Genomic DNA, 55,953 nt, shown 5'->3' with positions numbered 1-55,953 from the left:
TCAATCGCAAGAACAGTCTAAAGTTGAGAAATTTTCATTTTTTAGAAGATTCTAATACCGGAAGTAGACGTCAGACCTCACAAATGAAAGTATCAGCAGATAGCCAAGGTCAATGACCTTTGATCTTGTAAAAGAGAAAGTCTAAAAAGGTCAAGATCAAGAGATATACGTCATCAAAATTTCAAATTGCACACGACTATAAAACCGGAAGTTGACATAGGACAGCAAATATGAAAGTACAAATAGATAGCCAATGCCAATGACGTTTGATGTTAGAAAGGTCAAGGTCAACAAAGGTCAAGGTCAAACATTGAAAATTTTTAAATTCCAAAACCTGTTCCTTTTTTTGAACTATGAAGCAAAAACAATTGAAATTCTAAGACAAAGTGGCTCAATATATGAGGTAATTGTATGCAAAGTTCCATTTTGAACAAATGTATACTTTGCGAGTTATGCCCCTGGCCAAAAATGTCAATAATGAGTAATTTAACCCGGATGTGCCACGCCCACTTCAATTTTTTTTGCATAGGTTAATTGATATTCAGAATGTTACGTTATGTTCGAAATTTAAAGCTCCTACATAATATAGATCAAAAGATATAGGTCAACAAACGTCAACAAAGGTCAAAATCGAAAAATGAAAAAATCCAAATGTTAAAACCTGTTCCTTTTTTGGAACTATAAGGCTGAAACAACTGAGCTGTTAACACAAACTGGCCAAAAGGATGAGGTAATTGTGTGCAAAGTCTCTTTTTGAACAAACGCATCCTATGCGAGTTATGCCCCTGCCTCTAAATGTAAACAATTAGTAATTCAACCCGGATGTGCCACGCCCACATAAGTTTTTTTGTTATAGGTGAATTCATATTCAAAGTGTCTAGTTGTATTCCAAATATCAAGGTTCTACATCAAATAGATCATAAGATATACATATACCAAGCTCAAAAAGACGCAAATATTGTAAAAAAAAAACTCAAATTTCAAAAAATCACGAATTTCAATTTTGCTTTAAAATAACGATTGTTATATATCTATGTAAAGTGCATGAAAAGCACATTAGGAAACCGAAAATATTAGGTCACGTGCTAGAGCAGTCAAAAGTTGCGAATTTGGCTTTTTACGGATAGCTATAAAACCGGAAGTACATGTCGGAGGTCAAAGGTCAAAGTATCAAATGATAGCCAAGGTCAATGACCTTTGACCCTATGAAGGTCAAGGTCATCAAAGGTCAAGGTCACATGGTGTGATCGTTTAAAGCTTTAAAAAATTTCAACCGGAAGTTGCAAAAAAGCAAAAGCGAAATTCAAAATTCGGCTCCCAATGTTTTTTGCGCAATCGATTGCAGAATACATTCACATCAAATTTGAGCATATCAACATTTACCCTGAGGCCCCATTTTGAGTTTTACAAAAGTGTGTTTTTTCAATATGGCGGCCAAAGTATCACTTCCGGTCTGGATTTTATTTTAAAATCGGCCATAAAATTTTATTTGCCAAAGATCAGCCAAATTTTGTTGACCTACATAAATTACACCGGAAGTTATTCAACCGGAAGTAGATTTGAAGTTCAGTCGCTTTCCTGTTGAAAATCGGAAATGACGTTCAAAATTTGACTGTATCATATTATTAACATTAGTGAAGTCTCTTTGCATTTAAAATTTCAGGTCAATCGATGCAAAAGCAAAAAAGTTGCAAAAAAATCGAAAAATTTGATCGAAAAAAGTGAGCGACGAATTTTCGAATTTCGTAATTTTTCAAGTGCTATCAGGTCAGAAATTACAGGTAGATTGTAAAAATGAAAACCCGAAGAAAATCGATGCAAAAATGCGCCTTCTAGAGCCGATTTTCGACTTTTTGCACATGTTGAACTGTGGCACTTCCGGTTTTGCAAAAATCTTCCAATTTATATTTATGCACATCGTCGCCTATATAGAAGGTCTATGAAATTTGAAACGTTGCTGCAACTACTGCAGTCTACGCTCAGGAAGGTGTGGACGAAACGAAAAAAAAAAAAAAAAAAAAAAAAGAATGGACATTTCGATAACAAACTGGGACTTTGCTGAAAGCAAAGTCCCACAATAATGATATGAGTAAGAGTTCATGATAATTCATTAGAAACATAATCAAAGAGTTGGCTTAATTTGACACTAAAAAATAAGGAAATGTCATGGAATGCAGCAATTTGATTGGATTGTATTCCAGCGAATACTGTCAATCAGAGCCACTGACAGAAAGATTGAAAGATTATGGCTTATTGTTGACAGATTTTCTGTCGAGGTACTATTCGTACTATTCAATCTAATCACTAACTTCTGTGGTATAAGAATAGTGGATTTTGCAGTCAAGGCATAAGACAAGGTTTAGTAATATCTTGACATTGTGAAAATGACTTCTGACATTAAATGCCAGTACTGGACAGAGTAGAAATTTGAATGGTTAAAACAGACGTCATCGAGTAAGGTCAAAAGGTTAACTGAAGTGGTCATAATAAAAATAAACGCTAATGAAAAAAAAGGAAAGAAATTTTGGGCAAAAATGGATTTAGAATGACAGATTATGAGGTTGGATGGTGCCTATTTATTACTAAAAGAGGATATAACAATACATAACAACTTAATGATACCATTTATAAAAGGAAGTTATTCCCTGAATAGCCATATTGTACTGTAAAATTAATTAAGTTTTCTTCTTAATAGGCTTAAATCTTTGATTAGTTGAGAAACAATTTCCTATAACACTATATATTTTTACCATCAATAGAAATTTCTCGGCTGGAGGAAATTTCCATTTCAGAGATAGTTAAAGAGGCTTTCTACTGTTTTTCCATCTTCACAATGTTAACTTATTATGACCTTTGGCTTATACCTTGACTGCCATAGTCACCTTTCTTGTTATACTGAAGTTTATAAATTTGTAAATTGGATTGTACGCTAGCACATACAGCTAATCAGAGGCCCTAACAAAGAGTCTGTAGATGCTAAGCCATAATGTTGATAGTTTTTCTGTCGAGGGCTCTGATTGATATTTGCTGGTGTACAATCCAATCCAATCAAATCGCTGCATTCCGTCATACAATAAGAAAGAGAAAGTTTTTAGCCAAGTCAATCAGTAATGGTGTTCACTTCTCACTGTCAAAATTTGAGCCTTCAAATCCATGGGAGACTCGGCCATTTATAGAAAAGGCATATAAAAAATGAAATTTCTAGTTTGTGGCTTATTTGCAGAGAGTTTGTGATTTTTGTACATTTCTAGTACGTTTGAAGACTATTTACATAATCAACCCCCCGAAAATGGCCAATTAGTCCCTTTAATTGGCTTTTTTTTTTTATTTTTTCAGTGTCTGAACCAGGAGCTGGTTTTGACTCCAGAGGAATGGGTTTAAGAGCTCAGAAGAAATTACTGGGCAAGATGTCGGGAAAGAAAATCGCCAAAGTGTTCATTGATGATACCACCGGACGAATTCTAGACAATACACACAAAATTATCAAAGAATTCTCAGACACCAAGAAAGAATCAGAAAAGATTTTGAAATATCTGATAAAAACAGTTGTGAAAATTGGAATTTTGTACAAAAATGATCAGTTTAATGGTGATGAACTCAAAATGGTGGAAAATTTCAAGCAGAAATTTCATTCTTTAGCTATGACTGTCGTTAGTTTTCATGAGGTGGATTTCACGTACGATCGAAACTACCTTCGAAAATCTCTCGAAGAATGCAAAGCAATATTACAGACTTTAGTTGCAAGACATTTAACCGACAAATCTAAGGGCAGAATCGACCTTGTGTTTGATTTTTTCGCGCAGGCCGATCTTTTAGATGCTGTTTTCCAGTCTGATAATAAGTATAAGGACACCATGGATTTGATTGTTAAGGATTTAAATAAAATGATGGATGAAGGAAATTTATAACCTTTTCAAAGTGATTAGACAAATAGGCCACAGTTTTGAATTCTGAAAGCATGTTGCTCTGACACAGAATTACCCTAGCTTCCAAAATCAAAGTCCCTTCTTTTGTTACCTAATGTTAATGAAATTATATGTTTATATCTTGTTACCCTACACGACTGAAAACGTGCAAATACAAAGCCAAAACGAGGGCAACAGGCATATTGCGTGCAAGATAGGGAGATCCCATATTATTGAAAATTATAATGTTATCCTATGTGATTAAATTTGGTGACCTTATTAATTGGAATATATATGGGGTAACCTCGTGTGAATGCATTCTATATTTAGAGTCACTTCAAAAATATAAAGTGAAGTAGTAACTCATACATTCAGAGTCACTTCAAAAGTATAAAGTGAAATGGTAACTCATGCATTCAGAGTCACTTGAAAAATATAGACTGAAGTGGTAACAACTCATGTATTTAGAGTAACTTCAAACATATAAAGTAAAGGGGTAACCTACGTATTCACTTGAAAAATATAAAAAATATAAAATGAAGTGGTAACTCATTCATTCAGAGTCACTTCAAAAAGATAAAGTGAAGTGGTAACTCATGCATTCAGAGTCACTTCAAAAATATAAAGTGAAGTGGTACACATGCATTCTGAGTCACTTCGAACTTATAAAGTGAAGTGGTACACATGCATTCAGAGTCACTTTGAACATATAAAGTGAAGTGGTAACTCATGAATTTAGAGTCACTTTAAAATAATAAAGAGGTCCCCTCGTGCATTAGAGTAATTAATGGAGTCACTGGTGCTATTTCATTCAATTGAAAATATGAGGAAGCATTATGTAATTTGTAAATGTATTGGGTCTCCAAGGCAACCAATTAACTAAAATAAGCATGAAGTACATTTAAAAATAATTTTTACTATTTGATAGTTATCATACTTAAAAAATTTGTGTAATGGGGACGCTGATAGCATCAATTTGCACCAATTCTCAATCAGTTGTCACAATCAAACACTTAGTTTCAGTGGAATTGCAGGAACCATGGGTGTCTGACTGAAAATTGGAATGGTGCAAATCGATGCTATCAGTGTCCCAGATACACATAAAGAATTAAGAAAACCTCTTTACAGTCTCTTTAAGGCTATGTGGACCTATTTAGTGCTATAATTAGTTTCATTGTATTAGGCTATGCAGTTCATTGTACATTGTAAATATATATAGCATAATTTTGTGTGCACCTACAATTGTATTATAAGAATCATAATATATTATATTTTTTTTAATTTATAAATATATCAAATGGGCATAATCTTTGTGTGTCTGTGCTTTTCCCTTGGCAATCGTTTTATTAAATATTTGCAAGTTTTGTGGTTTATGTATGGAGTAACATTTACTGCTCTGTAAGTGGGCATTAGCTGTTATGAAAGGGTGAGCTTACCCTCCTGCATAGCATTCATAACATTCATAGTTATAAACTCTCCATTAAGTTTGGTGGCTATTACAAAAACTCAGTGGTTGATGTGCCTCAAAATGGATAAGGTTTTACAACAGACATCAACTTATATAAGGCGATAGTTTACTTTTTGTGATATTGTGCAATAGGCATCACTTACAACATAGAGTGACAGTTTACTGTATATAATATTTTACAACAGACATCACTTACGTCATATAAGGTGACAGTTTTCTGTATATAATATTATTTCATATCAGACATCACTAACAACAAGTTCACATTTCTATAACAATTTACAATAGACATCACTAACATCAAGTTATAATTAGTACCAGTTTACTGTATACAACAAATTAACATTTCTAGAATAATTTACAATAGACATCACTAAAATCAAGTCAAAAATGGTAACAATTAACTTTATATCACTTTTTACAACAGACATCACTAACATCATCTTATATACAACGATAGTTTACTATATTATATTTTACAACAGACATCACTCACATAAAGCTTTAAAAAAGAACGTTACTGTTTACTTTTAGTAATATTGAACAGAAGTTTATTACATGTATCGTATGACAATAGACATCACCTTTCTTTATGTTTTATCTTACAAATGGAGCCTAGATGGATGCGAGGATTTAGCCCCAAGAAAAATATAATAAAAGGCGCAGGAGCACAACTTTAAAGCATAATAAAATTTATGTGGAAAAAATATCATGTTTTGGTGTAATAGTACCCCAAAATATTCGAGGTGCGTTTAAGTTTCAGAATTTTCTTTTAAAAGACATACACTTTTTATGTACGCAGACACACAAAAAAATAACACTGCCACACCTTTACGTCTTGAAATTTTAAGATACGGAAGTGACAGACATGGCATTGATTTGAAAACAGAATTAACGACTAAAAATAAACTAAAGTACATGTAACATTGCGAGATGTTTAATACTGATGTCTGTGATGACTTGAGAAAAATTGATTTCATTAACTTTATTTCTTTCAAGAAACACAAGACGACCTGATACAAACAAGGCTGACACGCAATAGAATATAATATCAAAACATTAGGTCCTATGTTATATTAGGCTGTAACCCCCGAACATGAGATGTTGCATATTGTTTGTGTGGTAATGTAGGATAGGAGACTTTAGGTGCTCTTAATCCCGAGATGAAACTGTCAGGCCCGTATCCAGACTTGATTCTTCGGAGGGACAAGTAATATATCCAGAGAGGCAATGATGCTTGGTGTTTAGTTGCAGTAATGGAATTGGTCGGTTGTCAGAATTTTTTTTCTTGGTGAATATTTCAAAACGATCACATAATGATCAAATTTGTCCAATTCCAAATAGTGCATTGCTGAAGGTTAATTTGGTAACAATCAATGCCAAACAATTTGGTCATATACTTGGAAGGGGTCCCAAAAAGATTATGTTATCCTGTATGTAAAACTTGATTGTCCTTTTGATTCATGGTAACAGCTATTTACCACGTCATGGTAATGTGTTAAATTTGGCCAATGTCATAAATTTATCCAGAGTTGGGCTTTACAAATTTATTCTAAAATATAGAATTCCCTCCCGCGTCTATGGCTGCTTAACATCGCATAGCATTTTGAAATTTAAATCTAATTCCCACACCAACATTACCACTATTGTACGAAAGGTCATTTCTTGTAACTTTAACGAGACGCAAGGTTCGGTTTATACTAGATTGATAGAAGGGAGGTAACTCCAAAGGGAACTATTTAAAATAGGGTCTGTAGCTTTTCAATTATAGCTAACCTGTCTTGCTGACATGCCAGAGGAAGTGACGATAGAAGTTTTTTAAGCCGTTAGAGGGCCGTGGCCAGTCTTGATTGTTCAGAGGATCAAGTAATATATCCCGCTGGGAAATGGGGTATGGTCATTAGAGTTGAAACGTTTACATTACCCTACATGGAGCAGAAAAGTAGGACGCAAATCTCCATTCATTTCATTTCCTGAGATGTTCGGATGTCATAATTTTTTTCAGGGGGTCAGTCCAGTTTTTCGGGAGGGGGGAGGGGAGGTCTATGCACAGGAGTTGCCAAATCAAAAAATAAACACGAGGCTATATTTATTTTTAGAAGAATTTGTAATAAGTGAAACTATATATTACTATTTATTACCTAAACTAAAAATTGGACCGTTAGTTTTTAAGTAATGAATAGGACCCTGGTGGACATTAATATATAATATTTTTGGTCCATTTTCCATGCACTTAAAGAACGAGCTTCTCAAAATTTCGATATAAAAAAAAACCCGCTCAAAATTTTCGATATGAAAAAAACCCCGTTGAATGCATATAACGAAACGCTATATGTAATGAAAATGTTCAATACAAATTAACAGATTAACAGAAACCGGTTTCTTATATTTTGACCAAGAATACAGTTATCTGTTTTCGACAGATTTGTCAAGATTTATCAATTTGAATCTACTTGAAATAGTTGAAAATATGAGACAAATATGACTAATTCTTGACTAAATTTTAAAACATTTTCTCCAGACTGCATTGTGCAAATGTTTTATCAGCAAAGTAAATAGACCGACACTTCAAACTTATGGTTACAGAAAATTCGGCGGTATAGATAAAAGTGATTTGTTATATATGTTTCATGTATCTTTACTTAATTTACAATCGAGGTATTACTATTGTTATGCTGACAACTCAGTACATGTAGTGCACATAGCCTCTGGACATTAGGCTTTGACATTCGAAACTTCAAGAGATTTTGTACGAACATCACTCCTAACCAGTTCATCTGTTAGTTACATTACATTCTTTGTGAGTTTTAAACGGTTTAAATAATAGATTTGGTTACTAAATTTCACTAAAAAGAATTATCATTAAAAATTGAAAGTAACTTTTGTTCGTGTCACAAAATCCCAGCGTTGGAGAAGGAAGAAATTTGATTGGCTGGCGGTGTCATCAAACGGGTGTATATTCAAGAGGGCCATCCTTAGATTTTAACAGAAGTGGGTAAAATAAAAATAATAAAGAAAACGGACCGAAAGTTTGGTCTAATTCTAATTAGATGATAATTCCAATCGCAATCAAGAAAAACCCATAACATATATATCGAGTTTATATTTGCTGTCAATGTGACTGTGTTATCAGAATGTATTATTAATTTTAATGAACAATGTCCAGCAAGATTGTGATGTCCAGTTACATGTCATATATCAATTTTAAAGACGCTCCATCCATTTTCCTTGTTTATTACGTAAACCTTAATTTAAAACGAAACCCTTTGAGGCGCGTCATCAGTTAGTTGTTTGCATTCGGGACTACTAAGCAAAGAGGTAAGTTTCTTGCTTTGATATGTGTTTGTGGACGATGCAAACATTGAGATTCTCAATGAAAAGAAGCATTGCAACTTACGGTTTGCCTTTGTGACTTACGTTGTTATTTGTACAGCTTTGGGAGCATAGTTAGTGCAATTTCCTTAAGATTCTCAAATACTTACTTGTTCAAGGTATAGGACTATTAGGAACCACAAACGTCGGAAGGAAAATCAAATAGGGTATTTAGCAGTGGTTTTTGTAGCTGGGAGATGCCTGCCTAAAACCAATACTGCCCATTGCAAATGCAATGATCATCGCCCATTTGCACTCTGACAAAAATTGAAAAACACATTTCAATTCGTTCATTCTTACACACATTCGATTGGCGCTACCACTGAATGAAAAGGTTGGCTAACCACTTTTGAGTTTTTTGAATATTTATTATTATGGTTATGATTATTACAGAATGAAGTTACTAGTAGCTGTTGTACTGGCTGTTTTAGTGCCATACTCTTATTGCCAGGCTCCATCTTTCTGTAAAGGAAACGAATGTCCAAAATATGTTAAACTAAATTCCACACAGGTAGGAGTATGTTCTTCTTCTGCTTTGCTTTGTGTCCTGCATTTCACATACTGGATGAAATACCATATGGACATTATTAGCTGCGTGGATTATTCAGATTAATGTGTAGGCCCGCAGTCAGACTTGATTGTTTGGTGGTTTGGTAAAGGGGTAATATCCGGAGCCCCCTCCCCCCGTGCCCCCTGTAGGGTTACACGGTAAAAGTGATTGACATTCGCAAAGTGACATCAAATGATTCAGTATTAAAACACTTTGAAGAATGACAACTGCATTGTTTTCTAGATTAGTCACCAGCTTAATGAATAATGAGTCGGTATGAAATTGTGGATTCATCTTAATGCAATGTTTTTACAGATTTGAAATTTGTGTTTGTAATTTTTGTTTTCAGGGAAACGCGTTCGAGACAAGACAATATGGTCCGTTAACATGGGCTACGACCACTTATTCAGGACCATGGCATTCTAATGTATTGGGACAATTATTTGGACGATTATTCCAATATATACAAGGAAGTAACACTCTTAGTAAGTATAGCATTTTATAAAGCCCTTAAACTTGATGACCCACAGCATCGGCTCGCCTGAGGCCAAAATTAGTGGAATTGTTTGGCTAAGCTAAACAGTAATAATGTTCGCAGCTTACCGTTAAAATTTTAGCTTTCTTAACTGTGTATCCATGATTATCAGTGTTTGAAATTGACTACTCGCCTTTTCAAGACTCTGCCATAATAACAACGGTTAAACACTGGATAATCAAATTCATGGGCCATCGTTCTTTATTACTAACATATCTATTTTACAGAGAAGAAAATATCGATGACTGTACCAGTTGTTACCGAAGTGAAATCAGCAGCCCAGGGCGGTACTCAATATAACATGAAATTTATGATTCCAACAGCTTCCATGCAGAACATTCCAAAACCCATTGACTCAAAAGTGACTCTTATAACTGATCCAGCTTCTATCTACTATGTCAGGTAAGACAGATATTTTTACATCGTAGTAGTATGTCCAAAAAAACACCTCCAAAACAAAATATATTGAAAAGTGTAATGACCGACTTCAATAGCAATTTATCATTAGCAGCACGTCGCACAACAAACGTGCCTAACCTGACCACTACGGAGCCTATGCTATGGATGCAAGCTCTCAGAAGTACTGGTAGTGGATTTAGATTTGTTCTTACCTTGAACAGATTCGAACTAACGGCGTCTTATAGCTCAGAAACGTCAATCCGACAGCAAATTATTTTACTGAAATTATTATCAATAATCTGTATAATTGTACCCCTAAAGAAATCTTAACTTTTACGAGTGGGGTATACTTTTAACATTTTGGACGCTCATTGGAGCCAATTTTCCAACCGTTAACAAAGGTGAACGTTTGTGTATTTGTAAGAAACTGAATGTTACATGTGTGTATTTTGTATTTACAGGTCTTTCGGTGGATTTGCCAATGGTCAGATATACATGTCAGAATTACAAAATTTAGTTAATTCCATCAACAGTCCTAATATATATGATAACAATATGTTTTATACCGCCACTTACGACAGTCCGTCTGAGAAATACAACAGACATAATGAAGTTTGGTTAAGGAAACTTTAAAACCATCAGTCAAGCATTATTTAATTATCCAGTCAATTTCACGAATTTTTGAATATTGATATTGTGTTTGTAATAAAATATGGTTTTGGTTGTAACGTGTTATTTTTGTTGAAACACTCTAGTGGTATCAATTGTTTACTGGCACAAAGTACCGAATTCTACCTCTCATCCACTGTAAGTTATGTACCATGTCCACCAACGATTAACAGTTATTGGAAACTTGACGTTATTTCCAAAATGGGGTCATAAGAATATTGGTCAGCGTCAGTTTCAGTTGAAAAGCTAAATTTTCGGTTTGGTTTGTTAAAATAAATGCTTTCAAAGATATATTGACAGACGCAAAATAATGGTCAAATACTGCAGCCGTCATGGCGTCATTGCACTTGTTGCAAGAAAAGAGGAAGATCTCATTTCATTTTAGCAATTACAAATATAACCATAAATATCATACAACAAATCAAATTCAAGGGATATTGTCGTCGAAATATTCTGTTCATTCATCAAGGTCGTCCAAAGAGACAATCATTGTCTCGACTATCTTTAGCGAATGGCTATGCGGCTATATCCCTTTACACAGATTTAAACTCGTCTTATAGGTTTACTTTTGATCAAGACGACAATTATTTTGTCAGTTTATGAATACGTCATGTCATGAACTGATTTTAATAAAGGTACGCAATCCTCTAATCGTACACCCAGACTCTAGCTCAACCTTCACTTTTCAAATAACGTTCTCACGAATTGGTAACAAAATAGGTTACCCTTAAATCAACAAATTCGACGTATATTGACATTATTTGACCTTCAAATGGCATTTATTTTCTATCCTTTACTAAAACCGTGAGCAATCGAGACAATATTCATGCCAACTTGGCCGGTTCATAGGCGTATTGGCCGACGGTCTGTTGAAGAGGGGAGAGAGGGGAGAGGGTCGGGTCGGGTTGTTGCCTGAAATTGTCCCGCGAAAAACACTCGAGGTTTTGTCGGTCGCTGCCAAATATTCGTAAGAATGTAATTTTTGAAATGACGGAAAATAAACTTATTTGATTTGTGAGAGCTGTAAAAGAGAATGTCTTGATGACATCATCCCTTCACAACATTTGATATAAACTATAAATTATCCTGTAACATTTCGTAGTTTTTCTTCGTCCTGACTCCTTCAAAATCTTTAACTGTATCTGTTTAAGAGGGAAACTTCAGCGTATGAATTGGATGAGATAGAAATGTGATTATAGGATATATTAATTTTTGATGTAAGGGATTATACGTCTGGACATCAACAACAACAACAACAATAACAACGAGAACAACATCAACGAAAAACAATACTTCGTGTGTCTATGAAACAAGTATATTCACTGTCAAAATTTTTATCTTCGTAAGTTGAGCAATTTATTGTTTTGTTTTCGTCGTCGTGTTTATATGATATCTATGAATCCAATATTACTGTCCAATTACAATGTTTACAGAATCGAACTCTGCCAATCAATTTTGTAAAGTATTCAGTATTAGGTGATCCATTTTCCAAATTTAAAGGGACAGATTCACCATCCGTTCGACCATTCGTACCTTAGTCTCAGAAACTGAATTTTTTTCACGACTCACCGTCGAAATTTTATCTTAAAAAACGTTTGGAAATTAAAATGTCGACTCGTCTTATCTCGAGACTCCAGTATTTTTGAAGTGATCCTGCGATTTTCATACTTCTGAAGACTATTTAAATAATTCAAGACCGAAATCAACCCTCCAAAATAGCAAACCTGTCCCTGTTAATATTTTTAATACATATTCCAGACTCAACGTGACCAAGCAGCATCCTGAACATGAAGTTAATGTTTCTCGGTTTTATTGGTATTTTAATGTTATCAACGTCAAACAATGCTTCCGCCTCGCCATGGTTTTGTAAAGGTCTGGAATGTCCGAAATTCAATCTCTTGAACAAGACAAAGGTAAGTTATCTTTTTTTCACTTCGGCATTACATATTATATTAACACTACTAAGGTAAAGACTATTTACCACGCCATTGTTAAGAGCTATTTGTGTCTTACTAGCTATTTTCAAGGCACAAATCTCTACCCGTTCAGGAATCCATTGGAACATAAATTATTATCACATTTCGGGCGCTTGTTGGCACTCGAATCTGAATTTAGCTCCTATTGAGATCACCTGACGACAGAAAGTTGCCATTGTGCCAAGTTGGGTGCGATATTTGATATGTCATTCGGGGTCACAGACTTGAAAAATGTTGGAATTTTATAGGCACTTTAATTTTTAGATTGCTGTAGCGCTCTATATTTTTGAATTCTATTGTCCAAGTCAAAAGATCAAAGACCGAGGGACTTTCTTGATCCACTGAATGCTTCTATATTTGACAATACTGTATTACAGGATTATGAGGTTCGTCAGTATGGATCTTTAACCTGGGTAACAACATCACATATTGGTCAATGGAAATCAGATATTCTTGGAGAATTATTATTTAAAAATTTGTTTAGTTATATAGAAGGCAACAATACCATGAGTAAGTAAAACCAATTGCTTTCTTCAAAATCTGTATCACTTATTGATTCACAAACCGAACTCATCGTTCGCTAGCACATCTTTTATCTCTTCACAGCGAAAGGAGTGGATATTCCAACCGAATTCGATATGTTTTTTGAGCTCTGTGAAAAACCATTTAAACGGGTTACTGAGTAGCTAGGGGGAACTAATATCAAAGGTTGGGAAACAGAGACCAAGAGTTTTCTCAGTAATGGTTTAGCATTCAACATTACCAATAGGACCCTCGATTCATATGAGATACTTTTTTTTGAGTCGACGGTTTTTGAACTTGTTAGGAATCAATGATCACACTCACAGGAAATGATCAGCAAAAAATGTTAACACGTTACAGCTTTTGTACCAAATTCATAAAGATAAGGGAGCTCACAACACTGCAATTTTCTCATATGATATCCAGAGCACGTTGCTACACTGTCTTGCACATTATTCACAAATCCATCCTGACCATACAAGTGACGTGGACTGACTCTTTTCGTCTGGATTCCAGGATGTCTTATTACGTTGTTTCATAAAGTCTCTATTTCTTCCCCATAGAAAAACAGTTAGATCTAGCAGTGCCGTTGCTAACCAAACTCGAGTCAGCAGGTGATAGAGGAAGTATATACACAATGCATTTACTCATACCACGTGAAAATATTGATCATCTACCAAGTCCACTAAATACTAATCTTACTTTTATTACAATACCACCATCGACTTATTATATACGGTATGTATATACAGCCGATTAGTTCCGGAAAGACTTAAGCAATTTTGCTGAACGTGCTCTGATTGTTTGTAATCGACAGTGTCTAATCCATTCAATTCGCTGCATTCACAAACTTCGGGAATACAAGAAAGGTGGCTATTGTAGTCAAGGAATTAGACACAGTTCGCAATAGCTTGAACCATATTTAAATACGTAGCTTTATTTTTTTTTCCAGTTCTTTCGATGGCGTTGCTTATGATAGACAATATATGAAGGTATTACAAGAACTTGTGAACGCTATAAATGACACTGGGGCGTATCCTGATGATTTTTTCTATACTGCTACGTATGATCACCCACAGGTCAAAGAAAATCGTCACAATGAAGTTTGGTTGTTGAAAAAGGAAAAGATACCATAACTTTACTAGATACTTTTCATTAAGAGCCTTTTTCTTCATATTCGCTAGATAATCTGTGTAGAGAACCCGCCAAATCACAAATGAAATGAAGTCTCACGTCCTGCTATTCTGTGCCTGATCGGGCTAACGAAAACAGATCAAAATTGAAGATGTTAGATATATTAATTGTCCGAAATAAAAACAATACTGAAAAAAAATTGTTTTAGCAGTATGGAATCTCCACGAAAATGAATCGATGTTAACAAATCGCAAAAATTAGAATGATACCAGGTGATCGCAAAGGGTGATAACGCCCTATCATCTTTTTGTTTCCACTGCCTGTGGCCAGCCCCCCTCCTCCCATATTACATTTTTAATGAATTGCAGAAGAACCAGATGTCCGATTTAAATTTCGAAAAGAGATACATATAGCTAATATGGAGCTCTAGGAACTGATGAATTGAAAATTATATGACTGTAAATCTTTAGATAAGTTAAAAGACAAAAACGAACAGACTGCATTTAATATATTTAATAACGACTACTTACAACTTTACAAAATAACTTAATAAGATTATACAAAAATGTACAACGATATACAACGATATACAAAAATATAAGAAAAAAGTATTATTTTATAGTATATACAAGTATTAATTCGTCACATTTGAGAAACCAAATACATTAAAGAGATTGTAAAAAGTTTTTCTATAAAAACTATGTGTATAGGTGATTACATAAATTTGCACCATTCCAATTTTCAATCAGACATCTGTGGTTATGCAATTCCACTTAAACTATACGTTTTATGACGTCACTATCGCAAATGTCCTTATAATATATCAATAGCAGTGCGATAGCGGTGGCATAAAACGCCCACTTTTTTGTGGAATTACACGAGCCACAGACGTCGGGCTGAAAACACTTTTTGTAATGGTGCAAATTCATGCTATAAGTGTTCCCGATCCACATAAAAAGTTTAGAAAACCTCTTTACAATCCCTTTAAGCAAAACTTGCAGTTCTCGATTATCACAGTTAAAAACAAACACAGACACTTTTTGTGGGAAAGAAAGACACAGAATACCTACGAGGCAATGTGTGTATAACGGTACTAATAACAGGGACAACAACAAGAGTTTTCTGTGATCAGACTGTCCCAAATAATGAGGATGCGATCTTATAAATTTCCAACTCTTTTCTTATCTCTTAAATATCATGGCTATAGGAAAATGCCTGACATATGCGACTATAATTCAAAGACTTTTGATGCAACAACTCTCGATAGCTTTTGTAGCTCTTAAACAGGATGACGAAAACGAAAATTTTCCTGAATCTTCAGCGACGAGAACAATGACTTATTCTAACGTTTGAATTGATGCACTTTCCTTCAATCGACTTTTCCCACTTATGGCAAAATCCGTGTACTCTACATATTAGCTGAACTTGGTCTTAACCAAGTATCATCTTGTAGAGTAGTTGCCGAGGATGACCTGTAAAAAAATAAGCTGGGTTAAATTCTTAAAGAGTTATTTTTACAGAGTCATAGATAAAATAAATATTGCAGTTTTTAGAAAATAAGCAATCATTTATCATCACAGGGATTTTTAATTTCAATAAAACAAAAAACATTACAAGCGGAAAATTACGGATTTAGTGACGTCACAAACTACGATTCATCAAAGACGACGAAATTTGCTATGCTTGTAGACAATCGACATATATATTTGCGTGTATAGTGCGCATTATAGACAGTGATATTTCACCAGAGATACCAGTTATTCAGCAGTGAACGGTGATAGTTTTCAATATCAACAATGAATAGTGCCAATTAGAAGATATGATTTTTTATTTTGGCAATCTAAGAATGGTGTGAAAAATCTTACCGATGTCCTCTTAGTCGTAAACCATCAGTATCTATAAGAAACAAGATGTGTATACGGTATTATAAAGACCCAATTCCACCCTCGTATGGTTGCAAATAATGAAAGTGGTCGTGAGTATCGAACGCAACTCACAACTCACAGTTGCGTTTGAAACTTATGACCGCTGTACCTATTCGCAACCATACGCAACCGGTGATCGCTATGGTCTGAGGGGCCCTTTTCACAAATTAACACAATTAAACCACCGGTTCGTCAATGACATCCTTCCGATCACAACAAGCCACTGAAGTTCCAAGCTCAGTCTGCTAGCTATACTTAGTGAGTGACACGTTATAATATGCTTAGTGAGTGTGAGGTGGACACTTACCATAATCATCATAAGATCGATATGATCTATCTCCATAACCATCTAAACTTCTCGAGGTTTGAATTCTTCCATAGTGACCAGTCTATAAGATAAAAATAGAGATGCAGTTATAATACATAAGAATAGAATCAAAACCAGATCACAAAACTACCACAAAAAAGGTTCGAAGTTAATCCTATGGTTGATCACCTCTTTTTGGGCGAGACATGGGCATAAACTTGCAAAGAGCTCCACATTATGAACAAAAAGATCCCTCGACTGTTAAAAAGAGAGAAAGAGTATACTCATGCCGATAAAGCTAATATGTATTTGGTAGGATCACAGTACGAAATTCAGATCTAATATAGCTGAAGTCCAAATTTTGAAATCTTTTGTGAACCATGTTTCTTGTGCTCGTTATATAAAACTTAATGCTTACCGTTATGTTTGGTGTCCATGGATACATTTCTAGCCATTTCCTTCTCCTTTCTTTTTCATCATAATGTTCTTCTGTTATCTGATCTGTAAATTGTAAAGTAAAAAAATGAACAAGTATGAAATATGAGAGATATTTTGTTAAACCTTGACTAAAAAATATCACAAAGGACTGACAAAGTCAATAATAAAACCCAGAAAATGATGGTGTCGTATATGATAATAAACCTAACGATATTTGGATAAACTATTTCTAAATCCCACTCCACTTTATACATCAGTATTATCAATAGAAAAATGAATAAAACTTACATTCTTGCAGGCCACGTATAGTTTGTTCTTGTTGTTTTAATAAAGCTGCTTGTTGCCATTCTAACTTTTTATTAGTGTACGGCACCTCGGGGAACATTCCTCTAAACACTTTACGAGCTGGTATTTCTGGAAATATTTAAAAAAGACCATAAAAGTACCATCGAGATATTTAATTAACAAGAGTTTTCAAGGTCAGGAAACTAGGGTCAAGTCTCTTGGAAGTTATCTGTCACCAATGAGTTCTTCCTCGATGGAGACCAAGGAGTGAAGATAACCACGATTCTGATCACAAACATGATCTTAAAACACGAAACGAAGCGATCAAAATATGTTTTCGTGATAAGGACGTTCGAGAAATTGGCGATAGAAATCCACGTGCGACAATGGAATCCTCTGCATATTAAAAAGAAAAAAAACTTGATTGTTTCTCCATTCTTATAATTTCAGCCTCTTTGCCTATATTGATTGGGTATTTTCTCTCTTCAACAGCTTTCTGTCTTTATGTTTTTTTCCTATATAAAATAATGTTGGATACCAACCTCTATGTTTTAGATCTGTAAATATAGCTACATTTTGTCTATTAGCTAAATCAGCAGTCGATGGTGTTTTTGGTAAAGCATATCTGAAAAATCCGACAAGGATGATATAAAAGAGCCTACAATCTTTATAGTGTTGGTCTAGGGGCATATTCACAATGTCAAGTTATTACGAACTTCTTCTTATACCTTGACTGCAAAAGCAGTGATCCTTGTATCGCAGAAATTTGTATATGCAGCGATTTGGTTGGATTGTACGTTAGCAAATACAGTCAATCAGAGCTCTTGACAGAAAGACTGTAAACATTATGGCATTCATAGATAATCTGTCGAATCTAGTTTTTTTGACACCATAGCGGAGTAATCCTTGCTTAATGAACATAGATAATGCGCATTGCCAAATTTGGTACACTTCTTTCAGATAATGATATAAATACTTCCAAATATATTATGTAAAGCGGCCATTACAGCCGCCTGAAGAGTGAATGATTAAACTGAAGTATTGAACTTACTGTTGTCTTTTCTGTTTTATTACTCTTAAATCCATTCCTTTATTAGGTTCAGACTGCAAAAATTACAAAAATATTTTTATCAAACGAGTTCTAGTATATTATATATTGAACCATTGGGAGACATTTGAATCTATTTTGCCAAATCAAAAAATTGATATTGCACAATAACACAAAAAACGGAGATCCACCTCTAAAGTAAACATAACTGTTATACAACATGCTATGATCTGTATATGTAGGTGATTAATGCTGCCAAATCCTTGTCTGTCGGCATCAGTTTTAGCAGTTTTGTTCCACAATTTTTAGATTAACATTCATTTACCTTTCTGTTAAGTAGTGCCTCTATTTTTCGCCTTTCTTCCCGCAGTTGATTGCGATACAATCTAATATCATACAGATCGGGAGCTACAAATATGAAGCAGAAGAAAAAAATAAATAAAGACATATTCACAACAGACAGAACCTGTTTACTTAGGACTGAAGCCACCGACAAGTTAAAATGTCGTTTCGAACAAAGATAAAGATATTGATAGTGTTGCAATTTGCACCTTTGTTCTTCCTGGTCAGAATAGGGGATGAAAATATTTGAATAAAAACTCACATTTGGGTTGAATTATTCTTATATCTGGGTTTGGCTGGAAAAAAAGTAAACGAAAATGTACTAATTCCCTTAGTCTCGACAATTTTCCTCCAATGTCTACATATTCAGAGGAATGGTAACTTAAGCAGCTTGACGGCGCCATTGTTGTCATATTTTAAATTTATGGAAAGAATACAAGTGTGGAAGAGTTTAACAGAAAGTTGAGGGAAGTCAAAGAGATAATTACTTACCGCGGCTTCCTGTCTAGGCTGACGAAGAGCTAAAAGTCGTAATCTCTCTGCCTCTCGTCTATCTCGTTCTGCTTGTCGTCTTCGTTCTTCAGCTTCTCTTCTTAGTTCTTCCATTCTTCTGCGATGCTGCATTGAAGATCATAATAAACATTGGGTATTTGAATGATTTCTAATGTAAAGTGAGTATGAAGTACTGCTACGAAACTTATTTATAAACGCCATCATGGATTTCAAGAAAATTCGACACATAGTTCTTTTGAAATATGATTGTCATCCTCCATTGAATAAAGGCATCAGATACAAGTGGTGGACACTGTAGAATACTATATCCTCGACCTATCGCTTCTTTTCAGTGAGTTCTCTTACTCGTGTCGCATATCGTTCAAAGAACTATCGGAAATTATTTGAAATCTTTTAAGATCCTACCTCTGCTTCCTGATCTCTGGCTCTGCGCATCTCAGCTTCTCTATCTCTGTCTAATTTTCTTCGGTGGTCTGCATTTTCTCTTTCTAGTCGTGCCCTCATTCTTTCATTTTCCAACTAAAGTTGTCAAACAATACGAATTTTGACATAATTCAAATCGAATTGACGACGAGTGAAATCTGGTTTGGACACTGATTATGCTACATTGAAGGGTTCCAAGCCTTATCAGACAAGAACTTCCTGATGTAAGTATGATTAAAGGCGATTCAAAAATTTTTTCAAGCCTGTACATGTGTATTTTGGACACATATTTCCTATCCGACGTCTGTGGTTTCAGTATGTAATTCCATAAAAACATAATTACATAATCTCGTCACTATCGAGATACCGTTTGACTTAAATAATGTCTTGACAGATAATTTAATAAAAATTATCTAGATTAACAGGACCAACAAATGGGACGGGAAATATACATATACATAGGCTAGAAAACACATTTTAGACCTCTCACTACCCTATTTAATGTTAAAATTATCGTAGTAAGTATCAGAAAAAAATGTTAGACAACAATGAAACTACACAAATGTTACCTTTTTATCTAAATCTATAAATCTCTTTTCTGATATCCTGGCACGTTCTTTCTGGATTCAAAATGTTAAAAAATGAAAGAAAACTACAAAATTAAATGTTATTGTAATGTTATGTTCTGAAGCTTAATAAAAAATTTAATTAGAAGAAAATTTCAAGCAAATAAACTAAATAAATTCTATGACAAAAACTATGTATTAGGAAGTTTCTTACGTAATCTTATCAGACGAAATAAATAAATGCATTGCCAAGGATTTAATCACGAGAGGTTTTTAATAGAAAAGGGGGTGCAACTAGTATCTACAAACTTTGACAATTCAGCCGGCGACCAGCGAGCTTAACTTTCTATTTGAATAGGGTCAGAAAAAATACGAAACATTAACCTATCTACTGAATAAGACTATTGTTAAAAATAAAAAAAAAACATAAATTAGACTATAATAAATAGTAAAATAAAAAAAGGGTGAATTTTCATAACTTACCATGGACATTTGGAGAACTGATTTTAGTTCTATGATACCAGCTAAAAATCAAATAATATAACCGTAAGCATGAGTTACAACTGAGTTACAACTGATTTATAACCAACACCTAATAGGTGATTTGTTATTCAGTATCGCTGTGTCGAACACCAAACTGCTAATAGCCAACGTTTGCTTTATAGTTAGCTTTGTCTGTCATATATAGTTTCCTTGTTAATAATGGTTTTTTGAATAAATGCTTTGTATCCATCTTTAGAACCTTTGTTTAAAATTGAAACACACACAAATTTTCTTTTTAAAAATATAAGTTTTTAAATTTAAGGTAAAAAAGTGATTAAAACTTACAATCATTTTGAAATGGGTTATACCTCGGTGAATGACCACTGAAAAGGGGAAAAGAAATAGTAAAAAACTTGATGAAGTAGACGAAAAAAGCAAATGAAATTTTCGGAAAATGACACCAATCACTCGACCTCCACAAACGGAAGTTCGAAATACACCGTTAAATATCACGTTTTGTGCTAATGAGTCATTTTTTTCCAGATTAGATGATTTAAGTCAGATATACATATTATATGAAACTCTATGCACCATAATATTACAAATAACTACTTTGCGATTGTCAACTTCCGGTTTCGTTGATAGTTAAGACTATGTCGAAATGACGCAAATAAAAATGGTTCACATACAATGCCCTGAAGAACTTTTATAACTACTTTAAGGTTTCACGGCTAGATGACTTACCTATCTATTGGTTGATGGTTGATAATTAATGGTCGAGGACTGGTCTGATTGATAGTTAAAGGTGGGACTAGGTTTACTGGTGCTGGAATATAAACAGAGTACAGTCTTGATATCCTGTGATCGATATAGCTGCTCAAGCGCACAATCTGGTAAATGTTTAGTATCGTGTCTTTTGCTTTTTCAACCAAAACACACAAAAAACACAAAGTATTCGAAGACCTCGGGTATAGTGTATCCAGTGATAATTTTTGCTTATTCGAAAAACAGAAATCCGCTTCCAAAGCAACATAACAAATATTGGATTGTTAATAACCAATTCATTATCCTGTCAACTTTAGAGGTAATTTTTTTTTTATTCTTTTTGCATTGTGTTTTATTTCGTCTGATTGTTCTGACATAGACTGTATTCTTCACTTATGTTTATAAGTCTTCATAATGTATGTTCATATATATTACTAACTTACCGGATGCTGGCATATCATACATAGGTTGATACGACATGCCCATAGGTTGTTGAGGATATGCACTGAAATTAAGAGAATATTTAATCATTTCAAATTTTCAACATCATTTTACATCGGAAAGTGAATGTGCGCTCTCCCTTCAAATAAGTTCATCCTTTGTACATCTAAAGAACTTGGATCAAATTGGAATTCGTGCAAATATAAACCCCTTTCAGATTAAAATATGTCCGGTATGTTTGTTTCGAATATGTCAAATTTTCGTGAAGGTTTTGAAAATTCTTAAATAACACATAAAATGACAATTGTTTAGAAACATACCAAGAGTCAACATATTAAAAACTATCATTATACAAATATTTACAAAATAAATAAATCGAAAAGAAAAGTATGAATATTAAGTCTTAAATAATATTACACATGAAAACTACAACCATAAAAACTACTATCATAAAAAGTAAATAATATACAAAATGACTCCTTAAAAGAACAAGTGCGCCATTTGAAGGGGTTGATTTGAATCTTGAATATATGTTAATAGTCTTCAGAAGTACTAGAAATGTTAGAAAATCGCATAATTCCTTCAAAAAATACTAGGAATTTCACTCTCTATTTCTATATAATTATGTCTTTTCTATATATCATGGAGTATACTAAAGTGACGAGTCGTGATTTTAACATTCAAGCGTGGATAATTCTAGACACACATGGATTTGAAGGCTCCAATTTCGACGGTGAACTGTGAACAATATTACTGATTGGCTCAGCTAAAAATAAATCCCATTTCTGAGACTAAAGTATGATTGGTCAAATAAAAATGGCACTAATGTCTTTCTGAGTAAGAAGCGGAATATCGTGGTTAATTCCTTGGTATTAATTACATAGAAAATAATAACAAAAACAGTTTTATTATCTCCGACTAAATTAACAACTAAATTATAAGAATAAAAACTTACAAAATATGTAAAATTGTAATAAAATTAAAAATGTTAACTCTATCTATTTTCAAGCTCGTTAAAAACTCACGGCGGTTGGTAAAATATGCCAGGATGAATGTCAAAAGACCTTCTAGGAGGCTCTATTAATTGCATGGCAGGTACAGACGAAGCCCTGACATGAAGGGGCGGAGGTGGAGAATGGTCTCTTACTGTTAAATTTGGCATGGCCATTGGAGACCGTGCTCCCCTTTCTCTGGCCCATATCTTATTGCTGCAAATGATTTGAGTAAATATTAATCGAAATAGTATAATACTGTGTATCAAGTAATATCTTTTCTGTTTTTGGTCTCAAGGATTCCTATCAACTTTATCAAAAATAATATTTCCCGATCGCCATCTTCATAATTCCAAGTTTTCAAAATTAATCGGTGAGGACCACTATACGTAACGAAACGTCGTTACCCTGAATGAAATCACAAGGAAAACAATCTTAGTACATTTCCCACCTTCACAATGTCAAGCTATAACAAGCTTCGTACTTATACCTTGACTGCGATAGTCCCCTTTCTTGAATCATGGAAGTTTGTAAATGAAACAATTTCTGGATTGTACGCTAGGGAATAGAGTCAATCAGAGACCTCGACAGAAAGCCATGATGTTTACAGACTATCTGTGAGGGCTCTGATAGACTGTATTCGCTGGCGTACAATCCAATCGAATCGCTGCATTCCGTGATACAAGAATGGTGACTATTGCAGTCAAGGTATAAATACATAAGTTCGTAATAGTTTGACATTGTAAAGAACGCCATGATTCCTATGATTCCTTTATTATAAGTTCCATTTGAACTTTGAAGGTACTTTTCATATCAATGGATTTAGATTGAACTTTCTTATCATCATCAACCGTTCAAAAAAGCAGTTTACTCGGATTAAATTGGAAACTATTTAATTGTGAAGATGGATAGAGGAATAGTTCTTTTGCATTGATGATCTACCGAAAGTTTTACATTGGAAAGTAGATTATGAGTACTCACACTCTGGGTCTAGGAGAAATGATTTTAAGAGGAGGTCTACGTCTTTCTACAGGAGGTGATACTACCTGAACCTGTGGTCGCTCTACAATTGTTGCTTGTCCTGCTACCAGCTTCCTGCAAGTCCACAAAGAAAATGATTCTTTATATTACTTTGAAGGCGGCTGATGTTCAGTTTAATGAGTTTTTTTTTAATCTTTTGTCACTTTGCTATATATTCCAAATATGAATTACTGTTTGTCTATGTATCAAATTATGAAATCGCCAAATCGTATTTTAATTCCAATAAGATTTCATACAGGAAGCTGTTTGCAAGACCTTCGTAGAATAAAACACACGGGCGGTTGGCAAGATAAGAGTAAAGAGTTTGAAAAGAGGTTCTCTAGCTTATGTTTATTCTATTATGTGAAGGCTATCAGAAATACTAGAAGATTCTATTTGCACCTTTCAAATTACCATGATACTTGTTCCACTATTGCAAATACATGTTATTTGTGACGTGATATTTTTGTCGTATTTCACGAACCTTACACTTTTCGGGTGAATTTGGAATGGCGCAAAAGAATCTATAAGTATCCCTCTGCATCTCCAATTCTTAAAATAAGTGTATGGGGATACATAAAATCATAATAATGTCGACATGAGGTAAAATGATGTGTCCTAAATCAGAACCATAGAAGACAAATTATAACATGACGAAAAGTAAGATCATAAGAGATTCAGGTAGATCACAACCCGTAGCATAAACTGAAACAGTTCACAAGAAGCTCGAAAACATTCAAGACAAAAACCAAAGGAAATTGTGCCAAAAATGTTATATATGCAATTAGCTTAAAAGTTGCAAATAACCCGCTAAATTGGACATAAAGACGCATGATGGTGTACAAATTTGTAATTATATGTTTTATGTTTAGAGTAAAAATGATTCAATACATGAAAAAAGTTGTATTACCAACCGCCATAAGTGTCTAAAGCCACAACCAAAGTATGAATGTTATTCTACTAGCACAGGGGTTTTCATTTTTTTTCTTTCTAGTACCCCTTTCAGAATTCTTGATCGCTCGTTTTACCCCCCTCCCCTATAAATCACCTATTGTTTTGTGATGTTCTTTTCATGTTCGAGAATATAGCCTGATGGAATAAAACGAATAAAATCATAAGTCCAATAATGTAATGCTAGACTACAAAGCGTCACATTATCCCCCAAAATTTTTAAATACGCCACCCCCACCCACCTCTCCAGGTTAAAAACCCCTGTACTAGCATTAAGGCAGTGTTGCTGCCTGTAAAACCATGACTGGTATGATACCGGATGTAGACGTAGACAGTCCAGGACAGTTTTGTAGGTAAAGAATGGTTGAGGATTATAATTACCTGGGTTGATCGAGAGCAAACAATGTATGGTATGGTTTAGCTCGAGACTCTCGAACTCTCTTAGTCGTCATGAAATCATGACCGCCAAGAGGTTTGAGACGTTCAGGACCTTTCTCAGGATCAAGCCATCCAGAAGCATTAACTCGCATGTCTTGTAACTTTTCTCTGAAAATATAGAAAAATCAGGAATTTCAAGTCAAAGACTAGACGTTTTGAAGGAAAAAAATGTATAAGAGTCTTGTTTTTTTTTTGCCCATCAAATTAACACTGATATATTTCAACCTTGAACATTGTAAAGTCAACACGTTTTTGAGTGAAATCTGCCTTTGTCAGTTTTCTGTCTTTTACAAGAACAGATGAAAATCAGTGCAAACTATAGTCTTCATATGACAAAAGAGGTAACTAAAATCAAAGCATTTCACACGTAACAACGGAAAAAAATACCGTGCCTAACTCAGCATTTGAGTCAAATTATTCGAAAATTTGTAAATCAAGAGCAATAACTTTTTGATCTAATTCGAAAATGTCTAAATTTTATCTTGTCTGTTCAAGCAGAAAGGCAAAACTTTCAGATTATCATGGCATTCAGAAAAAAGGGAACAGTAAAGACATGTCCCTTTAATACCTTCTTTGATCAAAATAGGTCAAAGTACATGTATATCAATATATTTCTCTGTCACGTTTCATTGATTTCTACCTTAGTGTCATCCTAATGTCACAAAATGATTAATATTACCTTCGTAGATTATAGCTCCAATCCATTTCATTCTTTTTTTCAAGGAAGAACAATGGTTCTACGTAACAATGATGAACAATAGACAGGACCTTCTATACATTTTGTCAACAATGTATACTGTACTGTTGTTTTCATTAACATGTCCTAACGTGTTTACCACACTTATGATATACTCGATATACTTAGATTTAAATACAATCGTATATCGAAAATGGGAATTTATAGGTAGTAAATAACAACTTTGATCGTTTGATCGTTTGATTTATGTACTTTAAGGTATTGGAAAAAAGGTTTGGTAGCCAATGTATTCTAGCTGTAGCCTTTTGCGGCATTGTATTTTCCTGCCCAAAGACGGTGGTTCCTGCTTTTCCAGAATTTTTATTTTTACTGGACTATGAAGGTAGTTTAACCAACCATTGGCTTTTAAGGTATCTATTTGTGATAGTGACGTCATCACCTGCACAAGTTTTTTTGGAATTGCAGGAACCGGGTGTTGGAAATCGGAAGTAGTGCTAAGTGAATATAAAAAGTGACCCGGATGCGCATAAACAACCAGAAATGTTCTTTTGAACCCAATTCCACTAAAGGGTTCTGGTTCACTCCAAATGCACTGCCAAAGGATATAATCATTAAGATGCAAGGACTATAAAATCAGTTGATACAAACCTTTGTCTTGCAGCATTTTTCTCTCTCATTTGTAATTCTAAATCCTGCTTATAGTCTTCTTGTCGTCGTCTTTTGGCACTACTTCTTTCGGACTCACCTGAAGAAGAAGATAGATCGGATCAGCACCCCAAGTATTACAAGAGTAGACGCAACAAAAGCAAGAAAAATCCGTAAGACGAATAGATGGTAATTTCTAGTACATGATGTATGATGTATGTAATTTCTAGGTTCATCGTCAATCGTGGATCCAGTCCCCTATTTTTCAGAGTATGGAATCACGATGTCTACGATTCCTGTGTTCCATGTCGGCGATATTGTTCGATGTAACAATAATGCTTTTCAATAAAATAGCACCTTTCTTTCATGGAAACCATCAGGTCATTTTCATCATTGGTTTTTTACCATTCCCCATTCTTCAATTCTCATTGACTTATAGATTGCAGGAACACAAATCAATTTAAAGGTAATTCTATCGACGAATAGAAGGATTCTCAATTGTTGACTACATCATTAAATCGTGCTTCAATTTTTACCCTTGAATGCCGAGACGATTTTATTCGAATTTGTGGACGCTGTATTGAATCATAATTCGTTGGATGAACGGTAATTTGAATATCGCTTAACAAACTTACCTATGAGCAGAGTGGCGTTATAGCCACCGTCATTGTACGTTTCAACATCCATGTTGACACTTGAGGGCACTATTCACTTCAGATCTCACTTTTAAATCCATTAATTGTTCCCATTGTTATCTTAAAATTACACCGTAAAATTTAATTGGATTTTACATCGTAATCCAATCCAAATCTCCAATTTTTGTGTGGATGTAATTGGAAAGGTAGCCAATCCAAGCCAAACTTTCTTATGTTGTATTTGGTTGTCAAGCCTTATCTAACACAATACAATAAATGAATTCATGTTGTCGTGGGTAAAAAGCCTTTCTGACAAATATGCGATCAAAAGCAAACCAGGGTAGGCCATTTCATGATATACCTCTATTTCTTTCACGGGTCTCATTAACAAAAGTTTTATTATAATGCCATTTTTCACTCTATGGCCTTATTGAATTTGGGTTATTTACAATATGTATATATACATTAAAGAGTATTTGCTATGTGTAATAATTTCTATCGAGATCTAATGGACGTTAAGAAATTGTGTTTGACAACATGAAATTTTAAACAATTAGGGTTGATATATATTTGTTCTTATCACCAATCAATATGTTCGTCATAACGCGTTTGACATGGGCCGTAACTCTAGGACGTGTTCATATGTAATAATAACGCTCTTGCCCTACACATTGTAAAGTCAATGGCATGTGTAACCATACCTTGGTAAAAGAATCTTAACTGGTCAGCAACCTTTCCTGTTTAACCTCCTGGAGCAATATAATATCCTTCTGTTCCAAACTGACTCGTCGGCTTAAAGTTTTTACGATGTTAAAAATTTGTTTTGAAAATACCTTTTCACAATATTAAATTCTAAACTGGTGAAAACACTCTGAAAAAAGCATCTTTATCACTCGACTATCTCGACAAAAAAAACCAGACATCAAATATCTGCCATAGTTTAGGAAATAAGTTCGATAATAGGACACAGAACCAAGCTAAATAGCTGACTATTCTAAATGAGCCAATTTCGCTCAAAGTTTGCTCTTTTTTTCTATAAAGTAGACCCGAGAGAAAGTTTTATAAAGTAGCCTTCTTCGACATTTTTGTGATTAGGAAAAGCAGTATTCGACAATTGTTGATTGACTTTCAAAAACCGGAATGTCAACACGAAATCTGATTGGCTGAAATTTCGTTTAACCAATCGACTTTTAGTATTCAGCCAATTAGTGATAATTGGTCTAATCAGTCGGCACATTCAACACCTAAGAGTCACAGTTCGGAATTACTTGTATCTAGTTGGACACGATTAATTGTTTCAACGAGCGCATGGCTTACATCTGATTAATTGTAGTCTCGACTGAAATACAATTGTCAAGTACGAGAAATGTCGATTTCAAACCCAGAAAACTAAGAAAACTTAGATGCTTTTATTTAATGGAATTGAAAAAAAAAACCCGAAAAATGACTAGAAATTTCAATGTAAAAAAAAAATTCAAAATATTTTAAGATTGCAGATAGCTCTACCTTAAGCTGCGAGAGAACGAGTTAGAGACATTCTTTTTCTAATCATAAGATTATATAGATATTATTGTGGTCTGAATTTATGATAAGGATTCAGAGTTATGGTGTGATTGATATAATGAGATCAATATAAAATCTCTTGACTGATAACCTATTCTCGACCTAAGTTTATATTAACTATAATTCATACCATTCTTTAATAACATATTTGTCTTTTAAATCTAAATATTTATGTTTGATATCTATGATATCTAATTGAAATAGTTGGCCTATATGAAAAGAAAGGTTTTTAGAGCTTATTGTGGCTTGCCGTTCAACAGGCTCACCAGGGTTTAAATCGACTGGCAATTCAAAGGATTACATCGGACTCGCCCGGCTCATACCCAGAAATTGACCAATAAATTTCAAATCGAGGGAATGGTCTCAGATTCCTTTCTCCTAATTCAGGGGTTTCCAACCCCTTTCTTTCTATTATCCCATTTCATTACCCTTGATCGATTGAGTTATCCCCCTTCACCAATAAATCCCTTATTTCATGGTTTTCCCTGCAATTCCTTTTTATGTCAGAGAATAAAGCCTGATTGAATGCAATCGATTACCATCCTGAGAAGGTTATAGAAAGAAAACAGGTTGAAGACCTCTGCACTACAGTGTATATTATACAAGATAAATCTCTGTTTGTAATTTCTCGATATTCTATTACTAGATATATAGAATGATGATTTATCGTTTTATTCAAGATGTGTACATAAAACAATATATATTTTATCATTTTAAACATCAAAACACAATGCTAACTGACCTTGACCACAATATACCAATTCTAACTGTCAATATATTTTTATTGAATTTGCATCAAACAGAATGATATACGGATATTTTTAGGGTTAAATTTGATGCTGATATAGTTGACAAAAATGAACCATTCAATATAAAAATGGTGTATTATGACGTTATAACGTAAGTTGATGTAAAACACATAAATATTTATTTTTTCAATGAACCACTCTAAACGATTGTTGTACACTAATATTATATGAATGTCGATATAGTTCATGTTATAAAGTTTAATATATTTTGTTCAATAAATCACTCTAAAGGATTGTTGTACAATGATATGAAAAGAATACGGATATAGTTGATGTAAAATATATCAATGTATATGTTTTTAAATGGACCACTCTAAATGTCACGTCAATAGGCTGACCAATAATGACAATAATAATGATATAGGTGTAACAAAATCATATACATATAATATTATGCAAATAATATAGTGGACATGAAATAAATAATATCAAATCTTAATCTGGAGATTGAATAAACCAGGAGGTTTATGAACAAAGAATGAAGACTTTGTAAAACTATGAAGTTGTTGTACAAACTATGCAGTTGTTGCACAAACTATGAAGTTGCCGTACAAACTATGAAGTTGCTTTACTAGCTATGAAGTTTGTTTGTGGTCAGAATCATACTTTATATTATGCAAGTAAATATCACCGTAAATTTACTGTAACAGAACGCTAAGCAGTTGATTGTGATGTGTCTCTGGTAAGGTTCATTAAGGTCCCACGTGGGATTGTCGGCTGATCACTCCGCAATGAATCTGTATCGGATGACGACTCCATTAAATGATCTTTAGGTTCCTCAGTGAGACTTATGTCAGTTATCAAATCCAATGCTTTTAATGCATCATCAACCGTTTTCATATAGGATGGATCTGTGGGAATATGTTGCATCACCTGACTGTTCGTGTCCATTTTTGGCGATAATTTGATCATGGTACTGTACATATGGGCATATTTTTGGCATAATTTTACGCCATCTCTATACGTGTCTAAATCACAACATTCTTCCAAATTATTGGATACTTGAACACTACACCCTAGACCTATTGGAACTTCAAATAAGACATTACGTTTATTAAGAACCGTGCTGGCAATTATTTTTTGCTCGGTTTTAAAAGATCTGACGTTGAGCATTCCTGTGAAAATGCAAGGAACCACTGGCGCTTTACCAAACAATAATCGAACTCGAACTGGGAGAGACAAATCACTGAGGATGTCTTTCATGGTGTAAACGGAGTTACAGTCCAATTTTCCACGTTCATACACGGCGTTAAATTTACCCTTGGTAGTAAGAGGAATAAGAATCTCTTTTTGGTCCGTGGTTGTTATGCAATTGAGATATTTCACTTCATAGGTCGTCCACTGGGAACTTTTCTTTTTAAACAGTCCAGTTTCAGCTTCCGTTTTCCACTTAGCTGTAAAAATGCTATCAGTCTTTAGGATCGACCCAGCTGGAATTTTTCGTTCCAGATATTGCTCTTCACCATTTTCGTTGGTTATTACTCGAATAGCTTTGATATTAGACCTTGTGAAAAATTTCCTTGGCATAGATTCAGCCAATTCGGCTATAGATTTATAACACGATGCTCTGGTAAAATCTGATGGTACCACTTCAAACCAGCCTGGAATAGAGGTATAATTATGATTATTAGTTTAATTTGTATTCCATTATTTTCATTATAGTAGACTTACATTTGACAAAGACTTTGACCAAAAACACCTATCGTGTCTTCAAGGATACCCAATTAACTTAAAATAATTACAGAAGAATTATTTTTTTGAATGTTTTAGGGTATCTGAGTTTATATGAGTTTAGACACATTCATTTTGTATCCTTAAAGCTGATTGAGGATCTAGGCCTTAATCGTTCGTGAAACTCGCTCTAATGTGTTTACCCATACTATCGTTTCGACTATTTATTTTTTCTCACCGAAATCTTTGGAGTGTCACCTCCTTATATCAACTACATTAGTAAGCAAAATGTAAATTTATCAAATTTGATCTACATTCGACTCTACTTAAAAGGTAGTATTTTGAATATTAACATATTTAAAGAGATTGGAAACTAAAGAGGTTTGCTAATCTTTTTGTGTATCGGCATATTGTACCATTCCAACTTTAAGTCAGACTTCTGTGGCTCTTGCAATTCCACTAAATGTAAGCATTTCATGGCGACACTATTACAAAAACTGCTATTGATATATAAGTATTTCACGAAATATTACGGCGAAGTGGAGTGCAGTAACCACAGACGTCTGATTGAAAATTAGAATGGTGCAAGTTGATGATATCAGTGTCCCTCAATGTAGAAAATCTCTATATAATCCCTTTAAGTTTTATTTTTGACACAGTTGTTAGTAAGTTACACTTGACTGTTGAATATATTATGAATTTGTAATATAAACCGATAGTTTTTTCTTTCTGAATGATGAATGATACGTCACATGTTGGGTATTCTTCAGAAAAATATTTCTTTTATAACATAGTGTATTTGAAGTAAATAAAGCGCATTCTATATCTCAACATTATTTTTCTAGTGGGCGTTTTAAAAGGGTAATATCTTTTAACATGACTGTTACACCTTCGTATATTTTATTGTATTGCCTACAAAAACAGTACAAAACAATTCGCCAGTTAACGTAATAGTTTTTGGGATGATTTTGGGTGGTGAATTTAGGGTGGTGTTTAAAAACATGCAATTTTTACCAATAAATGAAATACAACGAAATAGTTGAGGATTAGTCATATTCATTTTGTTAAGCGAAACTGAGTTGATAGACTCATGTGTATAGGATGTCTATTTTCAGCTTCCTTAAGGTCTGTTGGACGTGTTTATCATCAGAAAATGTTTACCATATGGTCCATTGGATACTTCAAACGTTGGCCCTTGCGAATCCCAAATCTATATAAGGGGTTATCAAGAGGACCGATTAATGAACACCAATAAAATTCACCCGATCCAGTTCGTTTTCTACGCCAGTAACATTGCTACCAGCGTCCTAGAATCTGTATAATATACAGAGTCCTTACTGCCAATATTATATTCCAATATCTGCTACATTGACATTCCGTATATTCCGATATAGTACATTTTCAATAAAATCTGAAAGTGATTTTTATAGAGGGTAACAGAATAAGTGATTATTTCAGTGATGCTAAGATGTGTTTTCCCAGCCTTAAATCATAGATATTTGTCGATATTCACTAAAAAGACCAGTATATTCTCTTTACAAAAACATGAGCTCTTTATTTTCATTGAGATAAGTCCACAAAAACCTTTTTTGTTATTATCAAACTTGAAGTTATACTTGTGGAATGATCCCATTTAATGTCGGATTTTAAAGTCATTACTACCAAAAATATACACCAAGCTCTCTCCGCTGGTATATGGTGATTACTGCATGATTCCACGTTTTATGAAAAACCAATTTCTTAGTACCACATGTACCAAAAATAGCATGATGTTTACCATTTCCTGAAAGACCAGAATGGCTTTAAAATCCAAAGAGACAAAAAACTCAGGCTCTTACCTTGGTAGTCTTCAGGAATGATCAGGGTCTGTCCAACTTCAAAGAAAGCTCCAGAATTATCTCTATAAATTGTTCTCACTGATGCTTGTTTCTGAGACCTTCTCGTGAAGAATAGAACAGGGGTTTCAGCGTAGATTTTTATTCCAGGAGTTACGTCCCCTTGTGTATCTTCAAATCTGACCACTGTCGGTAAATTCTTCTCATCTTCGAAGTCTCCTAGTTTATATTTTTCATCATCAAATTGAAACACATATTGTTCGGAATCATTAATCCCGTCATACAATGAACTATTGCTTTTAGCTTGTTCGTCTGTTTCGGACGCCATTTTGAATTTTCCTGAATGACTGAATGACGATGAACTATAAATCACTTGTAAACCTAAAAATCTATATCCATATAAGTCACCATGATCTTTATAGAAATAAAATAACGATTGTTAGATTATCTATAAATAGTAACACCTGAAACCGGTTTTCTGCAACACTCCTGTAAACAAACGACAACTCGTCTATTCAACAGCGTGACGACAAATACTACAGGCCTACTACATATAGCAGGCCTATTCATTAATTTTCTGTATGATTATTATTTGAAAACTGGTGGGTGCTCGACATACTTGTCTCCGCAATCGTAGTTTGTCAAAGAAGAATAAAGGATACAATTATCTAATATTGTTAGTATATAAAAAGGACATACTGCTTTAAAGCGATGCAGCCGAGAGTTGTTTCTGAGATTTAAACACGAATATATGCAGAGACATTCGCATTTCGAAGGTTTGATTCAATTTAAGAGTCGTCTACACATTGGTTTCATCCGTCAGCAGACGGCTGAGTCAAAACCAGTTATTCACATTAAAACATTAACGCCATTTCCGCAGTTACATCTTTTCCTCGAATGCAGACGAATCAGGCAAGAGATTTTCAATACGCAACAGGATTTGGATACTTTAAATGGAGCTTGTCGAAATTATTAGCTTTGAGATAAAATTTACATACGTATAACCCGAATTTAGCAAATAGCTTTCAAATTAGGTCATATATTATGCAAACATTAGCAATCAAAGCAAGTGACAAAGTTTGGAGTCTTGATTAATATACGAATAAATGTTAAAATATCTAATAAATCAAATATTAAAACCAGCAAATTACGGAAACACACTGAAATTTAGTTTTATTTTATACTGAATTGGTCAACTGGCGAGGTATCTTTAACGTCTTAAGAGCATTTCAGTCCTCCAAACTTGCACCAATGAAAGCGAGAAATCGGGTTGAAAGATTCAAAGGTAGGCTACCATTCTGTCATGTGCTGGAATCAATTCTTGGATCCATCGGCTAGCGAGGAAGCAAAGAACTCACCTGAGAATTACTCACCTCCACCTACAGGTAGAGAACCCCTAGAATTACTCACCCCCACCTACAGGTAGAGAGCCCCTAGAAAGCTTTGTGTAGAGAAGTGAAGGGTCAAGGCTCTAAAAAAAGGGAAACGTAACACTGTACTTAAGAAATTTTTTATTCATTTATTTTAATGTTTTTTTTTGTCTTTTAAAAGACAATGACATCCAGCTTTTCAGTAGTAGTCTGTAGTCCATTTGAAACTGTTACATTCAAGACGAAAGGTATGTTTCCGAAAGGCAATGAAGGCAGATTTGCCCCAAGCTTCACTGTGATTTCACCAGCTGAAATAAATATTGGGTATAAATAAGGTGTGACGCATTGGTTGAATAGATTATAAAATTTTGAGGCCCCAAGTATGGTGGCAATGGATATATTGATTAAAGATTTCCAACCTCGTAAAACTTACGCCGACTTACATTAATGCATTTTCACAATGCCAAGTTATTACGAACTTATATCTTATGTCTTATATTATACCTTGACTGGAGTAGCCACTTTTCTTATGTCACAGAAGTTTGTAAATGCAGCAATTGAATTGGATTGTACGCAAAGGAATACAGCCAATTTGAAACGATAAGCCCAAATGTTTTATGTGAAGGGCTCTGACTGGCTGTATTCTCTTGAACCCATTCAAATCGCTGCATTCCATGATACAAGAAAGATGGCTATAGCAGTCAAGGTTTAAGACGAAGTTCGTAATAGCTTTACATTGTGAAGATGAAATATTTGGCATAACGTTACGACTGGTTACGTTATCTTAAATACTTATAATTAATATCTACTTGTCATGCAAAAGTGCTTGAGATCTGGAGCCAAAATAACGATTAAGACCTTTTTTTCAGAGATAACTGAGATGAAATAATGCAAAGAAGCTTTGATTTGATTAGGGTTTAATCTAGATTGGCGGCGTCTCAAGGAGGTAACTTGACAAAAGTAACCTTACTTACTCGTTGGATTAATGTTAAATTGTGTAGTTGGTTGCAAGGAATACATAAGATTGCCAGACAGGCTTGGATCTGTAGCCTCCACTGTATATATAACAACACTTCCTTCTGCTGTGTATCGAGAAATGACCACAAACTCTGGTACGTTGCTAAATACGGGAGAACCTGTTGAATCTACCACATTGAGTGTTAATTGTTCACTGTCTGTGGCGACCCCGTCGTTGACATCTATTATAATTTGTATGGCATTTCCAGTCATTGTCTGAACTGATGACATCAGAACTATTTGACCGTCTGAAAAATAAAAGTGTGATTCCTAAGTAACGTCTGTATCAGATAAAGATTTGTCTCCTCGTATGCCCGCAGCCGGTCGGTGAAACTCTTGACAAGTCACTCTACAAAGTCGCCTTTAGAAATACTAACGAGGGCACAACAATAAGATAATATTGTCCAATGATAACAATCGACTGGACCAGGGAAAACCGGAAAATTCTTGATTACCTTCATTGCATACTGATACGAAGTCTGTTCTGACCAAAGCTACAGAGTATTTTGCTTGGCATAATGAGAGGTTTCTGAGCTCTGAATAACATAAACCACTTACTAGGACTGATGGTAAAGAATAATGCTCCTGTACCACTTAAACTGTAAGTCAGTGTATCACCATCACTATCTGTAGCAGCAACTGTAAATACTATTGTACCTACTGGTGTGGTATTTACAATAGTTGTAGTGTCTGGTAAATTAGTGATCACTGGTGCTACATTGTTTGAAACTGGATTTATAGTTATAGCTAAAGGTTTAGTAGTTGATAATGAACCATCTGATACTGTTATATCTACTGTTACATCTAATGTTCCAGTGATTGTTGTTAAAGGGAACTTCGGTGAGATTTCACCAGCTAGGGAAAGAAAACAACGGATTTCAGATGGGTTAGATCATTTAGAGGGCGTAATTTTCACTTCTCAAGAAGGAGGGTAAAAGGGGTTGGTCATAATGATCCAACCTGTCCATTTCCAATCCGAAACGTCAGGTTTTAATAAGCTGAAAGAGGGAAGCCGCGACCCCAGAATGACTTGTAGCAGGAAACTTCAACATGTAGACTTATACACATTGGTATTTAAATTAAAGAAACAGACCACTTACTATTAGGATTAATGGTCAAAAATGGTTCTCCTTGACCACTTAAACTGTAAGTCAGTGTATCACCATCATTATCTGTAGCAGCAACTGTAAATACTATTGTACCTACTGGTGTGGTATTTACAATAGTTGTAGTGTCTGGTAAATTGGTGATCACTGGTGCTACATTGTTTGAAACTGGATTTATAGTTATAGCTAAAGGTTTAGTAGTTGATAATAAACCATCTGATACTGTTATCTCAACTGTTACATCTAATGTTCCAGTGATTGTTGTTAAAGGGAACTTCGGTAAGATTTCACCAGCTAGGGAAAGAAAACAATGGATTTCAGATGGATTAGATCATTTAGAGGGGTTAATTTTCACTTCTAAAGAAGGAGGGTGAAGGGGGTTGGTCATGACCCAATTGTCCGCCCCTAAATACGCAACTGAAAGGGTCCACTGATGAAAATATGACCCTGTGGCCCAAACGTGCATTTTCTGGCGTTAATATTGCACTTATTAACTTGCATTTGTAAGACAGCCTAAATCATTTCAAAATACACCAAAATCCATTAACAAGCATCTACTGGAAAATAAATTTTTACTTTCTTTGACTTGATAAAAGTAACTAAGCAACTATCTCCCCCCCCCCTCCTTCTACAAAAATATGGGTGCTCAAAGCGACTCAGAACTGTGATTGTCTCTATGGCAGGTTTCTGTGATCAGGATAATCCAACCTGTCCATTTTCAATCCGAAACGTCAGGTTTTAATAAGCTGAAAGAGGGAAGCCGCGACCCCAGAATGACTTGTAGCAGGAAACTTCAACATGTAGACTTATACACATTGGTATTTAAATTAAAGAAACAGAGACCACTTACTATTAGGATTAATGGTAAAAAATGGTTCTCCTTGACCACTTAAACTGTAAGTCAGTGTATCACCATCATTATCTGTAGCAGCAACTGTAAATACTATTGTACCTACTGGTGTGGTATTTACAATAGTTGTAGTGTCTGGTAAATTAGTGATCACTGGTGCTACATTGTTTGAAACTGGATATATAGTTATAGCTAAAGGTTTAGTAGTTGATAATGAACCATCTGATACTGTTATATCTACTGTTACATCTAATGTTCCAGTGATTGTTGTTAAAGAGAACTTCGGTGAGATTTCACCAGCTAGGGAAAGAAAACAATGGATTTCAGATGGATTAGATCATTTAGAGGGGTTAATTTTCACTTCTAAAGAAGAAGGGTGAAGGGGGTTGGTCATGACCCAATTGTCCACCCCTAAATACGCAACTGAAAGGGTCCACTGATGAAAATATGTCCCTGTTTCCCAAACGTGCATTTTCTGGCGTTGATATTGCACTTATTAACTTGCTTTTGTAAGACAGCCTAAATCAGTTCAAAATACACCAAAATCCATTAGCAAGCATCTACTGGCTTGACTTGATAAAAGTAACTAAGCAACTACCCCCCCCCCCCCCTTTAACATGTAAACTTATACACTTTGGTATTTGAATTAAAGAATCAGAGACCACTTACTATTAGAATTAATAGTAAAAAATGGTACTCCTTGACCACTTAAACTGTAAGTCAGTGTATCACCATCATTATCTGTAGCAGCAACTGTAAATACTATTGTACCTACTGGTGTGGTATTTACAATAGTTGTAGTGTCGGGTAAATTAGTGATCACTGGTGCAACATTTATGCCTGAACCACCAATAGTTAAGCTCAATGTTTCTGTGTCTGTTAGGGAACCATCGCTAACGGTTACATCCAGAGATAAAACTACATTGGCTGAGAATATTCCAAGATCTTGAGTAGTTGATATTTCTCCAGCTGCAATGTAAATGTTTCATGTAGAATATTTTCGAGACAACCATTAAAATGAAGTTTTATTAATATAAGCATCATCAACAAGCCTGAAAGGCTTTCAATCTGATAGAAGGTCCGAATGAAAACGTAGTTTAAACGTTAAAAGCAATGATCTTCAACCCTTAGCAGAGCAAAATTATCAAATTAGAATTAAATAAATAGGTGGAGCAGGTGGAAACTTTAACCTATACATGACAGACCCCCCCCCCCCCCTCCTCCCCCCTCCTCCCACTCAAAAAAGAGTAAACAGCTTACTATTAAGATTAATGGTAAATAACGATACTCCTTGACCACTTAAACTGTAAGTCAGCGTATCACCATCACTATCCGTAGCATCAACAGTAAATACTATTGTACCCACTGGTGTGGTATTTACAATAGTTGTAGTGTCTGGTAAATTGGTGATCACTGGTGCTACATTGTTTGAAACTGGATTTATAGTTATAGTTATAGGTTTAGTTGTTGTTAATAAACCATCTGACACTGTTACTACTAAATCTAAGGTTGTTGTTGATGTAGATGATGACAAGGGAACTGACGGGGAAATCATTCCAGCTATTTAAAAAAGATAAAAACAAAATATTAATTGTACAGTGATCCCTTGCTCGACCTGAATTTTATCCGAAGAGATTAATAGCTGAAGGACCAAAAGCATTTGAAGTTTTTCTTCCTGTGATGCGCGAACTCTAGCTAAGGCTATTTTCCATTCAGATTTTCAAACACTATTTCCCACTATAAAAAAGCATTAGCCACTTACAAGGACTGATGGTAAAGAATAATGCTCCTGTACCACTTAAACTGTAAGTCAGTGTATCACCAACACTATCTGTAGCAGCAACTGTAAATACTGTTGTACCCACTGGTGTGGTATTTACAATAGTTGTAGTGTCTGGTAAATTGGTGATCACTGGTGCTACATTGTTTGTATCGTCAACGAAAGTTAAGGTCAACGTTTCTGTGTCTGTTAGGGAACCATCGCTGACGGTTACATCCAGAGATAAAACTACATTGGCTGAGAATATTCCAAGATCTTGATTAGTTGATATTGCTCCAGCTGCAATATAAATGATCTGATAGAAATTGTTCAACATCTTTCGTGTATATGGAATATCATTAAAACCATCATCATCATCATCATCATCACCATCATCATCATCACCATCATCATTTATTTTCAGTTTATTATTTGTTTGATGAACAAATCATTACGCAGACAAAATTTATGTCTATATTTCAAAAATATACTAAAAAATTGTACAGTACGACGCATGATTACAACCGACAAAATTAACAAATTACTGGATCAAAAGATTTGCGCATTGGAAGAATTTTTACTTACTGGTTGGGTTAATGCTGAAGAATGATGCTAATGGACCACCAAGGCTGTAAGTTAAGGAGTCACCGGGATCTGAAGCTGTGGCTGTGAAAATAACTTTGTTTACCGGCGTCGTTGTAGAAAGGTCTTTGGAAGACGGTAAATTTGTTAACATTGGTTCAATGTTTGAACTTGATCTGTCTATAATGATGGTAAGAACGCCATTTGCAGCATTACTTCCGGCTGCAACACCAATGGCCAAATTCACTGATGTAGTACTAGGTGGTAAAGTTGACAAGGACTTGCCATTCGCAACCATAACGTCTCCAGCTGAAAAAAAGTAGGTCGGAACTGATAAAACCGGGCTGTTATTTCAACATTGAAGAATGTTCCGAGGCCAGCGATGTTAACTTCAAAAGGGATCTCTATCGGGGACACCTATAGCTTCTCTTTTCTCCATTTCGATTCTCGGTCCAATGTGACATATGATTAAATAAATTTCACCAAATTAACATGATTTTGAAGAATTGAGTAATTATTAATGATGACAGATCAAAATCGAAACAGAACTGCTTACTTGTAAAGTCAACGAAAAACATGTCTTGAGTGTTTGTAGATGGGTTCAAGAAGTAAAAAGGACTAATTCCATTAAGGTCAGTTGCTGACAATGTGAAGAACTTGATGCCAGAGGCCTGAGACACTGGCACAACAACCGTTGCTGGTAGATTAGAAAACGATGGTAAACTGGGATCTTGGTTTATTGACAGCGTTAAGGTACCAGTTGTTTCATCCATTCCATCAGAAACTTTAATATTTATGTATGTTGATGGCGATAGACCGACTAATGAGCTTGAGGGTTTCAAAGACAGTGCTCCAGCTGAAAGGGTGAGGTGGCAAAGACATCATAATAGTCGACCATTGGATTTTGAAAAGAGGTAGTATGCCGATGAAAGCCCGTGAAAGAATTGCTGTACGGCTGTCTTGGACGACAGACCAATTTTGCCGTTCACCTATGATTTGTATTAACGACCTGTACTTATGGGTTCTGTGTTCGGATTATGGTTTAATTTTATGGATTTGTGGAGCGAAGGATGAATACCTCTGATTTATTGAATTGCTTTTCGCCGATTAAAAACCAAGTGGTCCGTACATGAAGTTTAAACCTTAACACGTCTGCATTATACTACATGTTATATGATGATATTATAATACTCACTATTAGGATCGATGATGAAAAGATTTTCCGGCGACGTCGTTGGGAGACTATAGATTAAGGAACCTATAAGATCAGGATCAGTTGCTATGGCTGTAAAAAATGTTGAACCAGCAGCCTGGGACTGGGATACAGAAATGGTTTTTGGTAAATTTAAAAATGAAGGTGGCATATTATTTTCGTCTGGAATCGTGACAAGAACATTTGCTGTATCTTCGTATCCAGCTGTACTGGTAGCTCTTAGAACAATTCCTACGGCGTCCCCTAGAACAGCTACATTGTAATCTTGAGAGAAAACAATGTTGCCAGTTATGGGATTGACACTGAAATATTGAGAATTGGTTGTCGTATCCAAGGAATAGGTAATGGTACTTCCGGGACTTGGATTGGTGACGAAATTGGAAGCTGGTCCAAAAACTTGAGTATTTGCCTTGAACAAAGACGTAAGTGAAAGGTAATTATGATAATTAATAATAATGATAATGATGATAATAATGGTGATAATGGTGATAATAATGGTGATAATAATAATAATAATTATGATATTAATGATGCTAATAATGGTGATAATAATTATGATAATGATGATAATAATGATGATAATAATGTTGATGATTATGATGGTGAGAACAATGAGGAGAACAATAATAATAATAATGATGATGATGATGGTAAGAACGATGGTAATTATGAAGACAAAGACGCACAATGATGATGATGGCAGTAAGTGTCGGCACACTGTTGCTTTTTAGGCAATCTATTTTTCGTCCGAATTGCAAACTTACCCTATTTGATGTTGGTGAAGCGAAATACGTTTCCTGTGAAAATAAAGTTGGTGGTGGTGTTGAATCTGAAACTCTTATTGTCAGTGTTTCTGCTGGACCATTAATGGTAGGTATAATTAGAGGTACAATGTTGTCGAAGGTGTAGGTACCAAGTTTTAAAGTCACGTCAGGATTGACTGTTACAGCTCCCGCTAAAATATAGCATGTATACCTGTAAGTTTTCACAAAAAAAACATCATCGTTTGGAGATATTGAGTCAAAGAACAAAGCTGAATATGTGAATATTGATCGCTTTAAAAATAACTTACTGCCTTGCTCCACTGTAAAATAAGCGGATGCAGAGGAATCTGAGGCAAGGTAGAACACTGCAGATCCTTGTGGAGCATCAGTTGTTACTTGAAAGATCTTTCCAGTTGCACCAACATCTACTGATATAGATGCAGGCAAGTTCGTAAATTGAAGTGCATTTCCTATAATAAAAGAATGATTTGGTAACAAAACAAAGTAGTAACCTAATGGATACTATTTCTTAATTGGGCTTCAAGCTAATATTCAGACTCCGCCCGTTTGTGTTCTACCAAAATAAAGATTTAGAACGAATCTCCAAGTCTGATAAAAGAAACAATATGATGTATTCATAGGTCGGCAAATTATTTTGCTCAAATTTATGAAAAAGTTAAACCTATTTAAAAGCTTAACGTAAACTTTAAATTCGTTGTTCTATCTGGAATTATAAAGGTTTCAGCTAAAAATATCGAATCTTAACGAAATCCAAAACCAAAGCTAAAACAAATTCAGCATACTTTAGAAATGTTTTCAGGTATAATTTACGACGTTTTTGATTATGAAGATTTTGCATACTGCCCCTTTAATTAAAAACTATATTTACCTGATTTCAAAAATAAATTTAAAACCAATATCCAGATTAAATTCTGGATCCCCATTTTGTACAGTTCAATTTTTTTTCGTGTTCATCTAACTTATTATTTCTTGTTACGTATTTTTATATATTTACGCCAAATTGGACTTTTAATAAAGTTGGATTAACCCCTTAGCTACGAAGTTTACACGCTTAGTAAAATGCTTAATTTTTATTGACGAGTAGTCAAAATCAAATTGTTTAGGTTAACAGAACCAGATGTTTATGATCCATCTACATTCCACAGGTATAAAAGAAGGCAGAATTTTATTCCCTTCTTCCCTCATTGCACACTGCATGGCGCTGCCTATCTTGTCATATTTTTTTTTATTAAAATGAGGTGTTGAAATCAGATATCCCAATCATAATTTACCAATAATAACCTTGAATGTTTGGTCCGGTTAACACATATACAACTGGAAACAAAAGGATAATCCAACTTTAATAAAGGAGAAGAAGCTGTGTGAACTTATTAAGAACATTCATATCTATGTTGATATATTCAAGTTGTGTATTTGACGGGTGTATATTAGTAATTAAGCTATCGACTGTTCAAAAAGGGGTCTGGGTCAATAAATAAAATATGCCCTTATTGTATTAAATAAATTCTTGCAATAGGTTTCAATATGATGAATCTTTATTTAAACTGACACTTGTCCTTACGAATGAGACCCTGTTCAGAAATTTCCATAATGAGATAAGAGTGGTTAAAAGTTTTCGAGGTAAGGCAAATAATTACTTCTATCGCAGCATATTATTTGATAGAGTAGCCGTTCATTCCAAAATATTTTCTACTTCCTCAATACAGTACAAAAAGGGGCTTGAACCCTTTTTACATCAAAGGGAATAAAAAGTCGTTTGTGTTTTCACAGCATATATATGTTATTTGAAGTCGATCACAATAAAATAATAAACAGCTGTATTGTCACAATGTAATTTGGTCACTATAATTTGGTTACAAGGAAAATTATTCACAGCTGTCTGATCACTATAATTTGGTCAAGACGTACATTGTTCACAGCTATGTCACAATGTAATTTGGTCACGAGGTAAATTTAAATTCACGGCTGTTTGGTCACAATTTAAGTAAATCACAATAATTTTGACACGAGGTAAATTATTCACATATATTGTATGGTCGCAATGTAAATTTGTCACTTTTTTGATCACTACGCACATTTTTTCATAACTGTATTGCCACAATGCAAATATTATTGGTAACAATAATTTGGTCACGAGGTAGATTATTCGCAGGTGTATGGTCACAAAGTAAATTGGTCACAATAATTTGGTCACGAGGTAGATTATTCGCAGCTGTATGGTCACAATGTAAATTGGTCACAATAATTTGGTCACAGTAATATAGTCTTAGTAACTCAAGTTGGAAAAAATTCTGTTAGCTTTTTGTCACAAAGCAAGTCTACTTGAACTATTTTCAATTGAAACATCATAAGCTATCATAGCAAAAACAAGATTTTTAAATTGTTGTTTACGCTGCAATATCAGACATATGGGTTATTTCACGAGGGCACTTGACCATAGTAAAAGGCCGGTATACCTAGAGGAGTAGTATACTTAACAATCCAAGTAGGGACAAAAGCTGAGTGCCCAAAATGTAGATGAGTGCGGAAATGCACTTTGTAAAAAGCCAAGCACCGAAGTTATTTTGCACACGCGCTCGATTTTGTGTTCAGTATCTAATACTGCCATTAAACTAATACTACCTCTTAGTATTGACATAAAATTTAAAGTCTCAAACTTGGTCAATAAGTATATATATTCATCAGCTGGACTTTCCAGCAGGTACCATGACTAAAGAATAGAATCTCTATATAAGACGACATATTCATTAAACTAAGCATGTTTCAAAATACTAATAATGTACGACAATTCATGCGTATTGTTCATAGTATGTGGCTTTACTGGTGTAGAAGGCCACAGCAGCAAACTTCAACTCAATTACCAGCAGTTGACAAGATTCAATCCTGTAGATTCTCTCCCCTTAATGGAATCTCAGACAGTATAAAATGTAGAGAAAAGTATCGATTTCACGGAAACTATGAGTGGTTGATGTTGCTCATTCAACTAAAATCCTTCGCAAACCATATTGTTGTTATTAGATGTGATAAAATACTTGTTGTCTTGTAATTTCTTGTGAGTGATTTCCCTTTATTGATATTGCACCATCCCATACCTGATAGTTATAATGATTAAAATTACACTATATAACGTGGTGAGCCATGGTCTGTGGATTAAGAACTAAATGTTCTTTCCTTTGAGACTGAAGCATAGGATCTGTTCGTGATAGAAAGACGCAAGTTGGACTATCTTGAACTGCCACAGGACTAATTCGATACTCATCCCTTTTTCTCGGTAAGGATTTTTCCAAAAAAACAACATAAATATAATCATAAACAGAGACAGTGGCTAGGTGCCAGTGGTTGGGGTAGAGGTAAGGGTAAGGGTAAGGGTAAGGGTAAGGGTAGGGGGGGGGGGGCGCACAGGCATCTGTTTCTATCAATAGTCGACTCTCTCTAAAATAGTATATATAAGAGAAGGTGGCTAACGTTTGTCACGATTATCTCCGCTTCAGACGATTTTTTCCTATTTACCGTAATGAAACATAATCCCACATAATCTGTGAAACTGCCATTGGCGCAAGCCTCAACATGAAGCGTTTGAAATGTTTTGAAATATAGAATAGATATATGCGTATTCTGATGCAAACACGTATAAAAATCATATTCTACATTTGTTAGGAATAAAGTGGGAGCACAATGGGAACAAACCATTTTTCATTTGTATCAATTTTTTTGTTTCGCTGATTCCAACTAACTAAATATTCGGTCCATCAGTCTTTTTTATACTTGTGCACCAAGAATAATTACTCGGGGACTTGTGACATCAAGATAGCAATAAAAGAAAGAATAATCGAGCAAATAATCCACATTATCAATAAGTATAAACACGAGCAGTCCATTTTTATACGCCCAAAATTTAGATTTAGACGAAACGTGGTGTGAATGTTCGTATCCACCCAAGGATGAACCCTTTTGAAAATCAGAAGAATCGAAAAATATTAAGTATGAGTTATTGCCCTTGTTCTTGAAAACGCTTTAAAATTTAGCTCTAAAACACTAAAGGCATGATTGTTGCTGGATATTGACAATACTTGGTTTTATTATTTAGTCCCGCACCAGAGTGTTCACGAGCTAAAAATTGAACACGTTTTCAAGAACAAGGCCAATAAATCCTACGCAATATTATTCAGTATCGCCCTAAAGAGTTCAAAAGAAGTGTATGACTGAAGGTTGAATATTTCATACTGGTGATTGTTACTGTACTGCTAGATATTTTATTCAAAATCAAAGCTGCCAATGGGGGTATATTACCTTGCCTGGCAAGCTATCTTTATTGTAGGTGGTATGGTAGTGTTTTTGGAAAGTTCAAAAGGGAAAATGCTAACACCATGGTACAATTCTGGAACATTCTTCTGGTATAGATGATTTAGCGCCACCGGTTATTTGGCACCGGTGTATAATCTTGTTATTTATACCGATTATTCCACAAGTGCCAAATAATTGCATACGCATTATAGTGAAAACCAATTCCTTTGTTGAAATGGCATCGTCACATTGGAATTAAACTGCACAGCACACAAAGTCGTATAACACAACCTTATAATTGTAGTCATGGCCTCCAATTTTCAGAGGTAGTCGTAGCTCCGTCCACGTGGAATCTTATGATCTTATGACGTCATATATAAGGCATTTGGCGAGTTCTGATATCCATCGGCGTGTAAGAGTCTGATCCTCTGTCATTTTTCTAACCTTAAATGGAATTCCAACCCATGGAATCGAATCTCCTGAAATCCAACGAGTTGCAATCAGAACAGACCTACATTGTGATCAAAACAGACCTAAAATTTGGGTATAACGGAACCCCAGAAAATCAAAACGGATACAAAAATAAAACTTATCAATCGAATTTCTATTTCGAATTTACTTATCAATCAACTATAAAATAAAAAACAACAAAAGATTGTATATTATGGGTACGAAGCGGAAGGCGAAGATACTGATTCGAAATATCTCGTTTGTCTTGAAGGTGATATGTATTAATAAAAGATCTAATTAACATGAATAATTAAAGATTAACAGACTGTGAACTAATCTATTATTACTATCATCTACAATAGGCTTCACATTCTATAAATAAACTTATCGTCCAGCATGGAACGTGACCATGGGGAAATGTCAAACTGAATTGATGCAAAACAGATATAGGAATCTTAGAATTACTTAAAGCTATACTACCTCTTAGGATGACCAAAAAATTGAAATTTTAAAACTTTTTAAAATGAGTCTTTGTTCATCAATGGACTTATTTGTGTCAAAACTATACAACAGAATCCTTCTATAATCCAATAGATTTATTAAACTTGGTAGTTATTCATTAAACTAATAATTTTGAAACATGCTTAGAAGCGTTTATCAATAATTATTTAATTAAATGGATATATCGTTGTATATAGAGATTCTATTCTATTCTAGTCATGACTTCTGGTAAGCCCAACTGATAAATATATACTCTTGTTGACCAAGTTTTAGATTTTAAATTTTAAGTCCATTCTAAGAGGTAGTATCAATTTAACCAGATAATAATAAAGCTCAATTTAAGCATTCTGTTATCATTCTCTCTTGCAAATATCGCCTATGAGTATGACGTCACCAAATCAGTTATATGTCATTAAGAAAACTGTAAATGGATAGAGTGCCTTGATATTTTCATATTAACTAATATAGTCGCTTCTCTGCCATCTAAAAAATTCGAATCCATCGTCAGGTTCCTGAACGTTCAACAAAATAATGTTTTTTTTTTGGTTCGTCTACGTACAGACGAAAAGCGACCTATAACATTATTCTCATTCTTGCTTGAATTTTATGAAAAAAGTGAATATTTAGGCGATGATATCCATCTAAAGAATGTTCTAATAGGAATTCATATTAAATAAGTTATAACAAATTCAAAGAAAGAATTTCGAATTTACGGTATGTCAGTTTTGATAAAGCTGTAGGAACAAACTGTGACATGAAATCGAATAGCTAATACACAAGACTATAAGAGTTGAATAATTCATGGCTCAACAAGGAGAATAATACATTAGTTTGCCGTTACACTCATGATCGCAAAGAAAAGGGAAATTAAGTATGATGGCGTACAAAATATACCAATCGATACAAAAATATGAATTTCAAATTGGCTTTTTAACAAATATAGCGTTTTGCTTCAGTTATTTTTATACTTGTTCTGCTTGGATACTTCTACTAAAGAGTAAAATTGAGACCTTAAATACCTTGATTATATCAGCAGCTTGTGGTAAGGAATACACTGAAATCAAAGTTTATATTGCCATTCATGAGCGTTTACAGCCCGTTATGTATCATTTATTTTCAAGTGATAAAAGACTATCTTGTGACCAACAGCTACAAAACAATCTTAATCTGGAATGACGATTGTATCCGTTCAATACCTACATGTCATATTATTACATCAAAGAGATTACGGGAAAAAGAAACGATCCCTGATCATCATTTTGAAATGTTGAATGTAAAAAAAATACTTTTAAATTAAAGAACATTTCTAAGGAATCATCGCAAAAGAAAGAATTCTATCGAATCTTGACTATCGAATAGCGAAGTACATCTTTATACGTCATCAAACACTTAGTTTTAGTGTTTAGTGTTTAGTGTTTAGTTTTTTCAGGAACCACAGACGTCCGATTGAAAATTGGAATGTCGAAAATACACATAAAAATTTCGAAAGCCTCTTCACAAACCCTTTTTATGTTTCATGCTATGACACATACGAAGTACCATCAAGTACTAAATGGTGCCGATAAATTTCCACTCTCCTAACTTCCGGTTTTTAAATTTATTAGGTCAACTAGATTTAGAACATGAAACAGTGGCAGAGCCAATCTGAGATTGCCAGAATTTCCGGCTCCACCACTGGCACGAAAATGTGTACTTCTACTTTCGTGATCTGGGCGCATGCTTTTTCCGGAAATTTTCTTTTCATATCAATGGCAATTGCGATATCTCAACATAATTATTTCAGAAATTCATTCAATTTTATGGTCCATTAAACATTTAATGTATAAATTTCAATCAACGATACGAATACGGTAATAGTGTATTTAATGTGCACGATTTCCATATGAAAAATATTCATGTCGAAAAACTAATTTTCCAGTTCGTGTTGTGTGTCCATGAACATCATTGAATTAACAATTTCAAAAAATAATGTATAGCACTAAATGAAATTAAAAAAAAATGTATTAGGGAACTAATTTCCGATGGCAGAATAAATTAATGAATAAATTTGGATGAAACAAATAAATAAATAAATAAATTTTGACAAAAACAAACAAAATAACCAATTTTTGAACAGAAGTATTCTATTTTCTGCAAATACCTAACGAATCTGGATTTCTAAAATAACCTAAACCACGCCGCCATTTTTAATTCCTGTTTATTCATTAACTCTCTAATGATTAATTAATAAAGTGAACACTATATAGAAAGATTTAATTAACGTATTGCGTGCAATAGACGATACATATCTCTTCAACACCACAGGCATTCGCAAAACTGTCAAAAAACCAATAACATTCCACACTATCTTATATCTCACGTCTTTTAACCATCAACAAACAAATACAAAGTCAATACTTTGGGATGGAATTTGATTGCTTGAAGTATATGGACGTAATGTTATATATAGGGTTACATTTTTGTGTCGATACTATTAAAGCAAATGAGAAAAAAAACCTCCAAGACAGAGGTTTCAATTCTTTTCAATAGCACCCAACAGGAAACAAATTTGATGAACTATAATGACGAATGTATGGTCGTATAACGTAGACTTACATCGTGACTTACGAATGCCTGTGATATACTTGTCCATTTTTGTAATGACTTTTATCCTATCTATCCGGCAACACAGTCCTTCAATTCTATTTCTATTCGTGAAAATATCTGGAAGATCAAAACTGATGATGGTGTTATCCGAAGCACCTCTTGTCCATATGACAGATACTGTTATAGCATGATATAATTTTATTAGGTTATTAAAGTTCGTATAATTCGAATATTTCTATTATAGTCTAAAAGCAGAAAGTTACTTAGTGTAATGGAGAAAAACGTTTGAAAATCGTTATAACCAAACGATCACAGAACAATGATTTCTCTCTCTAGTGAAATTAATGTAAAAATTAATATTCTATTCTGTTCTATATATTCTATTCTATTCTATTCTATTCTATTCTATTCTATTCTATTCTATTCTATTCTATTCTATTCTATTCTATTATTTTCTGGTCAATCTGGGATAGGAAGAGTAGTAATTAATTTCTGTTTGTAAGAAAATTGCCCAGACTTCCTCTTTAAGTTTGCATTGTGTTCCCAAGGATGCAATCCATCTAACACAGTATGATAATCTGTACACCATCAACGACAAATTTTATCTTTCATCATGATTTATTACACTACTTTACTATTACAATTTACCTTACGCAAAGACACGATGAATAATAACACCAACTGCATATTATAGTATTAAATAAAATTAGAACTCTCTGTTGTTAACATTTACCAACGATTCCAAAGCTTTTAACTATGAAATCCAGAAAAAAACATTGTTATTGTCAATATAATTTCAAGAAAGTTCGCCAGAAATAGAAGGACAAATTGATAAAGCTATTTAACTAAACTATTTGTGACAATTGCCTTCTGCTGCCTTAGTTCTGGACAACAATTTTGTCACTATTAAGGCAATTAGATTAAACGGTCAGTTCTGACTTCTTATTAATGCCAGGGCAGTAAGAGAAATGTAAATCATCATCAGATAACCTCGACAAATTGCTTAATCTTATTGTTCTACTAAATCGATCATCCAGTTCCGTACTTTGCACCGGAAACCGTACGTCAGCTATCGTGACCTTTACTCGGAACTTAAGTGTTCTGTACTGCACAGTAAGAGTTTCCTCTCATCGAAAACGTTCTTGAATGAACATGTTTTCACTTACTAAATCACTAATCACCAATCATTTTCCTACTGAATCGATTCTCCAGTTCCGTACCCTGCACCGGATATCGTACCTTGATAATCCAACCCTTTACTCTGTATAATACGCTCCGTGATCTAACCAGTTGGAATTTGTTCTCATCTAAAACGTTCTAAGGTGAACGTGTTTCTATTAGTATTCTCTCATTAACCCCCATCATTTGAAACTACATATAGCTACTGTACATTTTGCAGAAATACGATGCACAATGCTTTCAATCTTTAGACATTAAAGACTTACCTTTTACAACCTTGATACCTGGCTTGATCCTAGCTTAAACACAATACTTCTTTCCTGTCTGACGTTTGAGACATATTCTACTGCTTTCTTCTCTTCCATTCTCCCTTTATCATTTGTAATGTGTTCAGTCAAATGGAAAGATGAATTCTTTCTATGCATTATTGAATAAGCCGATCGCAGGTTCAGACGCGTCGTTTGACTGAGTGGTAGTACTGGTACTTTGAGATACACAATTAACGATAGCTGGATGACATATTTTCTTTGTTATCTCCAACTTCACATACTGAAATATTCAGAGGATGGTAAACTTACCTTGAAATCTCAAGAGAACAATGATGAGAGGTGAATTATACTGATGCTGTGCATTTCACTACGGGAACGTTAATGTAGGTTGTGGGATCCATTCAAGTTATGAAGATACCAGTAGTTGAACGAGGCCTTTTGTATGGGCATTTGGTACTTCATTAGCATAATAATTAACATAAACCAATTTGTGTTTTAATTGATTCCCCCATTAAGTGAGTATATTAATCAGTGGTCAAATTACGTTTAATACGTGTACGTCTATATCTATATATTGGGACACCTGGTACCAGTCCATTTTAGGAAGACAACAGCTTTTTAAAGGCAAAAGAACAGTACGACAGGTGTATATTTTATGATTTTCGGATGGGTGACGATTAGGCGTAAATTCGGTAATGAGGATCGGTTTATATGAGAATTTATACAAGTTATTGTCACTGTGCATGTTAAACGGCCCTTAGATGTTTTACAAAGGTATTTCTATTAATTCTTAATAGACGATTGTCGAGAAATTTCAACACTTTAAAAATGCGTAACATTCCTCGAGAATTAGAACACTCAACAATAATCAATGAAAATATAAAAGAACTTATAAAATGATATAATGGTGACAGTGTGAGAGATTTCATCTATTTCAAGGTAGAAACACTTTCATGGTATTGAACTTTTTTTTAAGTCCGTTTAACAGTGTTTTGAGATTGGTATGGGTGAGGTCACGATATCTGTGCGTGGAGGAGGAATTCCCTCATTAGCCCATTCATAATTTTCAGGATAAAAAAATCTGTTTTAAAGGGATTGTAAAGAGGATTTTCTAAATTTTTTATGTGTATCGGGGACAACAATAGCATCAATTCGCACCATTCCAATTTTCAATCAGGCGCATGTGGCTCTAGCACTAAATCTAAGTGTTCTATGACGTCATACAAGCATATTTTGCAATAAGTGACGTCATAAAACACTTAGTTTTAGTGAAATTGCAGGAACAGATGTTTGAAAATTGGAATGGTGTAATTTGATGCTATCAGGGTCCCCGATAGTCATAAAAAAATTAAGAAATTATCTTTACAGTCCCTTTAAGATTTTTAAAATTATGCAGCAAGTTATACTATGGAGAGCACAATCGAGTCACAAAACTGATACTATCTAATCAAAATTCGACCAAATTTCGTTTCGTTTTTTAGCATTTATTTTTAATATAGCCACTTCAGTTACAGTCTAGTCAGCCCTCTTGAACTTAATCAAATCAACGTTTTAATTTCATTAGCCATGTCAGATGCAGAAAAGAAGAGCGTAAGACTTCAGTCATTTCATTTTATGATTGATACAAAATAATACAGAAATGCATTTAGAGGGATTGTAAAAAGGTTTTCTAAAGTGTTTATGTATATCGGAGACACTGATAGCATCAATTTGCACCATTTAAAGTTTCAATCAGACATCTGTGATTCCTGTAATTCCACTAAAACTAAGTGTTTGCTGACGTCACTAATCGCGAATGTTACAAGCCATTTTCAAGGGAGATAATTTAACGAAATTGTTGGTATCACCAGCTGTAGTGAAATTACTGAATATGCTCTGTCCTGCTACTTAATATATACTGACCATATAACACACACAAATGGCTATTTCACGGTAGTGTATAGACGAATAATTAAATATTAATGATATAGTAGAAATAATGAAAATGATAATGATGTTATCCATCGCTGATTAACTATAAATTAATGCATTATTTAGTATAATCAAATAAACGTCTAATGAAAGTTGTATTACTATACAAGTTTCTTCCTATTTATGTATCACATTTCAAATGAATTGCTTGAAATATAGTGAAATGACCAGTGAAAAATAGTACCCTATAATTATCAAATTTTTCAATTTTCTTACTGTGCAGTTCACAGTAAATCCCATTTCTGTATCGCATTTTAAATTTGTCACAGGTTCAGTTCTGAAATTTTTATTAGCTCTTCAATTGAGCACTGATATCCGTGAGATAGACGCTTGCTCACTGTTCTAGAGGTCCAGGGTTCAATCCCGGCAAAGGTCGACATGATACCTTCGGAATTTTCAACCCGGTTTCCCCAAGTCAGTGATGCAGGTAAGAGGGATTGACATGGAAAAATCGCCTAGACGTTCGGATGGGACAATAAATTGAAGCCCCGTGTGATCCTCAACAGTTGGAAATCGAAAAAGAACAGACTAAATTTCCTTCATTGTATCCTGCATGGCGTTGCCAGTTTTCATTAGCCCACATGGTGCGAAAAAGAAGGACGTAAAACTCGATTCATTTCATTATAATTGAGCACTATTTTAACAGTGAAACTATTTTGTTAGTATAACATTTCAAAAAAGTTAAACATCACATGCAAAACAGTAGCTTAAATTCAAACTAAAGTAAATGCCTTTGGCTTCAAAATAATGTATCAAAACCATTAAAAAGGCCTTTTTTCTTCTGAAATTTTTCGATCTTTAGTTTTGATTAACAACTTTCACTTTGTATTCGACTATATTTTTTTTTATTATCAAATTTGAAGATAATGACGGGTCATCAGAGTTGCCTCATTTTGAATTCAGTCCCGACAGATGTTCTCCCAGTCTCGGAAGTCTAACGTGGCCACTAAGCACTATAATCATGTTCTTCTCTATTTGAAATGTTATGATTAAATTCTATTTTTTTTATGAATCATATAAATTTCAAAAATATTTCAGAAAAGTGCTTGGTTGCGACCCGGAGGTTGTTACAAATGACTTCCACTTAGTTCATAGTTTATAACAGACGGTGAATTTCAATTTTCTGTACTATAAAGTTAGTCTTATAAAATTTCACACCAATGAATTAATTATAATATTGATTGGCCTCCATTGTTTTTATACGTTTTCGCCATCTTGGTTTTTATAGACATCGGTTCCCAGGAAACGTGTCTCCACCCAGCCATGCCTTCTCATTAAGACAAACTATCTTTAGTCAAGAAGTCAAACGTAAACGGAAACAAAAGATAAAAGATTACAAGGTATGCATAATTAAAAAAGGCCTCTATTGATATTAGATGTAATGTAAACTTTAATAAGATAATGGGCTTGATTAGTCAATGAAACGTTCCAAGGAATTCCATAATATTTTTTTATTTCTCGTTTTCTTGCGAACAAATGAAGTATCGAGTGACAATCTCTGGGGATATGTGTCAATTCCAAAGCTAATAGAACGTGTATAGTTTAATTCGATGTAACTACTGGACCGGGCCCAATTTATAATTTGCTTTTGCACTTATTGGCATTCACTCACTACTTTCTGCAGAATAAACCTATACTCATGATGGTTGATCGAAAATTGTATCTCTTCTAGGATCTGATAGGTGAATATTGCAGAGGAAGACGGGACGACTTTTAACTACCGAACAATAAAACAAAACGTTCCAAACTTTGACGAAGAAATACATTTTGCATAGTGCTTACTAAACCTTTCCAAAAGCAAGTTTAAGCTGAAAATATTGGTGAAACTGTCATGTGGTATAGTCTTGTATCACAAATATATAAGTTGTAACGATGTAAAGCGCAATATGTCTTTACATATTGATACCGAGGATTTCCGACAATTCATTTTCATGCTGCATTCGTCATTCTTTGGGAAGTGGGAAATAGACATCTGTCTTTCAATGATTGTCTGCCCGTTTTTCATTGTTACGTCACAACTCGGGTTGCTCAATGTACACCCAAGTTTCCCATTGAGAATACGTCTTCCCACTATAGCTTGAGCGGTTTCGAATATATTTCCAACACGGGAATTTCCAACTTTCAATATTTCCGAGAGGTAACGAATACAACATATCGTCTTTAAATCAAACTCACACTATAAATAGAACAGGTTGAATTGCACGTGCGTTGAACAACATATAAATAATGATTTTGACAATGACTCATTTAAATCTCACAAGAAGACACTATGTTGAGGCTAGCGAGGGTGTGTTGTATTTTGACGATTCTTGCCACGTTTGTTGATAGCAGATATGCAAATAAAGGTTTGTTTCTTTTGTGTTTCATATTGCCATACGTTTTTGATATTTTTAGGTGAATTGTCTCTGTTAGCATAGGAAAAAGTTGTAAAATAAAAGTCTACTCCACCAAGGTTTCTCCATTTATTTTCATTCGCCCCACAAAACTTCAAAATGAGATTTTCAAATGTGTTTATTGATTCAATGGTGTACTTGAGCCTTGTATATACGAGAAGATTCCTCTTAAAGGGACAGACGCGCCCTATTTTCGACCAATCATACCTTAGTCTCAGAAACGGCAACGAGGATTTTTTTTAGCTAAGTCTATGAGTATAGTGTTTACAGTTCACCATAGAAATTTGAGCCTTCCAATCTATGTGTGTCCAGAATT

At 34.3% G+C, this 55,953-nt stretch overlaps 6 protein-coding genes across 6 annotated transcripts in view; 4 read left to right on the top strand and 2 right to left on the bottom strand.

Annotated features, from left to right (window-relative positions):
• Positions 1–3,371: 3,371 nt before the first annotated feature.
• Positions 3,372–3,908, top strand: LOTGIDRAFT_180080 (hypothetical protein; the record flags this gene model as incomplete). Its single annotated transcript, XM_009047430.1, has 1 exon — positions 3,372–3,908. One exon carries the CDS (start codon positions 3,372–3,374, stop codon positions 3,906–3,908), a length of 537 nt encoding a protein of 178 aa, XP_009045678.1.
• Positions 3,909–8,668: 4,760 nt separating this feature from the next.
• On the top strand, positions 8,669–11,202 carry LOTGIDRAFT_224226 (hypothetical protein). Its single transcript, XM_009047429.1, has 5 exons — positions 8,669–8,691; positions 9,139–9,256; positions 9,645–9,780; positions 10,058–10,232; positions 10,691–11,202. Exons 2-5 carry the CDS (start codon positions 9,140–9,142, stop codon positions 10,860–10,862), a joined length of 600 nt encoding a protein of 199 aa, XP_009045677.1. The 5' UTR covers positions 8,669–8,691; position 9,139; the 3' UTR covers positions 10,863–11,202.
• Positions 11,203–12,028: 826 nt separating this feature from the next.
• On the top strand, positions 12,029–14,721 carry LOTGIDRAFT_205030 (hypothetical protein). The gene is made up of 5 exons (XM_009047428.1): positions 12,029–12,240; positions 12,657–12,811; positions 13,252–13,384; positions 13,960–14,134; positions 14,349–14,721. The coding sequence occupies exons 2-5, from the start codon at positions 12,686–12,688 to the stop codon at positions 14,530–14,532; spliced, it is 618 nt and encodes a 205-aa protein (XP_009045676.1). The 5' UTR covers positions 12,029–12,240; positions 12,657–12,685; the 3' UTR covers positions 14,533–14,721.
• Positions 14,722–16,391: 1,670 nt separating this feature from the next.
• LOTGIDRAFT_171232 (hypothetical protein) lies at positions 16,392–27,496 on the bottom strand (the record flags this gene model as incomplete). Its single annotated transcript, XM_009047427.1, has 20 exons — positions 16,392–16,426; positions 16,763–16,844; positions 17,181–17,263; positions 17,489–17,614; positions 18,028–18,110; positions 18,537–18,589; positions 18,859–18,941; positions 19,138–19,171; positions 19,368–19,493; positions 19,794–19,907; positions 20,381–20,431; positions 20,861–20,901; positions 21,206–21,243; positions 21,605–21,686; positions 22,069–22,130; positions 23,092–23,274; positions 24,040–24,153; positions 25,411–25,575; positions 26,813–26,909; positions 27,445–27,496. 20 exons carry the CDS (start codon positions 27,494–27,496, stop codon positions 16,392–16,394), a joined length of 1,704 nt encoding a protein of 567 aa, XP_009045675.1.
• Positions 27,497–29,659: 2,163 nt separating this feature from the next.
• LOTGIDRAFT_237593 (hypothetical protein) lies at positions 29,660–33,697 on the bottom strand. Its single transcript, XM_009047426.1, has 2 exons — positions 33,326–33,697; positions 29,660–31,417 (listed from the first exon to the last, which is right to left on the bottom strand). Exons 1-2 carry the CDS (start codon positions 33,648–33,650, stop codon positions 30,471–30,473), a joined length of 1,272 nt encoding a protein of 423 aa, XP_009045674.1. The 5' UTR covers positions 33,651–33,697; the 3' UTR covers positions 29,660–30,470.
• A 21,800-nt stretch (positions 33,698–55,497) lies between these two features.
• The window catches only part of LOTGIDRAFT_237592 (hypothetical protein), an 11,561-nt gene continuing 11,105 nt past the window's right edge, over positions 55,498–55,953 (top strand). The window contains exon 1 of the mRNA XM_009047425.1: positions 55,498–55,589. Coding sequence (XP_009045673.1) covers positions 55,514–55,589 — 76 coding nt within the window. The 5' untranslated portion in view covers positions 55,498–55,513. The remainder of the gene's footprint in view (positions 55,590–55,953) is intronic.

Source organism: Lottia gigantea (genome assembly GCF_000327385.1).
Source record: "Lottia gigantea unplaced genomic scaffold LOTGIsca_112, whole genome shotgun sequence".
Taxonomy (NCBI): domain Eukaryota; kingdom Metazoa; phylum Mollusca; class Gastropoda; family Lottiidae; genus Lottia; species Lottia gigantea.
The sequence above is the reverse complement of the archived record's forward strand: the minus strand, read 5'-3'. Positions and strand labels throughout refer to the sequence as shown.

Coding starts and splice junctions, on each gene's coding strand:
- LOTGIDRAFT_224226 (XM_009047429.1), top strand. CDS start 9,140: ATGAAGTTACTAGTAGCTGTTGTACTGGCTGTTTTAGTGCCATACTCT. Junction 9,257..9,644: donor TTAAACTAAATTCCACACAG/GTAGGAGTATGT, acceptor TTTTGTTTTCAG/GGAAACGCGTTCGAGACAAG. Junction 10,233..10,690: donor GCTTCTATCTACTATGTCAG/GTAAGACAGATA, acceptor TTGTATTTACAG/GTCTTTCGGTGGATTTGCCA.
- LOTGIDRAFT_205030 (XM_009047428.1), top strand. CDS start 12,686: ATGAAGTTAATGTTTCTCGGTTTTATTGGTATTTTAATGTTATCAACG. Junction 12,812..13,251: donor ATCTCTTGAACAAGACAAAG/GTAAGTTATCTT, acceptor ACTGTATTACAG/GATTATGAGGTTCGTCAGTA. Junction 14,135..14,348: donor CCATCGACTTATTATATACG/GTATGTATATAC, acceptor TTTTTTTTCCAG/TTCTTTCGATGGCGTTGCTT.
- LOTGIDRAFT_237593 (XM_009047426.1), bottom strand. CDS start 33,650: ATGGCGTCCGAAACAGACGAACAAGCTAAAAGCAATAGTTCATTGTAT. Junction 31,418..33,325: donor CATTCCTGAAGACTACCAAG/GTAAGAGCCTGA, acceptor CCTCTATTCCAG/GCTGGTTTGAAGTGGTACCA.